Raw genomic sequence first — 72089 nt, forward strand, 5'->3', positions numbered from 1 at the left:
AGCTCTAAAATATAGGAATTCTCTAAAGCTCTACTCTATTTCTAATTCTCTTCCTTTTTTTTACTTCTACTCTACTTCTAATACTATATAAAGAGACTACTTTAGTAATAGAGTTTATAGACGACTCTAATATTCTTATATATAGTATATTAATAGAGGATAACTATAGGTAACTTAAGAAAGCCTATTAGAAATATAAAGAATAGATAAGAAGATATAGAGTAGAATTTATACTATAGAAATATTAGCTAATCTACTTTACTAGAAGTAGGAAGTATAACCTTAAAGCTATAGTCTAAATCTAGAGATTTAATAGAGAACTACTACTATTACTTAGACTTCTTAGAGTATAGGTAGATACTAAACTTAAATAGAGTCTATATATTAAATAAGTAGTAGAAAAGAGAGCCTACTAAATATAATTACTTTAGAGACTATATAAGTCTATATAGAGAGTATTCTTCTAAAAAGTAAAGTATCTTTATAGAGTAGTAGTAAAACTAGCTATTACTTTTAGCTACTAAGTCTAGTCTAACTTAGAGAGTATATAAGGCTACTATAGGAACTTTACTAAATCTATTAAGAGGATCTAGAGAGAGGCTCTAAGAAATATTATAGGAGTATATAAATTAGTTATAATAGCTATTCTAGAAAGAGAAGCAAATATTACTTCTCTCTATTTATATATCTAGGACCTAGCTAAGTAAGTATCTAAAAAGCAAGATATCTAATCTATATACTAGTATATTAAAAATAGATATAGAGAGATTAAAAGGTAAGTATAAGTAGAAAAGAGAGCTAGGTAACCTATACTACTAACTTAAACTAGATAGAAAGAAATTCTCTAGATAGTATAAAGCTAAGAAATAATAATATAGATATATCTAGGCTATAAAGTATAGTAAGCTAAATATTAGTAGAATAGAAAGTAGAAAAGGAATAAGAAAGAGAGAAAAGTAAAAGTAGAAGAGAAATAACTACTAGTATAGAAAACTACTATCTTCTCTACTATTAGACTAACTCTATATAAAGAACTTACTAGACTAGAGAGTATAATAGTTATACTCTTAAGAATAGAGTATATTAGAATAAGGTAATACTTTACTAAAAGGAGAGTTTTAGGTTTTATACTAGACTACGAATATAGATAGAAATATAAGATACTAAAATATATATATATATTCTACTTAAAATAGAATAAAAGAAGATATTTACTATTCTAGATAGAGGTATCTATAAACTAGAAGGATCTAGCTAATATAAAGAGAGAGCTATATATAGTAGTAAAGTAGCTTATCTAAGAAGAGGTTCTAAACTAATTCTTACTTATAAAAGAAGAGGTATAGAAGAATAAAAGAAGAAAGAAAAGGAAGAATAGAGCCTAGTAAGAGAAGGACTTACTAGATATCTAGTATTATCTAAAGGAAAATAGAAGCAAAGGAAGTAGCTATATAGGCTATAAATAAAGGGATATACGAGAGTTTTTTAAAAGCTTTTCCTTTAACTAAAATCTATAGAGCGTACTACTTACTCTAGTTAAAAGAAGTAGACCGGTATATAAGAATTATCTATCTATCTATATAAAAAAGAGGACTCTATCGGATATTATCTACTTAGAAGGAGCCTTATAGTAATAATACTAGAGAGTATTTAGAAGAATAGTTAGTTAGTAGATAGTAAAAGTTAGGCTAAAGTAAAATAGCTTACTTCCTAAATATATTCTTAGTCTATACTATTCTCTAAAAGTTCTAGTCGAGTACTACTACTTCGATACTATAACTATAACTCTAGAGTTAATACTAGAGTTATAACGTATAAATAGAAATAGCTCCGAGTATAAGAGGCTACTATAGTTTATAACTTAGGCCGCTAAGACTAATATATATAATAGTTTCTAGGTTTATTTACTTTCTATTATATAGATAGTTAATTTGCTATATCTACTCTACTTTATATATATACGATAGTAACTAGAATAGTTCTAGTATTCTATAGTATACTAATAATACTTTCGGTAGAGAATATCGAGCTCTAGCTATATAAGAAAAAGTTTATAGTAAGTCTTTTATACTTAAAAGTATAGCTTTAACGAACTTACTTTATTTTAGTATCTTTACTAACCTCTATATTATATATCTCTATTAAATCTATAAAGATCTAAAAAGGCTATACGTACTCTCTCTAAGTATAAGTAGTTATATTAGACGTTTCCTTAAAATAGTAGCTAACCTATTTCTAGTAGCTTCTAAAACTTTACTTACCGAGATATTATACTATTAAGCTAGTTCGATTATAGAGGAATTAACCTATTATCGGACTACTTTATATATAACTACTCCTAAGAATTAATAGAGCGTTACTAAGAAGAAGTAAGTAATAATATATATTCGACTTAGTATCGTTCTAGCCTACGTAGGTCTACTTATAGTCTCTAAACGAATATTTCTTAAACTACTATAATAGTACTAGCCTACTATATAACTCTAACGCGCTAGTAAGTCTAGTCTATTACGACTTATAAGCTAGAGCTAATATAGCCTAATAGTATAGTAAAGATAGTAGAGAGTATATATAAGATATCGTAAGCTATAGAGTACTAGCTAACTATAAGTAAGAGCTACTCTATATAGTAGAGAATAAGATCGCGCGGTTAATAAGTAATATAGAGTAGAGTCCTTATTATTATACTATCGATATACTTTCGTTTCTAGTTTATAGTTACTTAAAGGAATAGTTCGATAAGCTTTATAACTTTAGTTAGATACTCTAGATTAACTATTTTTTTATATTAGTACCTCTATACTTATATTTCTCTTCTATATATCTATTGCTTCTATAATATTATAAAAGAGCCTAGATTAGAGTAGGTATAATAAATATTTTACTAGAAAACTTTTTTATATTAACTATTTATAGATTAAGAGATTACGAACTTTCTCTATAGTTATATAATAAAAGATAGCTCCGACGTACTAACGTAGCGATAGTAGCTATTCTATAGTATCTACTATATATTACTTTCTATAACTTCGAGGAAAGTAGTTATCCGGAGCCTTTAATAGATATATATTAGCGAGTATAAAGTACTATTATAACTATACGCTATACTCTAGACTACTAGCCTCTATTACTACTAGGCTCTCTATCTATATAGCTAACTTCTTAAGGAAGGAATTCTAACTACTAGTATAACGTCTTAGCTAGATACTCTTAGAAATAGAAGCTTATATAAGAGAGTATATCCTTCTACGTACTAGGAATACTTAGTCTCTTTATATAATATTATAATATTCTTATATAGCTCTAGTCGAAGTATATTAGTTATCTATAGTAGACCTAAGCTAGATATAGTAGTTAATTACGTATCTTAATACTCTATATATATAATACTCGGGCGTTATATTATTCGTAGGCTATAAGGAAAAGAAAGTAGCGCTATAATAGTTTTTCTCTAGTAATAATACTTCTAAATAGATAGAAATACTAGCTAGTATTTATATCGATATAGATATAATCTCCGCTCGGTATCTAATTCTATTTATCGACGTTAATCTCTTTATAGGATTGCCGCCTCGATATATACTAGCTACCTACTATAAGATTAAAATAAAATAAATCGAATAGGTAAACTTTTCCGACTCTCTATATATAAATATCTAGAACCTACTTCTTACTAGATTAGTATTACTTCTCGTAGATATAGTAGTAATCTTTATAGATAATATAGATAGGCTACTAAGTATAGTAGACCTTCTCTAGATATAGTATAATTATAGCTTAGTATCGATACTCTCTCTATAAGTATATCCTTAACTAGTAGTTATTAGTACTAGATCGAATATAGTAATAAATTAGCTAGAATATAAAAGCTTAAGAGCTATAGTAATAGCGCCTAAGTTTTAAGCTATATTCTCGTTAATATATATCGATTATATAGCTCGTATAGAATCGAATCGTATAACGTATATACTAATATACTAGATAATTAGAGACTAACTTATATATACTCGAGTAGCGAAGTAAATATATATATATATCTATTCTCGGTATAATATCTTACCTAGCTATTCTCTTATACTCTAGAGTATTTCTATTAATCTATCTAGGAACTATTCGATATATTTATATATTTCTATAAGTATAGATACTACCTCTCGGATCTTCTATAATATATCTACGTATTCGTAGATATAGCTATAGAGTAATAGCTCTATTTCGATATTCTTATATCTATACTAGTATTATTAATTCTAATAGAAGCGTATCTACTAAGTATATACTATAAGTTATCCTTATTCTAACTTATACTAATTACTAGCTAATTCGACTAGGATTTACTTCTAGCTATATATTCGAGTATATATATAGAGACGAGTTATATTATCTATTCGGGAACGCCTATCTAGATAATAGTAAGAGTATCGCTACTTTCGAGTTTTATATAGTCGGTCTTATATAAGTATATCTTCTATATTACTTTACGATTATATAGTAGAGAGGCTAGTAAGTAATAGACCTCTATACGAAGAACCTAATATTAACTTCGAGCTAAGTCTAGTAGAATCGTTTCGTATCTAACTATATATACTTTTATTACTTCGTATACGCTCCCGAGTATATACTAGATTATAGGTATACTATATATAATATATATATACTAAAGTAGAGCGAGGTAATACTCGAATAGAAGTATAGGTACTAATTATAGAGATATAGTTTATACTTTAAACTCGTAACTCTTATAGTATTTCTAAAACTATTTATAGTAGGAGTCTATATAATTAGTATCGATAGAGAGAGTATTTAAAATATTATACTTCTAGAGTTTCTATAATTCCTCTAAAACTCGTTTAGAAGCAACTATACTATTTAAGAGTTTTTCGATCTTACTTATAGAATAAGTATAGGTATATTTCCTATACTACTTATATATATAACGCTTACTTATAGCTAGGCAGACTAATTACTCTCGGCCTATTCGTAAAGTAGTAGTAGCTACTAGTATAATATAAAGATACTTTTAGCTAGCTAATAGATAAAATCTTTAGTATAGCTTTACGAAGTTTATAGTCTACTCTAGCTAGTTTCCTCTACGTTTACTTATTACTAAACGATACGCTATATAAGGAAGTAGTCCTTAACTCGGCTCTATAAAATAGCTTCGGATACTATATATATATATTCGACTACTTTTATAATATAGTATCTCGATATAAATTTATAGTTATAGCTATAAATATTACTAAAGCTTCGCTATTTATCTTTACTAATTATTATAATTTAAGATTCTATAGATACTATATCTCTCTATCTAATAGTTAGGCTTTAGGTAAGTAGTACTTTAAGCTTTAGGAATTCTTAGTAGAGAGTATTTCTTTATAGACTTATAGTAGATAGAAACCTAAGCCTCTCTAACTACTTACTATAGAGAGTTTTACTTTCTCTTATTCTACTATACCTAGATAGGTTAGACCTCTAAATTTAATAGGTTATAAGCCCGAGTTTATATTATAGCTAGAAAGCTAGGAGCTAGAGAATATAATAGTAAGTACTCCTAGTAGAAGTTAAGATACTCTAGTAAGAGACTTAAAAGTAATAGTAGAATCTAAAGCTATAAAAGAGTTAGAAATAAAAGGAGTAGTCTTATAAGTATAAACTAGATAGTAGAAAGAATAGTATATATAAGTAGATAGAATATCTAATATATATTAGTTCTAAGTAGAAGAATATACTATATAGCTATATAAAGATAGAGAATAAACTCTATAAAGTACCTAGGCTAGATACTTAGTAAATAAAAGTTATAGTCTAATAATACTAGGAGTTAGTCTAGTATTTCTCTACTACTAGAAAGTAGAAGAGGATAAAGTTAGAAGAGTAGTTAGGCTATTAGAAAGAGTCTTCTAAAGATAGCTATATAAATAGAACTTACTATCTATTTAAAGAAAGATCTTAGAAGACTAGAGGATTAGTTTATACTAAGTAAATTATATTTAGAAAGGATAGTTATAAAGTAAGTTCTAGAAAGACCTACTATTAGCTAATAATACTTTAGAGACTAACTAAACCTCTTACTATCTCTAGAATCTAAAGAAGAATTAGATAATTAGACTCTAGAAGCCTAGTTAGATAAACTAATATATCTAAGATTAAAAGAAGTTATAAACCTATCTTTATTATAAATATAGTAGTACTAGAAGGTTTCTATACTAGAGAGTACTAGAAAGATATACTTCTTTAGCTATTAATATATATACTATATATAAGGCCTAGAGTATAATACTTACTCTAGATCTATCTAGAAGATAGAGTTCTAGAAGCTCTAGCTAAGAGAGAGAAGTCTTAGTATAGTTAATCCTCTACTAGATAGTCTAGTATAAAGGAATTTCTATCTATATATATACTAAGAACTAAATACTAAGTATAGGTTCTAGTTTACTATATAAAACAAATTTATTTCTTAGCTATAGTTAGAAGAACTTAGTAATATATATATCTAAAGTTAACTCTTTAGAAAATAAAATAGAATTAAGATAAGATAAATAGTACTTTAATAAAGAGACTATATCTAGTACTTTCTAAGAAGAACTTAGAATAATAGTTTAGAAAGATAGCTATATTTCTTAAGAGAGAAAACCTATACTTAACTATTAAGACTTTAATATCTACTCTAATAACTAATAAGGCAAACTATAAAGTAATCTACTAGATTTAGCTTTATATTAATAAAGAGAATAAAGAGATAGTATTAGAGAAAGAGATAGTAAAAGCTATCTAGTAAAAGCTAAAGAAGAAGTATAAGAATAATAAAGTATTAGGAAGGAAACTAGTATAGTAGTACTTTATCTTTTAAATAATAAGTTTATAGAGTATATTATAAGTATAGTCTAGCTTACTATTACTTAGAAAGAAGATAAGGGAGGCCTAGCTAGTAATAGTAGAAGTAGTTAAACCTAAGAATAGAATCTAAGTTCTACTTAGTAGTCTACTTAAATCTTAGTTATCTATTAGAGATACTATAGATATCTAACTATACTTATTACCTAATAATATTCTTTCTATTCTAGAAAAGAAAGAAGTAGAGATATCTAGGTAACTTAAACTAGAGAGAGGATTAGAGTATTTAGCTTATACTATAAGAGCTATATAGAAATAATAATAAAAGAGAAAGAGAATAGATAACTTAGAGTTATTTAAAGCTAGGTAGTATACTTTATATTAAAGGAAGAGATACTTACTATTAAGCTATTAGTATCTAGAACCTATAAGAAGTATAGTCTTAGCTTTTAGAGATATAGATAAGATAAGAGCTTTTACTATAATAGAGGATAAGACTAAGGAAAGGTAACTAGCTATTAAAAGATAGGCTATTAGAGAGAGTATTACGATTTAAGATTCTATAGATACTATATCTCTCTATCTAATAGTTAGGCTTTAAGTAAGTAGTACTTTAGACTTTAGAAATTCTTAGTAGAGAGTATTTCTTTATAGGCTTATAGTAGATAGAAACCTAAGCCTTTCTAACTACTTACTATAGAGAGTTTTACTTTGCTTTATTCTACTATACCTAGATAGGTTAGACCTCTAAATTTAATACTAATTATAATAGATAGGCGGATCGTAACCTCTAGTATAGTACGATTAGTATAGTAGAAAATACTTCGCTTCTACTCTATACTAACTATAGTAGGCTATTAATATCTACGGCTCGAGAATATAGAGTAAGAGCTTCTACTATAGGAAGCGTAAGTCTTATAATATATAGCGAGGACCTCTACTAACTTTATATAGAGAGTAAGTAATATTAGTAGTACCTATATAAGTATAAATATATTATAGCTAGTAGTAACTTCGCTAAACTCTCGAGTAGGTTCTTCTATACTATAAAAGTTCCTAATATAAGAACTTTCTAAGATAGCGGCCTATAGCTTAATAATTTAGTTAATATAGGACTTATAGAAGTCTAATAAGTCTAGTCTATATTAATAAAAGTAGACGTTATACTATCGCTTAGTATAGATACTATATAAGAGGCGACGCCGATTCCTATACTACTATTATAGAGCTACTTTAAGAACTCCTTTATACTCTAGATTTATTATTTATTTATATCTAGTATAAATAGAGAGGTCGCGTAGCGCTAGCTTAGTAATTATCTAAGTACTAATATAAAAATAAGATATTTTTGCCTAAATATTCTCTTATCTAAAGCTATATCTCGGCTAGACGATATCCGAGCTATAGAGGCGCTCCGAAATAATTTATATATACTTAAAGATAATAATAAGTTATTATAAGTAAAGCGTATATTACTAGTAGTATACTTCTTTTTCGAACTAGATAATATTCTATAACTCGATAGCTAAAAGTTCTATCTATACTCGAGTATAATTCGAGTATAGAGAGATAGCGAATATATTCTTTTATATCTATAGAAAGCGAAGCCTATATCTATAGATCTAGAATTTTTAAAAAGCTAGAACTTCCTTAGGATTCTCGAGAAAAAGTAGGATATCTATAAGTAGTATAGGAAGTTTTATAAGTACGTCTAATTTTATATTCGGAATCGAGCTAAGAAGATTACTATTTTCCTTAATATTAGAAACTAAAACTAGTAATATATTAGTAGCTTCCTATACTTAACTAAAGACCTTATTTATAAATAGAGACTATAACTTATAGAAGACTCTCTACTATATACTCTATATATCTATATCTCTAGTATAGTCGTCGCTTCTTTAGTAATTAAAAAGAGAAGTAAGTCGATAAGAGTTTACTAAGATAATAATAAACTATATACGCTCTTACTCCGCTATATCTATATATCTTATAGAACCGATAGATTTTAGTATTATATCTAGTAGATAAGCTAAAGTAAGTACTATTCTTCTAGTTACTTCTACTAGTAGGCTATTAATATCTTTATATAAGCCGTCTTCTACTAAATAAAAGCTAGCTATAGTATAATTATAAGCGTACTATAGAAGTATAGCTATATATACTCTAAGCGACGCTATTAAGTTAATATTAGTATAGTAGTAGAAAGTTTAACGTCCCTTTCTCTATAGAGAGCTACTCTATAAAGCGAGCTAATATACGTAAAAATATAGCGTTTATTTTTACTAATAGAGTTACGTATTACTCGGTCCTATAATATTACTCTATACTAAATTCTTTTTCTACTATCTCGAGTATTATATAAGAGAAATAATAGCTATTATACTAGAAGTTATTATATAGATACTATAAATTAACTTATTAATAGCTAGCTTCTACTACGCTATACCTATTATTATATTTCTAGCTCTTAGAGAGCGAATATTATAGTCTATATAGTAAGAGAAGTACCTATTACTTTAGGAAGTATTCGAATAAAGCGTCGTATAATCCGAGAGTTTCTCTATTTAATAAAGTAGATCTCTAGTCTATTAGTAAATATAAAGCTTATAATTATACTAACTTTAGTTTATTAAGTATATAAACCTATTTTAGTACTATACTATCTCTAGATATACTATATAGTATAGTATAGTATATAGTTATATACTTCTTAATTCTTCTAAAGCTAGGTAGATTTAGCGCTTCTATTTACTATCTACTTTCGGACTAGTTTTTAGATACTTATAGATCCTCTAGAAACTCTAGTTTCTTCTTTCTTCTCTATTACTCTATATTACTTCTATATAGTAGTATAGTATCTATAGATAAAGCTAGCCTAGTACTAGAAGATACTTCTTTTAGAATAGTAAGATCTCTTTATACTTAGTCGCGTTATACTAATATTACTATAGTATACTATCTTATATCGTATAGTCGCTTATAATAAGAGCGCCGAGGTATTAGTAGTAATATATATCTACTTATAGCGAAAAAACTAATTCTTATATTCGAAATATTATATATATATATATAATTCTTATATACTAGTCTATCTCTTTATATATAGAGTAAGTAGTACGCTCTATAGATATTAGTAAGTAGAAAAGCTCTTATACTATATATTCTAGTATAAAAACTTCTCTATATTTTTTTATATCTATAGTAGGCTCTATACTTCTACTAACTTTCTACTTACTTAGTTTTCCTTAGAATAATATTTAAGTAGCCTTAATAGTTAATATTCCCTTATTCTTTATCTCTATAAGTAGTTCTATATCTTTAGTACTTTAGGAAGCCTATTCTCTTATCTACTAATCTAGGAACTCTAGTCTATATAGGTAGCCTTCGTCTCTACTCTAGTATTTATATTAATCTATATCTATCTCTTTCTTTACTAGTCTATAGTAGAAGCTTTCTCTAATATTTTATTCCTACTCTAAACTTTCTACCTTACTTAGTATCTAGGTTATATAACCTATATTTACTAAAATTATATTAAGTAGTAGTATTCTAAGATAGCTCTTCCTTTATAGATAGCTTTAATTATAGAATAAGGATTACTTATATTAGATACTCTACCTTTAGAGTTATTTATAGAGTATCTAGGAAGGAATAGACTTTAAATAAATATTTCTATTCCTATAGTTCTATTAGTTAGTATATAATTCTACTATAAGGTCTATAGAGGTACTAGGCCTTATAAATAGAGTTTCTAGTCTCTTAGAATAAGTAGTTAAACCTAGTAGTACTAGAGATATATACTAGTATATAAAGGTATATTCTCTCTTCTTCTTTATAGTACTTCCTAAAAGGTTATAACTCTCTTATTCGGCTTAGTATTCTACTTTCTATTTAGACTAGAATAGGTATCTTTTATTTAGTTTTAGCTATATTTTCCTATACTACTCTCTACTCTTTCTACTTTACTTTAAAGCTTTAATTATAGTATACTCCTTCCTTCTTTTTAGCTTATTCTAGTACTAGGTTACTATTCTAGCTTCTAAGCTTAGAATAGAATTTACTATCTAGAGATTCTAGTCTATTCTCGTAGTATTAGATCCTATACTAGTTCTAGCTACGCTAGCTCTAGTTTATAGTATTCGTTAGAGTTCGCCTAGTTTATACTCTATAGTATCTCTTTTCTAGACTTCGAACCTACCGAGTACTTATAAACTTACGCTTAGAGATTGCTTTATACTTAGCTAGTATAGCCGGAGCTATCTATTTCTACTTATAACTATATAGAGGTATATAATAGGACTTTATAGACTTCGAAATATTATATAGGAAAACGAAAACGAGTAGAATTTACTTCGTATAGAATAGTATTTTATTCTAATCTAGATATACTTATAGCGCTCGAAGTTTATCTAATTACTAGCGATTTCTTATATACTACTAAGTAGCTTCCTCGATACTTATAGAGTAGCTATAATATATCTACGCTCTAGTTATATATCTACTAGTCTCTAAGCTCTAGGAAGGATATTTATATAGACCTACTATTAAGTACTATTAATCTATAATATAGAATATAGAATTCTCTAGTACTAGTCTATAGGTAGTTACTATCTTTAGAGGAAGTTATAGAGAATAGATTAGTAATATAAACGTTAGAAATAAAGTAAATTATCTAGCCTATTACTATATTCTATATTTATACTATCTTATTATATAATACTAATATAATAACCTATCTATTCGGTAAGAACGCTACTATAGTAACTACTCTATTATACTCTTCGAGCTTCTATATCTACTCGCCTATCGCTACGTTCTATATCTATACTATCTTATTATCTAATACTAACGTAATAATCTACCTATCTAGTAAGAATACTACTATAGTAATATAATAGTCGTACTCTTCGAGCTTCTATATCTACTCGCTTATTACTACCTTCTATACTTATACTATTTTATTATTTAATACTAATACGATAACCTATCTATCTAGCGAGAACGCTACTATAGTAACCTAATTATTATACTCTTCGAGCTTCTATATCTACTTACCTATTACTATGTTCTATACTTATACTATTTTATTATATAATACCGATACGATAACCTATCTATCTAGCGAGAACGCTACTATAGTAACCTAATTATTATACTCTTCGAGCTTCTACGTCTACTTACCTATTACTATATTCTATACTTATACTATTTTATTATATAATACCGACGCAATAACCTACCTATCTAGCAAGAATACTACTATAGTAATATAGTCGTTATACTCTTCGAGCTTCTATATCTACTTATCTATTACTATATTCTATAACTATACTATTTTATTCTATAATACTAATATAATAACCTACTTATTCGGTAAGAATACTACTACGTTAATAGAACTATTATACTCTTCGAGCTTCTATATCTACTTACTTATTACTACGTTCTATACTTATACTATCTTATTATTTAATACTAATATAATAGCCTACCTATTCTATAAGAATACTACTATATTAATATAGTCGTTATACTCTTCGAGCTTCTATATCTACTCGCCTATCGATACGTTCTATACTTATACTATTTTATTATATAATACCGACGTAATAACCTACTTATCTAGCGAGAACGCTACCGAGATAACCTAGCTATTATACTCTTCGAGCTTCTATATCTACTTACTTATCGATATATTCTATACCTATACTATCTTATTATAAGATATTAATATAATAACCTATCTATCTAGCGAGAATACTACTATAGTAATATAACTATTATACTCTTCGAGCTTCTATACTTCTACGCTCTAGTTCGCTAGAACTTTTAGAAAGTATATCTAAACTCGAGGTACCTAGTAGGAAAAGGTTTTTCTAATAATACTCTATATAGAAGTAAATAGTAAAGTAGAATAGTATAGTTATAATAGAGTAAGATCTATAACGTAGTAGTTATATAGTATAAATCGTTTTATATTCTAAAGAAAGCTAGCGAGTTTATAGCTATTACTACCTATAATTAATAGTAACTCGCTAAGATAAGTAATCGTACTCGAAATTCTACTAATCTAGCTAAGAGCTTCTAGCTAGTATAAAAGGTACCTATATAGAAACCTATATACTTCGCTATTATTATATAATCGAGATCGGCTCTTTACTATATATAGAAGCTAGTAGCTATATAAGTAGGCTATATCTAGTAGAATATATATATATAAATCTATTATATAGATAATTTAAAGCGCTAAATCCCGGGCTATATAAGATAATAAATATTAAGCTATAAGACTTTATCTCGACTTAGATACTAAAGGTAATATTAGGCGAGTTTTATATAGATATTTACTTCGTTAATCTAGAACTCTTCTTAATTTTCTTATTCTAGATCGATAAGAAAGTCGTAGAATAATAAGTAGAGTAATCTTACTAGGTTATATAGATTAGATAGTACTTCTAGAATAGAATATAAGTACCGGAGAAGTTCGTTAATATCTTCTTTCTTAATAACTTACGACTAGTTATAGAGTAGAGTAGTAAGTAAAAAGATCGAAAGTAGATCTACTACTAGAACTATTAGCTCTATAATATTTCGAAAGTCTTAGATTAATTCGTTTCGCTTAGCTTAAATCTTACTATTAAGTAGATTATTAAGAATAGGTAGGTACGTTCTAGCTAGATATAAAGATATAGTAGTATAGCGTTATATAAGAATTAACTTAAAATACTTTTAAGGTTTTATCTCGGATATAAAATAATATACTATCGATATAAAGATAAATAGAGGTACTATAAGATCTATAAGCGCTTATAGATTAGCTTCGCTAGGCTAGTATTATATTTATATAGCGTTATTTCTATTCTCTCTAATCTTAATAAATATAGTATTAAAGTATATATAAATATTCTAGTAAATAGTATCTACTTAGACCTCTTCTAGAATAATATTATAATAGAGACTTCTATCGAGTATATAGAATTCTAGCTAAATAGGAAGCTCTAGCTTACTTATTAAAAAGATATATAGTCGAAGCTTACTTTTAGCTTCTAGTTAAGCTAGAAGCTAAAGGAATAGTCGGATATCTATATTCTAGTTATATTCGTCGAGAGTATTAACGATAATTATAAGTCTCTATTATAGTAGAGACGCCGAGTCTAGGCTTAGTACTAGCTATAGAAGTAGCTTCTTAAACTATTCTTATAGGCCTTTACTATAAATAAAGGAGTCGTTATTAAGCGTAGTTAATATAGGCCTATATATAGTAGAAATAAGATCTATAAGTTATATAATAATTATAGTAAAGAAGAGGCTAGCGTTATTATAGTTCTATTTACTTTACTTAAAGAAGAAACTTACTTCTAAGTATAGCTTCTAGCCGAGTATTAGCGATTAGTTTAGACTTTATATAACTATATAACTAATAGTCGACTTTCTAGTACTAGCTTTACTATAGAGCTAGAAAATAAACTTACTAGTAGGTACCTCTACTTACTACTAAATATTATATAATATTTCTATCTATATTCTCTCTAAGTAGATCGATATAGTCTTTTCTACTATCGAGTTAAAGATTATATTACGAGCTATAGAGAGCTTTAAGAGATCTACCTTTCTTATAGCTCTATTTTATTAAACGTTAATCGCTATAAGAAAGCGCTACTTAGCTCTAGTATAACCTATACTATAGTCTATAATAACGTTAAGGTCTAGAATACTAAGTATAGTATAGTATATATCCTTAGAAAGAGTAGTTATTCTACTATCTATCTATCTATACTTCTTATAGAAGTCTATATAATAGCTCGCCTTATAGTTATATAGAATATCTTCTAGGATATCTATTATCTATATAATCTAAATATCGAATATAAGCCCGATAGTCGTTCTATAATATCTAGTAGCTATAGTACTCTTATTCCTAATAACTTCCTAATACTTTATAAGGAAAACTACTATCTATAGTATAAGTAGTTTCTATAAAGTCTAGCCTCTTATAAACTATATACTCTATTAAAACTTATTATAATTATTAATAGGCTCGATATTACTTAGATATACTAAGTATACCTCTACTTTATAATACTATCTAAATATTAAGTTAATAGAAGATAATAGCTCTACTAAGCTTTTCTTATCGATATAGTAGGTATCGATCTAGAGCTACTAGACTAAAGATATATTATCTTTAATATATTTCGAAAACTTTTTTATTTTTTTTAAGCTAGCCGAGTCTATATTTAGTCTATTTCCTATATCGTCTAGCGTTACTTTAGAGTTATACTACTAGTACGATACGATTATATAGAGTAGTAGTTTCTCTAGTTCTTTAAACTAGCGAAGCTTAAAGCTTTAGATATAGAGTAGTTATATAGTTTACTATATTCGGCGAGGTCTATAGTACTTAGCTAGCTTATATATATTAATCGAAGTATTTCTATAGCTCTTAGTATACTATATACTATAAAGAGCTAGAAATCGCGCTACTAATCTATATAGCTTAAAAGAATAGCTAAGAAGGCTAAGCTCTTATATAATAGTATATCTATAACTTTATATAATATATATAGAAGCGAACTATTATATAGAGCCTAAATATATATTACTATAAAGACTAGTTACGCTCGCGCTTATATATATCGATAACTTTAAGCTATTTATAGTATTACTTATCTTCGAGTAGTATATATAGAATCTTCTTTATAAGAGAATCGGAGAATAGAATAGAATATAGGAATCTCGCGTAGCTTCGTTTAGATTCCTAAAATACTAACTAGTAATATAGATCTAAGCTTCGCCGACTAAAAGCGAAATACTAGAAAGATAAGTTAAATTTTTTAATTAGTACTATAGTATTTTCTTTAAGTATTAATACTATCGAATAATAATAGAAGACCGATAGTACTAGAATATATTAAGAAGACGTACTAAAGTACGTCTATCCTTACTATTTTAGTATTTTCTAAGTAAAGTAATATCTATATATCTTACTCTACTCTAGTATTATTACTATATCTATATTAGCTATCGCTATAGCTATTATCTAGCTACTAAGAGTAGATATAGAGAGACTATAATCGGTAACTAAATCGTTATAGATTCTTAGAATATAAATTTAGAAAATAGAGAAATACTTTATAGAAGGAATAGATAGAATAAAGTAGAGTTTCTAAAGAATCTATAAGTACTTAAAAACTAGTCCGAAAATAAATAGTAGGTAGAAGTACTAACTATATATAGCCTAAGAAAAATCGAGAAGCGCGCGACGATATAGTATATACTATACTATACTATACTATATAGTATATCTAGAGATAGTATAGCGCTAAAATAGGCTTATATATTTAATAATCTAAAGTTAGTATAATTATAGGTCTTATATTTACTAATAGACTAGAGATCTACTTTAGTAAATAGAGAAACTTTTAGATTATATAATACTTTACTAGAATACTTTCTAAAGTAGTAGATATCTCTATTACTTTATAGGCTATAATATTCGCTCTCCGAAAGCTATAAAGAAGACGTTAGCTATAGCGTAGTAGAGGCTAGTTATTAATAAGTCGATTTATACTATCTATATAATATTCTCTAGTACGATTACTATTATCCTCTTCTTATAATACTCGAGATAGTAGACTAAGAGTATAGTATAGTATAATACTATAGGATTAACTAATATATAAGTTAATTAGTAGAGATCGACGCTATAGTTTTATATATATTAGCTCGCCTTATAGAGTAGCTTACTAGAAAAAGAAAGACGTTACTTTAATTTAGATTATTTATACTATTTATAGAAATAATCTAGAAAGATATTTATTTATAAGTAGTTCTATTACTCTTTTTACTTATATCTTCCTCGAGTCTAGTATCGACGAATATATATATCGACTAGAGGACTATTAATATAATATTAGTATAAATCTCTTTTATATACGAGCTATAACTTAAGTTACTTACTAGATATTTACTAACTATATAGCTAGAGTTATATATATAACCTTTCTCTTTTCTTTTACTATCCGACTTTATAAATATTTACGTAATCGTATATACTAAGTTCTTATAAGGCGCTTACGATCCTTAAATATATCTACTTCTTACTAATTGCTAATACGAGAGATATTAAAAGAATAGCGCTATAAAATATATCGAATATAAAGTACGAAACTCGATCTAGTTCTTAGTAGTATACGAATCTATAGAAGAGGCTCCGATCTATATTTATAAGAAGATTACTACTAGTTATATAAGCTTTTAAATATATTCTTTATAAATAGCTTCTATTACTAGACCTACTACCTAGATACTCTTTATAAAGCTATTTCGAGCTAGCTACTCTCTAAGTATATATTTCCGAGGTTTATACTTCTACTATTATATTATTTATAGTTCTATAATAGATCTAGAAGGAGCTACCCGAATATATCTACTCTACTTTCTACTTCTCTAAGATAGTAGTTCTCTCTATACCTCTCGTTATATTAGCTTTATTTTAGAAAAGAATTTCTCTATATAGAGAGAACTTTAAATTTAAGGTCGAAATAGAGATCTAATATATTATACTAATAGAGTCTAAAAATTATAGTAAAGAAGAAGAGAGCTATATTCTTACTCTATAGTAGAGCAAATACTAAGCTAATATAAATACTTTATTTACTCTTTACTTATCTCTAAATAGTTACTCTAGAAATAGTTAATATTATTAATAACTTTATTTAAAATTAATACGTTTATTTATATATTCGAAGTATTATATACTATAACCTAGCGACTAAATCTATCTATTCTACTATAAGGAAGATATCTAACTTCTATTATAAATATAAGAACTAATATCGAAAGAGAATATAGTAGCGCTACTATATTATATATATATTAGTCTTTAGAGCTAAGCTATAAGGCGATATATTATAGTTAAATTACTTCGGCGAGCTTAGAGTACTACTATATAGATCGGTAAGACTCTAGAGGAGAGAGTTATATAGGAAACCTCTCTACTTAAGCGCGAAAGTAAGTAGCTAATAGCTCTAATAAGTAATAAGAAATAGATAGAATATCTATTAAAAGAGATAGAGTATAAGTAGTTCTATATTATATACTACTCTACTACTAACTTTACTAAAAATAAAATTTATTAGTTATTAGAACTATATCTCTATAGGATAGAATAGTAGCTATAATTTTAATAATAGCTAGCTATAGATTTTAGTTAATAGAAGTACGAAGTCGTATCTATTATTAGATTACGCTTAAAACCTAGAGTAAATAAGTTAGAGTATCTAATCTACTAGAAAGATAATATCGTCGAAACGTATAATATTAACTACTATCTAGATTAAAATACGATTAATAGTCTTTATATAAGATATTTTACTACTAGTATCGAAAAAGTTAGTAATAAAGGATAGTACTATATCTACTAGAAAGATATATAGCTCCTAGAAAGCGTATATATAAATTATTAATAGGTAGTATATAATTTCTAGGCTCGGCGCGGCCTAAATTACCTAACTACTATAATATAGCAAATCCTAAGCGCTAATAGTTAGTACCTAGATTATAAAAAGAAATCGTTCTCGATCTCTAGAGCTTTCTATTAGAATTAATTAGAGCGACCTCGACTAGTTAATATATAATATACTTTACTACGAGACGAGCTACTCTATATAACGAGCTAATATACTAACTTTCGACTCGTTTACTATTAACTAGAAGTCTATATTTCTGCTATCTATTTAGTAATTACCTATACTATTTCTTCTTCTATTACTAGAAGTATTACTAGAAATATATCGTTATAGTTTCTTTATTAATTATTTCGCTAACGCTACGAATTAACTCTCTACTAGATTACTTCTACTAAAGTATACCTAAAGTATTATAGTAGACTTTTAGAAGATAAGTACTATAGTATATTAGGTAAATAATATATAGTCTACTCTAGGAATAATTTTATCTAATATATAAGCGAATCGAGAGTTTCTCTATTTACTAAAGTAGATCTATAGTTCGTTAGATAATATAAGACCTATAATTATACTAACTTTATACTATAATATACGCGTAGCTATTTTAGTACTATACTATTTCTAGATATACTATATACTAAAGTATAGTATATAGTCGTATATTTCTCGATATTTCTAAAGTAATATAGAGTCTATACTTCTATCTACTATCTACTTTTAGACTAGTTTTCGAGTATCTATAGATTCTCTATAAAGTAGATCTCTAGAAACTCTACTTTCTTTTTTCTATTCCTTTATATTACTTCTATATAGTAGTATAGAGCGTATAGATAAAGCTAGTCTAGTATTAGCCGAAGATATATACTTTAGTATAGAGAGGTCTTTTTATACTTAGCTATATAGACTATAAGGCTCTACTAAAGCTTTAGAGCTATAGAAGTTAAGTCTTATTTAGAAGTATATCTATAGAGAAGTATTATAGAATATTCGAAGTCTTTTAGCTAGATAAGTTAATATAAGAAGATATACTATAAAGTATAATATATTAGTAGTATATAGGTATACTAGAATTATATCTATCTTACTATATCGATATCGTTACTATATTCTTCTATAGCCTACGAAGCTCTATTATATATCTCTATATAGTCGTAAGTAGAAATAGATAGCTTTAGCTATACTAGTAAAGTATAGAGTAGCTAGATACTTATAAAAGTAGAAAGAAGGTAATAAAAAAGTCTAGAATTTCGACCTAGAGAGATTAGAGAGCTTCTAAGAATATAAAGATAACGCTAGTATAGTATAACTACTATAAGATTCTAATACTCGACTATAGGATAGCTCTTCTAGGTAGTAAATACTACTATAGGTCTAGAGACTAGAGTAGTAACCTAGGCTCTAAATAGGCTAAAGAGAAAGAACTAAGTATACTTAAAAGAAAGCTTTAATAAGAAAGAGTAAAGATAGTAGAAATAGAAGAAAGGAATAGTAGTACCTCTATAGATACTAGGATAACTAGCTACTAGAAGCCTTTTATCTAAAATAGGAAACTCTAAAATAGACTAGTCCTTCTACTCTAGAGCTCTCTTAAAACTTTAAGTCTAAAGGTAGAGTATCTAATATAAGCTATCTAACTCTATACTATACTTAGAGCTACCTATAAAGATACCTACTATTCTAGATATTCTATAAAAACTAGAATTTCTCTAGATATAGATTATATAACTAGATACTAAGGAAGGTTAAAATCTAAGTAGGATTTATATAGAGAGATACCTACTCTAGGAACTAGTAAGAAAGAGTTAGATAAAAGATTAATATAGATACTAGTAAAGAGACTAGGACTATATATATAGATTTAAGTTTCTTAGCTAGTAGGTAAAAGAATTAGGCTCCTAAGTACTAAGAATATAAGAAATAACTAAAGAGAACTACTATAAAGGATCTAAACTATTAAGATAACGCAAATTATTCTAAGAAGAACTAGAAACTATAGAAGCGGTAGGCTATATAGAGCTTACTATAAAATATAAAGATATAAGAAGGTTTTTCTACTAGAGTACTAGTATAAGAGCTTTTCTACTTACGAAAAATATAGAGTATACTACTTACTCTAGTTAAAAGAGGTAGACTAGTATATAAGAATTATCTATCTATATACTACTATTTATATAGAAATATAATATTATAAGAACTCTATATTACTTTAAGTATCTTAAATATATCTTCGATATAAGTAATAGACTTTAGCTTTTTAGTAGTTTAGAGACTATATTTTATAATTAAGGATAGACGGACCTAGCTAGTTAGTCTAAGCGCTATAGGCAAAGTATTAGAACTACGAATATCTTATATCTTAAGCTTAATATCGAGTAGGAAATATATATCTCTAGTTACTCTTCTATAGACTATATATAGTATATTCTAGTAGATTAATAGTATCGAGGAATACTCTATATACTATTTTCTAAGTAGCTAAACTAAGAATATATATACGACTCTAATATAGACCTACTAAAGCTCGAGAATTATATTAAGTTATAACTATTTATAAAACCTAAATATTTTTAGCTTAGGAATAGATAAGCGACTAGCCTATATTATACTTATAGTTACTATTCCTACTTAATAGACTATAGGAGCTTCTTACTCTTATATATCTTCTATATCTCGAATAGCTTATTATAGTCTTTAATAAATCCTAAAAGGAATTATATCTAGTCTAATTATATATATAACTCGGTATAAGTAAACCTATACTACGATTAAGATATTCTATTTAGAAAGTATTAAGAAGTAGTCCGTATACTTTATAGTATAGTTTAAGTAATAATATATAGGTACGTACGACGCGTTATAGAGCCGATAGATATAATAAGGCGACCTATTACTATAAATATAGACGACGTTTTATAGATAGAGAGTATATAAAGTTAAAGCTCGAGAAACTTTATCGAAAATAAAAATTCTAGTTAAATACTTTTAGAAAGTATCTAAAAGAGGTAGTTTAATTACTATTCTTTTAGTAAATTCTATATATAGGAACTAGTTATCTTACTATAATTCTCTAGCTAAAAGTAGCGCTAAGTAAAATATTACTTATAGTATAGGAAATTATAAAATATATAGCTAGTAAATATTTCTAGTCTAAAATAAGAGCTTTATTAGAGATAATAAGAATTATAATAGCTACGTAGATACTAAGAATAGCGCCTACGAGCTAAAGAACTCTAAGTATAGGAAACTATTAGAATATACTAGATCTCTAAGTATAAGAGCTACTAATAGAAGAATAATAGCTTTTACTTTCTTAGAAGAGTATTTTTATTATAAGAATATAATAGTAGTCTAGCTCTCTAGAGAGCTACTAAAATAGATAAGCTAATATTAAATAGTAGAAAACGTAGCTATAGATCTCTCTAACTAAAGCTAGCTATATTATAAGATTAAGCTCTAATCTATAGAATATAGGCCTAAATCCTATACTATAAAGCTAAGTAGCTCCTATATATACTAATTTAAATATCTAGAGTAGATACTAGAAGCGAAACGACTAAGTCTACTTTCTTTATATTTATAATTAGGAAGTTCTAAGATCCTTATACTAGCTATACTATCTACTAGAAGTATTAGCTATAAATAGAAGCGTTATACTAAAGATATATAATCTAGATATTTATTACTTCGAAAGAGAGCTATATATAACTTCTTTATCTACTTCGAGCCTATATATAGTACTATTATTTATAGAAGCTAGTAGAGTAGCCTATTAACCTCTATAGATATAGGTTCTATTATCTTATACTTCTTATATAAATAGGCTATAGTAGTAATTACTCGCGCTTAATAATTCGAGTATTAATTAGACCTATATTTATACTTTTAATAGATAGATAATTCTTATACGCTAGTCTATCTCTTTTAACTAGAGTAAGTAGTACGCTCTATATTTTTCGTAAGTAGAAAAGCTCTCGTACTAGTACTCTAGTAGAAAAACCTCCTTATATTTTTATATTTTATAGTAAGCTCTATATAGCCTACTGCTTCTATAGTTTCTAGTTCTCCTTAGAATAATTTATATTATCTTAATAGTTTAGATCCTTTATAGTAGTTCTCCTTAGTTATTTCTTATATTATTAGTACTTAGGAGCCCGATTCTCTTACCTACTAGCTTAGGGACTTAAGCCTATATATATAGTCTTAGTCTCTACGCTAGTATCTATATTAATCTTATATCTAACTCTTTCTTACTAGTCTATAGTAGGAGCTCTTTCTAATATTATACTCCTACTCTAAACTTTCTACCTTACTTAGTATCTAAGTTATATAACCTATATTTATAGAAATTATATTAAGTAGTAGTATTCTAAACTAGCTCTTCTATTATAGGTAGCTTTAAATATAGAATAAGAGTTGCTTTTGTTAGATACTCTACCTTTAGAGTTAGTTATAAGGTATCTAGAAGAGCTAGACTTTAGATAAATATCTCTATTCCTATAGTTCTACTAGTTATTATATAATTCTACTATAGGACCTAGTAGGTAGATAGGCTCTATAGACGGAGTTCCTAATCTCTTAGAATAAGTAGTTAAACCTAGTAGTACTAGAGGTATATACGAGTATATAGAGGTATATTCTCCTTTTTTTCTAGACTACTTTCTAAGAGATTTCTAGGCCTCTTATAGAGCTTATTATCCTATTTTCTATCTAGACTAGAATATTTTTCTTTATAGTTTTAGCTACTTTATTCTATACTCCTCTCTACTCTTCCTACTTTACTTTAAAGCTTTAATTATAGTATACTCCTTCCTTCTTTTTAGCTTATTTTAGTACTAGGTTACTACTCTAGCTTCTAAGCCTAGAATAGAATTTACTATCTAGAGATTCTAGTCTAGTCTCTTAGTACTAGGTCTTATATTAGTTCTAGCTACGCTAGCTCTAGTTTATAGTATTCGTTAGAGTTCGCCTAGTATACGCTTCTATAGATTTCTAGACTTTTTTTTTATCGCTTTCTTCTTACCTCTATAGGTACTTAGCTACTCTATACTTTACTAGTATAGCCGAAGCTATCTATTTCTACCTACGACTATATAGAGGTATATAATAGGACTTCGTAGGCTTATACTTTTAATAGTAATATATTAACTAAGCTATACTAAACTTAGAATTATAGTAAGCGTATAGACTATCTAACTACGCCTTCTTACTATATTTACTTTTAGTAGCTAGCTAGATTTAGAAATAGATATTTATATTATAAGTAATACTATATACTTAGACTATACCTAGTACTTTTAAATACTAGTAATATATTATATTTAAAGCTATAATATAGTAGTAGGATTAAGCTTAATACTACCGGACTCGTATAGTTATCGAATACGGAGTATAATTTACCTAAATACTACTAGATAATCGGTATAGGCGTACTCCGATATTAGTTATACTAACATTTTGTTAATCTTTTAAATATTAGGATATACTAAGACTTACTCTATAGACGCAAAGTTAGTATAGCGGAATATAGGAGACTATATAACACAGTCTTCAAGGGTCGCCTGCCACGGTAGGAGTGCAAATGCTATTCGTACATCTCGCATTAATCTATACACGGCACGTGCGTATACGCAAGGGAGAAAGCTGGTTCATCTGCCGACGCTGCATCTGATCTGACCAGAGGCTGCCCATGCTACAGTGCTCCCAGTATCATGTAAGTGGTGCCTTGATTGTACTACCTCTACCACGTGAATTGCAGACGAAAATGGCTGTCAGCTGAGGGGTGGTGCTTCGTGGGCTGCCCGGCAAAACCCCACATCTAGCCACCCCGTCCACCATTCTTTCAAGAGATTTAACCTTTTCAGTGAGGAGAAGCCTAGCTACGTGTCACACGAGCGCGGGCAATCATATGCAAGACTCCAAAGTGTTTGACATAGCTTTCTGTTCTGATCCATTTTTCGCCCAATTCCAACGCGTCCAGTTGCGTGGAACAACGACAACATGGCAGAAGAAATCGCAGCAGATTACCTGGTGGTTGGCGCCGGAGCAATGGGGTTGGCTTTTGTGGATACAATGCTCAGCGATACCAAAGATACTAAGATAATTATCGTCGACCGCTATGATCGACCTGGAGGCCACTGGACTACAGCATATCCTTTCGTGAGGCTACATCAGCCTTCAGCCTTTTACGGAGTGAATTCACGGAATCTCGGAGAGAACAAAATTGACAAAGTTGGCCTCAACAAAGGTCTTGCGGAGTTGGCTACCGTTGACGAGATCTGTGGATATTATAACATTGTTATGCATCAAACTTTCCTCGCTTCGGGTCGGGTCAAATACTTTCCCAAGCACGAGTTCGATACGGCCCAGCTACAGTGGCGATCTTCTGTTACGGGAAAGACATACAAGCTCCAGCGAAGCACCACAGTCGTCGACGCTACGTACATGAAAGTGAAGGTGCCATCCATGGCTCCCCCATCCTACGAAGTCGCAGGCGTAGAGTTGGTCACGCCGAATGCCTTGCCCAAGGCAAGTCGACCGTATGGCGGATACACGGTAGTAGGCGCTGGCAAGACAGGAATTGATGCGTGCCTATGGATTTTGAACCAAGGAATAGATCCGAAACAGATTACCTGGATCATGCCACGGGATTCGTGGTACTTCGAAAGAGGCGGATTGCAGCCCGGACCAGAATTCGCCGCCAGCACTGCGAACAGTATCAACGACATCAATGGTTCGGTCATGCAGGCCACATCTCCGGAGGATCTCATGCTCCGGCTTGAGTCCTGTCAGCAAGTTATACGACTTACGGACAAAGTCTGGCCGACTATGTTTCGATGTGCAACCGTCTCTCTGGCCGAGCTCGAACAAATCCAGCGAATTGAAAACATTGTTCGTCAGGGTCGTGTCGCACGTATCGATTCTAGCGGAGTACATTTTGAGAATGGTTCTTCCCACAAAGCAGTGCCCGACACCATATACATCGACTGTACCGCCGACGCCCTAGCGAAACTCGACCCAAAGCCCATATTCGATGCCGAAACAAAAACCCTCACACTCCAATCCGTCCGTTTCTGTCAACAAGTCTTCAGCGCAGCCTTTATCGCTCACGTTGAAGCCACCTACACCAACGACCTCAACCTCAAAAACGAGCTCTGCCGCGTGATCCCTCATCCGAATGAATGGATCGATTACATGATTGTAAACCTTCAAACTCACCGCAATGGTCTCACATGGGCGAGTCATCCCAAGACGGCTGAGTGGCTAGCTCAAGCACGCTTGGATTGGTATGGTACATTCTTGCCTAAAGCGCCGGAAGATCCAATACAAGCGAGGGAATTTTATTCTGCTGTCGGGGCACAGATACAAGGGTTGTGCGGTAAGCTGGAGGAATTGTTAGGTCAACTTCCGGAGAAGGATGCGGCGAGAGCTAAAGCTCAGATAGCTGGTATGTAGTGTACTCATGAGGTAGCATTGGTATGGAGTTGTCCATGACGCACAGTACGTCGCTCATCGTAGATCGAAGCTGTTTCTCCTGCGAATGGAAGGGGTCTCGATCGCTTGCGTGCACGTTCTGATACCTTGGTCTGAGATGATGGAACAATGTCAAGGTGTGTACCGACCCGCGGATGACGGAATCGCGATTCGAGTTTTGCATTGAGCGTTTCGTCCTATGCCATCTCTTCAGGATGAAAGCGACCAAGTTCTTGTTTCGGTATGTTCACAAGAATGGTCTACGTATGCCGACATGATGTCCCAGAAGCGACTTCAGCACTCCCTTCATGCTTTCTGGAATTGCACAACGAGTCGGGATTACCCCGACATATTCCGGAGGCAAATCTTGACAGAACTGTTACTGGAAAGAATGTGTTCGACAGGTACTGGAATGCTAGAATACTGCCTTGCGCAAATGAAGATGAATCCAGAAGTCCTTCGGAAAGCTGAACCATTGAGATCTTGTGATCCACGGTTGCTCTGCATTGACCAGTTCCGCGTCAAAATGACGGACAAATGTGGCAATGTACTTGTATGTCTCAACGAGGGCAAGGTTCCGTCCGACACAGCTACGACTTCCCATGCCGAACTGAGGAGCGCAAATCGTTAGCAAATACTTCCAGTGGCAAAATTTCCATTTCAATGCAACTCACTGTGGTCAGATTTTGCTCCATCACTCGAAGCCGCTTTGCCTCTTCCGGGCTATCATCCGCAGGCAGCCAACGTTCTGGGACGAACTTGTCCGCATCGCTGCCGAACAAGTCGTGAGAGCGATTCATCGCGGCAGGACTAATGCCACACGATGCGGTCCCCGGTATGTGGTACTGCCCTATTCGCATACCGCCAGCAGGTGGAACTCTGGGCAACTGATAGGTAATGGACGGATGCAATCGCATACTTTCGCGTACCACAGCTGAAAGGAAGGGTAGCTTTTCCAACTCTCGGAACGATGCACCATTTGTAGCATAAGCCTGATCCACTTCTGCTCTCACTCTTTGCAGAGCGTCGTCTCGTAGCAGGAGCTGGCCTAGGACGGCCAAGATTGCAATTGCCGTGGTGTCTGCTCCTGCGCCCAAGATATTCACGCCCTCAATCATGACTTCGCCCTTGCTCACTGGCTTACCGTCTTGGGTCTTGCCGTTGATGAAGTACTGCAACATGTCAAACCTCCTGTCGCCCAAGCCCTCTTGCATGCGTTGATCAACACGCTTTTCTAACCACCCCAGGAAGGTCTCGAACGTGTTCATCCGCTCTCCTCCAAATTTGCGTATCAGAAAGCGGGCCACAGGATTGTTGAACCAAAACATCTTCCCGGGCACGTGGCCCATGTTCGCCATCAGGTAGAAGCCATCATGAATGGACTGGATATTGCCGCCAACGTCTTTGCCCTGTTCCAAGAAGCCGATCGGTCCGCCCATGGATAATTGCCCGACCACGTCGAAGGTAAAATAGTTCGCATATTCATCGATGCGCACCGGCTCGTCTTTGGTAGCGAGCTCTCGCAACTTGGCAATATTGAGCTCCATGACTTCGCCGATCAGTTCCTCCATGGACAAGATCGCCGACATGGAGTACGTGCCGGACACGCGGCTCCTGATGCGGCGATGTACATGGCGATTCGTCGTGGCAAAGAAACTGTCGCCCATGCCGGGGATGACCCACGTGTCGTACCAGGACGTCTTTTGACTCGGCTTGCCGTGGCCATACAACTCCTTGAGCGCGCCCTCATCGACGAAACTGATTTCGTTCGGCGCGATCCTCACCACGGGGCCATATTTCTCGTGCAAGCGCACGACGTCTTGCAGCCACGAGCCTCGGAAATAGCGTCGATTGAGCCAGAGACTGCTGAATCGAGCGGCGACCGGTCCAGGGACGTTGCGGAGTGGGTGGAAGAAGGCGTTGTACAGGAAATGCAGCAGCAGCAGAAGGACGACGCCGCCAGCGGCTCGCTGCGCAAACTGCTGGCTCACGGTGGAGTCCAGCCACTGCATGGCGGGCAATCAAGGGCACCGATGGCGGTTTGTCCGTCGCGGTGCAGCGTCGCAGGGAGACTGTAGAGGTGGCAGGAGAGCGACGACGGCGTTGTCGCAGGCCCAACTGCAGCGTACACGCGTGGAGGCCATGGTAAGTGCCTGGTTTTCATGCCGGACCTGCTCGTGGTGCCTGGTGATGCGTGCGCGGTGAAACCCCACTGCCTCAGTACTGAGATCCTGCAGAGCACATGTGGCGATGGGAGAGTGAGGGGGTGGGGAGCGGTGCGGGCCGTCCTGCCAAGCCTGGGGTGGATGGCGGGGTCCCCAGATCGATGGGATCAGGGGTCATGCATGGTGCTCTGTCGTTGTCGGTGCTTACCTGATCACGACGCCGCCCACCCCACTGACGCCGACGCCCATGTCATCTCGCCGTCCCGAATGCGCGTCGTGCGGCAAGACCTTCGCGCGCCAGGCGCATCTGGAGCGGCACCAGGAAACGCACCGTGGTGACTTGCTACGATGGTCGTGTCAATACTGCCAGAACAGCTACACCCGGCGGTATGTATGTCTGCAGGGAGGGACGGGGAGGGAGGGGGGGGGGGGGAGGGAAGTGGAGCGGGGCGGGGCGGGGTGGAACACGGGCTAATTGACGTCGCAGCGACGCGCTCAATCGCCACTTGGCGCGCTGTCCCTCCGCCGCCGCCGATGCGCGCGTTCCGTCCACGCGCATCAACCGCGCCTGCGAGTCCTGCAGCGCCCAAAAGGTGCGCTGCTCACGCGGCCAGCCCTGTCGTCGCTGCGCACAGTCGCGCTCCGCGTGTCGATACCTGCCCCATGGCCAGCAGTCGCGCCGACCAGTGACCCCCACCCCCACCAACACCACCGCCGCCTCAGAGCTGTCGTCGCGACCCCCGATGCGTGGCGGCAGCCCGGTCCCGGACCAGTCGCAGCCCGCTTGGGGCCATGCGGACCTGCTCGACACCGCCGGCACCAATCCGTGGCTCTCGTGGGACTGGAACGAGCCGCCATGGGGAGTCTTGGACGCCGCCCCGTCTCACGGCACCGACAACATCAGCCACGCACCGCTCGTCTCCGCAGACACCGTGCCCGTCGATGCCCCCGTCGTCGCCAACATCATCGATGCCAAGCTCGATCCCGTCGAGTACCACCGGCAGACCATCTTGATCCACCTGGACCAGTCGTCTCTCGGCAGCACTGCGCCCGACAGCATGCGACACTGGCTCTCCTGTGCGCCCCTTTCCCTGTTCTTGAAGACCTATTTCACCCGCCATCATCGCCACACGCCCATCATCCATCTTCCCACCTTCAATATTGTCGACTGTCCGACTGGACTGGTCTTCGCCCTGACCCTGATCGCTGCGGCATACGTGCCCAACCTAGGTCTTCGTGCCAGGGACGTCGTCCGACTGCTGGACTGCGCTCGTACTCTTACCATGGTTTCCGACAAGGTAAGTCGTTCTCGCCATCGACCGCGCCTGCGCCTTTGACAGATACAATCCACAGAGCTTGAACAGCGGCGGTCCCGCATCCCTCGAAACACTGCAAGCCCTGGTCCTTCTGGGCATCATGGATCGTCTTATGCTGAAGCGGACGTCTGATGTGCCGTGCAGCATCGATCTAGGCAGCATCGCAAGACTCGCACGCGCCGCTCATATTTTCGAGGTTCCCAATGACGCGCCAAATACCTCCTGGCGAGAGTGGGCGACCCTGGAGTCTCGTCGCAGGTGAGAAGCCGTGCATCGGGCCAACTTTGGTGGGCAACCTGGACCTCGTCGCTAATACGCGTAGGCTGGGACTTGTACTCTTTGCATTCGATGCCTTCATCTCAGTTCTACACGACCAAACGCCGAATGTGCGTGACGACGAGCTTAATATGCGCTTTCCCAGTCCGGAACATGTGTTCATGGCAGCGTCGGAGTCCGAGTGGAGAGATGCTAACAAGCTGCATCCCCAACACGCAGCAACGACATACTCTGTCTCCCTGACACTTTCAAGCCTCTTCACCCACGCGGACATGTCTCTCCCCCTCCCGGACACGCTCATGGGAAGATTTGTGCTGATTCATGGTAAGTGGTCGTTACTCCAATCACAGCCGATCAACAGGGCCTAACAACGCACGTCTTGTATCAGGAATCTTGCAGTATGCCTGGCGAACCAAACGTGTTCTGCAGGAGAACCCACGCGCCATATCGGATGCGGCACTGCAGCCATATTTGCAAAGCAGAACCAGCGCCATCTGTAACTCGCTTCGTAAATGGCGCGCAGGCTGGCCCGAAGAACTGCTCGATTTCGAGCCCTTTTCCGAGTCTCCGTCGCTCTATCAAGACCGGGCCGAGGCATGCTGGTATCTTGCGGGCATTGTTACGCTTCCACACGTCAACATTCGTTTACCCGAGACGTCAGCCACCGACTTTTCCGGCGCATTATCAGTCCAGCAGATATTTCAATGCCTCATCTTGCTCTCGGATTCAAGCCTTCTTCACAATGTTGGACAAGATTTCGAGGCCACATATCATTTGGTTACGGAGCGTCTCTCTGCTGGAACGAATGACGGTGCCCTGGGTGCTCTGATTTATCGCGAACCAGACACAACGAGAGCGGGCTTCGAAGAATGAAACATGTAACAGCAGCGTGCTCTGACTTCGCCATGAAACTCAGATTCGGCCCCGCGCATGTACACCCGAGAAGGTTCCCAGAAGTGGATCGCCCAACTGGTTATTCACGCCAAAATCACGCAACCAAAAGCAGTGAACAATGGAGCAGGTCCAGGCTTGGTACCAAGGCCAGAATCGAGTGGGAGGTGGCTTGATGGATCTGGCGAGGGAGCTGAAACGCGCTTCGCTGCGATCAGCAATTCCATCACTCCAGCGCATGATGTTGATCACGGAATGATCAAATCACCTGGGCCAGGAACCCGGACAAATCAGGAACATGATTCAATAATCAGAATCAAATCAAGGTATTCAATCAGTATCCGAAAGAGCAAGTCTTGGCATCAGGCCTGAGCCACATTCTAGGCACGGGAACGGATCTGGATCTCAAATTGCCTGCGCAAGGCAATTTCTCTTTGGACGCTCCGATCTCTGGGTGAATTGCTGCCAAACTAGGCCCTTTGTTGAGCTTGCAGTAAGCGCCAGGCGCCTAGGAACAACCCAAGCCGTAGAAATACGCCCCAGCCGAACTGAACTTGATGACTTCTGATCAGCCTGATTATTCAGCATCTCGGAATGAAACTTGAATCCGAATTCAGGTGTTATTCAGTCAGTTATCGAATTCTATGCACCGCATACGCCTTGAAGGAGAAAAAGCATACTGGATCTCAGGTATCAACAGTGATTCAATGTCCAAGATCGGCAATTGAGTACGGCCGAGTTCCTGTTCAATTCAGGGTTCAATCTCAAGTGACTTCAAATGAATTATTTAGCACTCGGAATCCAGTATATCAGGTTGCTCGACTTCTCAGAATGCCCCTGCTGGCTGCTGTTTTGACGTGCAGAGCGCGAGAGAGACAAACGTGCAGGTTATCCAAGGTTGCTCTATGCCGACTCATACTCGTACAATGGTCAAAGTCGCCCTCGCATCGTTAGGTCGACGAGAGTCTTCAAATCCGAACCTGGTGTGTGAAGCATCTTGAGAATGCCCCGAGACACTACCTCTGTCATGGCAATGCGTGAGGTGATGAGAAACTCCGGATTCATCAGACCTGTTGTAGTCAGCATGTGTCCAAGTGTTGAGGGATCATTCACGCACCTGATGCGATGGCTTCGATAACTTCGTCGAAGTCTTCTCTGGTGTACACCGATGTTCCCATATATTGCTTCTCGCTGAGCAAGAAGGAGTTGGGCATGATTGTCGCCGAGCTTCCCCACACAGCGACATTCACTACCGTGCCCCCAACACAGAGAGCGGCGACGCACTGGTCCAGGGTCACTTGCTTTCCTGCAGTATCAAATGCCACGTGAACTCCACTGCTCTCGCTGCAAAGTTTTGCACAAGCCCTCTCAACGTTGACACGCAAAGCATCGACGAAGTGGTGTGCACCAGCTGTGATTGCAGCATTCCGACGCTCGGAGTTCGTGTCAGCAACGATGATGTTGCGTACGCGGCGGGCTTTCAGTGCTTGCACAATGCAGAGTCCGATAGGTCCCGCCCCGACCACCAGGACAGAGGAGGTGTCTTTTGTGACGCTGCGCCGCACCGCGTGCCAAGCTACAGATAATGGCTCTACGAGCGCTGCAACGAAACATTATTAACGTGTCAAGTCCTCCACTCATAATTTTAATACAAACGTACCTGCGACAGCCAGTGTAACCCCGGCCGGCAATTTCCTTGCATTCGATGCATCCACGACCAGATATTCGGCAAGACCGCCATCAGCGCCTGTTCGAACCCCAGCGTCAGTCTCTCAGCTCGGCGTAATGTTTTGACAGCATCGTACTGAGACCGTAGAAGCCTTGTTGGGCACAACAGTTCGGACGGTCGAGCTGACATGCGTAGCAAGTGCCGTCTGAGATGATGGGCTGAATCGCCACTCGATCACCAGCCTGAACATGGCTGACACCTGCTCCGACCTCATCTACCACGCCACTGATCTCATGGCCGAGCGTCAATGGAACAGACCGTCCGGTGAGAGCATGCTCGCTTTCGGGAATCAGCGTGGCGCCTCTGCTGTACTCATGCACATCTATACACGGTCAGCATCGCGTTCGTGCACTGCACGGGCTCTCATCCGTGATGGATTCCTACCTGTGCCGCAGATACCAACGAAAGCGGGTCGTATGCGCACCTGTCCCTCTCTCGTGACAGGAACGTCGACGTCATCCACGATGCGGACATCCTCCTTTCCATAAAATCGCACAGCCCTCATCTCTGCTCTTTCGAACAGATGGCAGAGACTGTCGAACAAAGACACGACAAAAGTTCAAGGGTTCAAGGGAGGCAGCTCCGTGCCCGAGAATGCATGCCGAGATGGGCATTGCATTGGCCAATCGCTCCACCCCGTGGGGAAACGCCGAAGCTCCCACACCCCATCGCTGCCCGCCCCGGAATTTGTCACAGTAGCTGCACGTGCTTGGTCAACTCTTGAGTATACTCGTGGTCGTTGAGGCTCGAGACAGCGACACTACTAGAGCACTTTCATTCGACATGGCGACCACCTCAAGCGAAACGACCACGGATGTGGTCATTATTGGTGCTGGAATTTCTGGCATGACCTTGGCCATTGACATGATGCGACTTGGGAATGGCGATAACTTTGTTATTATCGAGAAAGGTCGTCGCGTTGGAGGTACTTGGAGCGACAACGAATATCCAGGATGCTGTTGCGATGTATGGTCGCACCTTTATTCTCTCTCCTTCTCGCCAAATCCCGACTGGACGCGAGAATACCCTACACAACCAGAAATCCATCGGTATCTGACAGGTGTTGCACACAAATATGATCTCGAACGTCACATCCGTTTCAACACCGAGGTGAAGGGGTGCAAGTTCGATCCCGTCACCGGCATCTGGACGACGACTGTGCGACGGGGAGACGACGGCGGCGAAGCGACACTTCACTCGCGGTTCGTCGTCTCTGCCATGGGCCAGCTCAACAATCCGCAGTACCCTAAAATCACAGGCATGGACGATTTTGCCGGACGTATCATGCACTCCGCTCGATGGGACAAATCTTTCGATTTGCGTGGCAAAAAAGTCGCAGTGATAGGTAACGGTAAGCACTCCCCTAATCGTTGATACGTCCAACAGATGCAGAATTCTGATCAAAGGTTCAGGTGCAACTGCCATTCAGATCGTGCCTGAGCTTGCAAAAATTGCCGAATCAGTCGTAGTCTTTCAGCGGTCGCCGAACTGGATCACGCCTCGTTACGACTCAACGATTCCGGCCTGGCGTCAGTTCATGTATCGTTATCTGCCATATGCGCGTCGTCACTATCGTTCAAGTCTGATGGACATCCGTGAGGACTACTGGAATGTTTTAGTTGATACAGATGGTGAAGCACATCAGGGATTGAAGGCAATGGCCACAGAGCTGCTTTCCACGCAGCTTCCGGGGGAAAATCGCGCAGAACTGCGCCAGGTGCTTACTCCCAACTACCCGCCTGGTTGCAAGCGAATCCTCATTAGCGACGACTACTATCCGGCTCTTGGTAAACCTCATGTCACACTCGAAACTGCTCCGATCCTAGAAATCACAGAAGAGGCTGTCCGCGTATCGTCAGGTTGGGACTCGAGAAAAGGACAGCACCAGCCGCAAGATCATGTTGTCGATGCCATCATATGCGCGACTGGTTTCCAAGCTAAACAGTTCCTTTCACCGTTACACATCGAAGTCGCTGGTCAAGAAACTCTTGAGCAAAAGTGGAGCGGTGGAGCTTATGCGTACAAGGGAATGACTGTCCCCGATTTGCCAAATTTTGCCATCATGTATGGACCAAACACAAATTTGGTATGTATCTCACTCGGCCTGGAATTGTCGAGTTCAGCACTGACGCTAGATCACTCAGGGACACAACAGCATTATACTGATGATCGAGGCCCAGTCAGCCTACATCAATCGTCTCATAGAGGCTGTTCGCACGAATGCGAAGGACAGTAGTCGAGGATATCTACGCATCTCTCCTCGTGAGTCCGCGACCAAGAACTGGAACAACAAGGTACAAGCCTCACTCAGCAAAAGTACATTGGCCAGCGACCAATGCAGTTCGTGGTACAAGTCTGACACGGGATTAATTACTACGAATTGGTCGGAGAACGCCATCGAGTATCAACGCGACGTCAGCTCCATTGACTGGGAGGACTATCAGCTACAAGGACCCGGCGCCGCGGAGCTTCGTAGTAAAGGTCGCATCAGCTGGACAAGGGTCGTGGAAGAAAGCCAGCCTTGGGTTACGAGCTGGAGCAAGGCTGCGGCTGTGAGCGTCGGTTTGGGCATACTCGCGGTTGCGGTCTCGCCTCTTCGCAAGAGCATTGTTCGTTGATGCGAAGCGTAGCTCTCGAGGGCTTGGGCAGTGTCATAGTAAACAGAGTGATGCATGGGATTGGTTGCAAGGAGCACATGGTCTTCAAGCGGCTGCAGCCACTCCAGTAGCTTTGTAAAGAGTAGCAATGAATAGAAACGATGTCACCAATAGACGTAGAGCGCTCCAGCTGTCGCCCGAATAAATCATGAGCGTCGATGCATAGCTACAGTCTCGTAAGTGGTTGCAAAATAGTCCTTAGCTGAGTTCAATTGCTCAAGAGGCAGTGTTCGAGTAAACATCGCAGACGCAGTCTCATATGAGAGTCTTCGAAAACTTCTGTCTCATAAATTGTTCTACCTTAACAGACGCGAGCGTCCTACTTCCAGACAGCGCTTATAAATTCTTCAATGTCTTGTAACAAGACTTGTGGCCCTTCCATAGCCGCAAAATGCCCTCCTTTCGTGTGCTGCTTGTGCCAAACCAGATTGCCCGTAGTGGCCACCCATGCTTTTGGAATGGGCGCAATCTCTTTCGGAAACCACGAATAGCCTAGAGGCTTAGAGACATGGTGTTTGAGAGGAATGGCTTCGGGAGTCGGGCCAAAGAATTGGCGGTAGGGATAGATGGCTCGAGGAAATGTTTCCGTGAACCAGTATAGAGAGACGCTGTCCAGAATGTCGTTCAAGCTGAGAGGCTCATCTACCCATTCTAAGAACTTTTCTCCGATCCTATAGGTGACGAGGTCAGTCTCTATCGTAGCGTGATAGTGTCATTAGAGTTTATTACCAGATGAGCAACGCCAGTGGCGATGTCGAAAGAAGTAGACCTATTGTCGCAGGTCGCTGTCCGTGCTCTCGAGCGTAAGCATCGCCTTGCGCCCCAAATCCACCTGCGCGCTCCAGGCCTTGCAGCTCAAGCGGATGGATCTTATCGGGGGAAACACCTTCAGGAGGGGGCATCAATGCAAAATTGACTGCGAAATCCGCCAGTGTTAGTGAATGAGCATGAAAAATAAGGGAATTTTGCTTTCTTACTGTGCACCGCTTTGCACCCCTCATATGTAGCACCCAGAATCCGGGCAACAAAACTTCCAATGTCTCCGCCTTGGGCTACGTAGCCGCCACCGAACCCAAGCCCAACCATGAGAGCGTTGACTAATTCAGCCATGGATTCGCAGTTTGATTCCTTCTGCAGCGATGGTCCAGTAGTGAAGCCATAGCCCGGCAGCGAGGGGACCAAGAACGTATAAGGGAAATCGCTTGCATCGTACTTGGCACGAGCGGCCTCGAGCACACCCAGGAACTCCAGTGGACTTCCCGGCCATCCATGGAGCAACACCACGGGGATCGCATTCGCCTTCGTGGAACGCAGTGCGATGAAATGCATATCAACTTCGTCCCCATCTGCGCCGGCGACCGTGGCCTTGAAGTTCTCAAACGAGTTGATCCGGGCTTCAGTCTTGCGCCTACTATGTTGTGAGTCGAACGAGTTGTACAGATCACCTGCTATCTAGCGCCGATGATGATGCATACCAATCGTATTTGGACAGCCATGTCTCTCGCGCGTTCTCTACCCAGGCTCGTGAGAGCCCATACGTCTGGCTCGGTTTTGTAGCATTCTCAAATGTGGCAGGGCCGATTTTGGATAAGCTTAACAACTGCTTGAAATCGGAAATTGCTTCGTCTGAGACGGAGACCTGGAACGGTCGGACGTCGAGGCTGCCGGAAAAGGTCGCCATGATGTTGCGGAGTAGTTGCGGTCCAAGATTTCTCTTGGTTCAATGATATGAAGGCAGCAGGATGTAAACACTGCCCCGCAATTTCTCGCCGAAGAAGCTCTAGATTGGAATTTTGGTACTGAAAAGCTTCGGTTGGTGGGGAGTGGTGGGGATTCTCCATCGCACATGCCGGAACAGCTAGACCACGTGTTGGAAGGCTCTCGAGGCATGATGACAATCCGCTAGTCTTGGTATTTTCGATGCTATATGCGGTCGTGATCCTGAGCACTCAAATGCAGTAAAAACAATTCGAAACAGTAAATCCTAAGGCGAAAACATGGCCGCCAGCACTCTGAACGGCACAGCGCGCAGCCTCGGTCGTCTTCGCGACAAGATTGCAATCGTTACAGGGGGTTCCAGTGGCATCGGTCGCGCAATAGCTCTAGCCTATGCTGCGGAAGGAGCTCGCATCGTTGTAGCTGACCGCGATGTCCAATCCAAAGCCATATCCGAAATCGAAGTGTCGACTGCAGACATCGTACGTAGGGAGCATGGGCAGGAAGTGCTATTCCACCAGACTGATGTCAGTTCTTCGCAAAGCGTCGACGGCTTGATGTCACGCACGGTAGAGAAGTACGGTCGTTTGGACATGTACGGTTCTCTCCGCCGCATAAAAATGAGGTCGACTTCAATGTGCTGACTGAGATTGCAGACTTGTAAATGCGGCAGGAGTCGCGCCTGAGATTCACAACCCACAGCCCATCTGGAGCTTACCAGAAGCTACATGGAACATGACAATGGGAGTCAACGCGACAGGCATCCTCAACACATGCCGCGCTGCGACTGCTCAGATGATGTCCCAGCCAGCTCGAGCTGATGGTGATCGAGGCTGGATCGTCAACATCTCAAGCATTTACGGACAAACAGCAGTCCCAGGCAACGGTGAGGATTGATCGTACCACCATGCAGGATACTCATATCTGACCAACATGTGTCATCATCAGTCGCCTATTGTTCATCCAAGCATGCTGTGCTCGGCTTAACGAAAGCCGCTGCTCTAGACTGCGCCCCTCACAACATTCGAATCAACGCCATCTGTCCTGGATGTGGGTCTTCACTCTTCTTTCCTTCTCTCGCACGCGTCACAGATGTATAGCTAATATTGTTGAAAAGTTACATCGACCGCCCTGACCACGTCGTTGGCAGCAGACCCAACGTATCTGCAGCAGATCAAGTCTACACAGCCTCTCAAAGGTGTAGGCTCTGCCCAAGACGTTGCGAGAATCGCGGTCGTGCTCGCGAGTGAGGATGCTGGTTGGATGACAGGTACTGCTGTAGCGGTTGATGGTGGCTTCCTTTGCCAATGATGATACTGTACAACCGAGCGAAGCTTTGCTACCTTAAAATCGTATGGCGATACCAGGAAGTGGCTTACGATAGAAAGGTCATTGAACCTACTGCCTTTGTCGGAACAGACCAAAATCTCAAAAGCGTAGAATGAGAACAAGACGCGAAATTTGCTGGTAGATCAATCAACTCAAATCCTTGCTGGCGCCTAGGGCTAGGCTAGGAGTTGACATCTTCTCTGCAAACAACCGTTGCAACACGGATGTACTACCAGATACTCCCTATCGACGGACTGTTTCGGTACGAAACGTCCCTGTAGATACGCTGCTACATTGCTACAGCTCTAGCATTTATTCTGTCTACATTGTCTGGAGTATTGGTGGCGCATTACATCTAAAGTTCACTTCTTAGCGATTCCGCTATGCTTTGAGAAAAGCAGTACTTTCTGTGGGGTGGTGATTCTAGGCGCTTCGATACTCCCTACACGACTTACCCTCACGTTCAATGCAGTTTGTAGTCTCACAGACTGCCGCTCATGGATGACTTGCAGTCCTGATCGGCATATAGACCAGGCAGAAGAATCTTGTGATGGTCCGGGCAACCACCACCTCCGCAAAACGCCTCGCAATCCGCCACTTGGAGTCCCGGCAACACCCCACAACCCGGCATATAGTGCTTCAGGGACCATGCGAGATCAGGACAACTAACGCAGATCTTGCTTTGCATCTGCGTTGATCACGCGTCCAATCTGCACGCCATGGAGAACTTGTCCCATGCAGAGGGCGAGAGGGCACGCCAGGCTGCGCAAGCGGCTACTGGGGTCGAATTCTATCCAGGCACGGAATTGATGACTGATGGTAAGCAGACGACTTCCATTCAATGCTTGGGTAGCTGGCTAATCAAGTCGATACAGCGGGCAGTATTCACCTCGAACATACCAACAAGCAGCAAGCCCTGGTGCCCCAACCAAGCAATGATCCGTCGGATCCGGTCAACTGGAGTCGCACGTGGAAATGGCTTACCATGAGCTCCATGGCGCTTTCGACATTCAACTGGGTCTTCAGTCCGCTATCACTCGCTCCTCAGGTTCCATACTATATAGAAGCGTTTGACACGACCTTGCCCGCGGTCATCAACTTTATCGGTGTCTCAATCCTCGTTCTTGGCTTTACCAACTTCATATGGATCCCAATTGCTCGAGGCTTGGGACGACGACCTATGGCACTAGTAACGACTCTGATCACCACGGTCTCATGCATTTGGCGTGCCAAAGCTACCACCTACAATTCTTTTCTCGGGGCTGCAATCCTCTGTGGCATTGGCGCCTCGCCCGGTGAAACGCTGGGGCCCGTCATTATTACCGATGTCATGTTTCTTCACGAGCGGGGCTTCTGGATGGGACTTTACCAATGGGCCTTCTGGAGTGGTCTGATGGTGAGCTTGATGCCTCGTACCCAACGCGGATGATGCTGATACTCGTAGATCGGACCCATCATCGCTGGAGTTTCTGCCGACAGACACGGCTGGCGAAGCTTCTGGTGGATCTCGACGGCCATTTCAGTCTTCACGCAGGTCTGGATCTTGTTTTTCTTGCCCGAAACCAAACGTGACCGACGCCCGCTCGCCGTCAACGACACAATCGCCCAAGTCGATACAAACAGCATCCGGGCAAAAACCGACTCCACGATCGACGCAAAGGCTGATCACATTAGTGTTGTGAAAGAAGAACGATCAGAAGACACATCCGGCCCAAGAGTTCAACCTGTCGGAAAACCTAACAAACGACAGTTTCTGCCCATTGCAGGATGGAGCGTGCACGAGCCTATCATCGGAGCAATCATACTGCCACTCAAATTGGCACGCTTCCCGATCGTCCTCTGGGGATCGCTGCAGTTCACCTTCTCAGCATCCTGCTTCTTGATGATCAACATCACTCAGTCTCAAGCGCTTGGATCACCGCCATACAACTTTAGTCCGACCGCGGTCGGTTACACGAATTTGGCACTGTTCGTTGGCACGTCGATTTCACTGCTCACCGCCGGGCCTTTGAGTGATGTCGTATCTCGTCGCGCCACGATTAAGAACAATGGCGTCCGCGAGCCAGAGATGCGTCTGTTAACGCTTATTCCTTTCGTGGTATGCTTCCTCGTGGGCTGCATAATTCTCAGCGTTGGTTGGGAATATGGCTGGCCTTGGGAAGTTGTAGTTATCGTCGGATTCACGCTCGTGGGCGTCCAGGTCGCAGCCATCTCGGGCATTGCAGTCAATTATGTGGTATGTGTGCACTTTGCTTCGTCTCTTTGCGCTCTAGCTGACGTGTTCTGTGACAGGTTGATTGCTACAAGCCTGCTGCTGGCGAGTTCCTCGTTAGTGCGACTGTGTTCAAGAATGTCTGGGGCTATGGTATGACCAAGTTCATGAATGATTGGGTTGTACAAATTGGGTACCTTGGGCCACTCTTGACTATCACCGCCTTGAACTTTGCTCTGCTACTCTTTGGCGCAGTGCCACTCTATTTCTTTGGCAAGAAGTTGCGAAAGATGTCCAGCAAGAGTTCTGTACATGACGTTGCTTGATGCATAGAGAAAACCGTGGTCAGCCTCGAATATAGTCCCTTCTTCATTCTCGCTCTTCTCATCTATGGACGAAATTCACGATCCGATCAAACACTGCATCTCGCCATGACTTCGTGCTTGAGGCAGTTGGAAGCCATGCAGTAAATACTGAGCATAACGCGGCGAACAAGTAGCCGTGGCCACCTCTGAACATAACTACCTCTGAGCGCAAGCGCCTCACCAGATTGGCTCTCGATACATGAAAAGCTTTGTTGACTTACTTAGCGACTTGCGGTTGCACTCAGAGACATTTGCATTCAGAAATAGCCACGGTCACCCACCGTTTCCTGACGCAGCTTGCATTGGAAAATCTCCGTCTCCGATTAGATGCGAGATCGATCTGTCGATGGGGAGCGAACGACATTGGAGGACTAAGCTCCATAGACTTTAACGCGGGTAGACGTAGAGTGTTCAACGAGTGGCGACATTGGCCGACGTGCTTCAACTCAAGACACAAGTTGCAATTTTCTTTGTTCGTGCTGCCATCGCGAGACGGTAATGGTCAGTTGTCAGCAATTCCAATCACAGAGAAGAACCGGTTGATTCGATTATAGCAAGAAGTTAAATTCCCCGACAGCGCAACACAAATACAGTGACAGTGTGATTGGATGGTTCATCAGAGGGGTCGCAGCCGTCAGAAAATTCTTATGTGCGCTGTTGCGCTGTTCATTCCATGTCAAATATGTACAAGCTGACAGATCGCGAGGACTGCTCGACAATCTCCCATTTCATTTCAACTTCTCAAGAGTGACCTTTTTAATAAGTTCCCTTCGCCGACAGACGAGCAGCACCTGGGAATTGGTTGAACTGATCATCTTCGATCTGCTGCAACTGTGGGCATCCACCAATCGCAGCGATGGCATTATTGGTTGCGCCGCGGATAAGTGCCAATGGTCGACCGAGAGTGCTGAACAGTGGCTTCAAAGTGTCTGGCGCAGCCTGAGCAGCGAACTGCATGGCGAAGCACCACAGGTTGTTTCCCTCACGCAGGTTTTGAGCGTTGAAAATGCCACCTGAAAGATCTCCGACGTCAACGCCAGTGAAGCTATTCACCTTGCCAGTGTTGCCACCAACGGACAAAAAGCTTGGGTTGAATTGATCGAAGTAAAGTCCATCGGCTACTGCAGCGGCTACACCGTAGTCATTGGCTGGTCGGCGATACCCTGGGATAACATATTAGGTCTCTGTGTGTAAGGCGTAGCTCGTTAGGACTTACAGTTCTCAGGGATGCGCTCGGTGCCTGGGTTGAACACCAAAGCATCATCGGGCCCAGTGTATCCGAAGAAGGTCTTCAAGGTCTCCTTGTCCAAAACACCCTCCTGTGGATTGGCACCAGTGTGGTTGGCCATGAGACGATAGATGAAGGAGTAAGCTGCTGGGAGCACAGCAAGACCACTGAAAGGCTAGGATGATAGTCAGTCATGATCGTTGCTGCCGGTCAATGGTAGGATAAACTTACTCCATTGAAGAAATATGGGTTGGTAGCGATCGAATTCTCGAAGCGGTTGTTACGATGTTGACCAAGTACATCCAAGTTGTAGTTAGGATTTGCAGCATTCTTTTGTATGTCGTACAGCGCCTGGAAGTTTTCGGGCTGAGATACGAAGTTGTTGCCCCTGTATTGGTCAGTAACCGCTCATGTTGCACTAGGTCAGGTACGACGACTCACTCAACATAAAGATCCCCTCGAGTCGGTGAGGCGTCGCCCTCATATCTAATCAAAACAAGTTAGCCATGTTACCTTGTCTCAATGGTATCCGTGTCGGCGAGTTTTGAACTCACTTATTGTGCGAGCCCGACAAGCCCTGGGGCGCGCCGATGAGACCAGTGCCACCGAGAAGACCACCGATAAGCCCTGCTGGTGGCGGACCACCGATCGACCAGGACAGAAGATCTCCATCAAAAACTGCACCGTACACCGCCAAGAATTGGTTGAGGGTCGGTGCAACGCCCTGCAGATGCCTTGTTAGCAGGGCCCGCCAGGATCGGCTGATATCACTTACGAAAACGTCCGTCACTGCTTGGAAGTCTGCAATCGAGCCTACACCAGATCGTGGGAGGTAGCCGTGGTTGGCCTAAATCACGTTAGGGCGCGGACGTTGGTGAATTGGGAAGCATGTACATACCAAAGCATTCAACCCGGGGCATGGACCACGGATTTCACCAGCCGCGAAGTTCGCACGTCGATACGCATGCTCACCATCGACAGGAATCGGCTTCGATGGATCGATGGCCCGTTTTGACAGTGTCATGCTATCTAGCATAGCACTTGCTTCAGCATCGGACATAGCAGGAAATGCATGGGCGGCGCCAGCACCCAGTAGGGTCAGAGCCAGAGACGATTTCATCGTGGCAAGGGTCGAGGTCGTCGATGTACAATACGATTGAATCAATACACAGTGCTGAGTTCGACAGACACCCCAGTGCCACGATTGCTGTTATATATCTAACCTTGCTCTGCTCTCAAGCCACCGATTCAGTGGGGCAGCGCCGCTGGGATGGACACGATCAGCAATTAGTCCCTAGTAGCCTGCGTTGTTTGTATTCGCCACATAATCAGTAGCTACATGATTGGAAGAAAGTCGTGCATTACCAATAGCGACATTGTTAGTGGCAAACAGGGCTCATCACACATGTGGCCGCGAGTTCCTTCCCCGCAGTGGCTGCAAACCTTGAAAGTGCTCTGTCAACAGGGCCGAGAATATATATAGACGATCGCCGCAGAAAAAGCTGTAATGAGAGCATGCGCCGGGGAATCCCCACTGCCATCGCTTGGATGATAGGTTCATTCTCAGAAACTGGGGCTGCACAGCGACCTCGGGTTGTATAGTGTTGGTGGCGGTGTCGCACACTACTGCACCCTCTGTTGCCACCTCCGCAATCATTTCAACGAGTTGCGGATGTCAGATGGCCCTGAGATTAATTGGAGTGGGAACGCCCCTATCAGTTCTCGCGCTGGACCGAGATGTGCTTGTATATCGAGTTTGCCGTACATGAATGCCGCTCGATTGGAACGAAGTGGCTTCGTATAATACTGTGGTGCAGGTTTGGTCAACTAGCTAAACATGAGGCTATGCCTATACTGTCTAGTCAAAGAAAACGGTAATCGAACGCCAGAATAATAGGACTTGCATAGACAACGCAACCTGGACTCTCGTATTGCCTGCTACGTTTCAACCCGAATTCCTGTTCGCCTATCGCGAATGCATTAACGGCCGCTAGGTTCGTGAATACAAAGGAGAAAGCCGACTTATCTGCCGCTGCTAAAGTTGATCTAACTATAGCTTTTCGTAGCAATTGCCTCTTAAAATTTGTCGGGTCCCCGAGTTGTTATATACGTTTCTTGAGGCGTGTCGCCTAGTTCCCTATCTAGTAGATATAATGCGTAGGTAGACAATATATTCGGGAAGGACTAGATATAAGCTCTTTCTTTTCTTCGGGCCCTATATCGTCTCCTTCGTTTAAGATAGCGAATTAGAGTCCTTCGGATAGAGTTTATATTCTGCTACCTACTACCTCTTATATAGAACGGTTATAGTAGTTATTATTTCTACTCGATAGTACGGATTCTAATTGCGCTATATTCGCTTTAGAGCTAGAATAGAGTCGAGCTCTAGATATAAATAGTTTCTAATAAGAAACGAGACTAGTAAAGTAGGAGCTTATAAAGTAAGCGCTAGAGCTATATTACGACTAAGGCTATAAACTATAGGTTAAGTTAATAGTTATTAGAGAAAAGCGGACTAACTCTAATATTATTAGAAATAGAAAATATCTAGAAAGCTCTAATAATTAGCTTTAAAGAGCGTCTTAGTACTATAGAGTTATAAGTCCTATCTAAGTATTAATTATACTCTATCGACGTAGCTACTATATACTACTAATACGACTATCTTAGACTTAAATAAACTTAGATAATTTATAAGAACTTAAATATTAACTCGGTTTCCTTAATTATATTTCCTATTAAATTTAGAGGTCTAACCTATCTAGATATAGTAGAATAAGGCAAAGTAAAACCTCTTATAGTAAGTAGTTAGAGAGGCTTAGGTTTCTATCTACTATAAGCCTATAAAGAAATACTTTCTACTAAGAATTTCTAAAGCTTAAAGTACTACTTACCTAAGGCCTAACTATTAGATAGAGAGATATAGTATCTATAGAATCTTAAATCGTAATACTCTTTCTAATAGCTTATCTCTTAATAGCTAGTTACCTTTCCTTAGTTTTATTCTCTATTATAGTAAAGACTCTTACTTTATCTATATCTCTAAAAGCTAAGACTATACTTCTTATAGGTTCTAGATACTAATAGCTTAATAGTAAGTATCCCTTCCTTTAATATAGAGTATACTATCTAGCTTTAAATAACTCTAAGTTATCTATTCTCTTTCTCTTTTATTATTATTTCTATATAGCTCTTATAGTATAAGCTAAAGGCTCTAATCCTCTCTCTAGTTTAGGTTACCTAGATATCTCTACTTCTTTCTCTTCTAGAATAGAAAGAATATTATTAGATAATAAGTATAGTTAGGTATCTATAGTATTTCTAATAGATAACTAAGATTTAGGTAGGCTACTAAGTAGAACTTAGATTCTATTCTTAGGTTTAACTATCTCTACTATTACTAGCTAGGCCTCCCTTATTTTCTTTCTAAGTAATAGTAAGCTAGACTATACTTATAATATACTCTATAAACTTATTATTTAAAAGGTAAAGTACTACTATACTAGTTTCCTTTCTAATACTTTATTATCCTTATACTTCTTCTTTAGCTCTTACTAGATAGCTTTTACTATCTCTTTCTCTAATACTATCTCTTTATTCTCTTTACTAATATAAAGCTAAATCTAGTAGATTGCTTTATAGTTTACTTTATTAGTTATTAGAGTAGATATTAAGGTCTTAATAGTTAAGTATAGGTCTTCTTTTTTAAGGAATATAGCTATCTTTCTAAACTATTATTCTAAGTTCTCTTTAGAAAGTACTAGATATAGTCTCTTTACTAAAGTACTATTTATTTTATTTTATTCCTATCTTATCTTCTAAAGAGTTAACTTTAGATATATATATTACTAAGTTCTTCTAACTATAGCTAAGAAATAAATTTGTTTTATATAGTAAACTAGGACCTATATATCTTAGTATTTAGTTCTTAGTATATATATAGGTAGAAATTCTCTTATACTAGACTATTTTCTAGTAGAGAATTAACTATACTAAGACTTCTCTCTCTTAGCTAGAGCTTCTAGAACTCTATCTTCTAGGTAGCTCTAGAGTAGGTATTATACTCTAGGCCTTATATATAGTATATATATTAATAGCTAAAGGAGTATACCTCTCTAGTACTCTCTAGTATAGGAACCTCCTAGTACTACTATATTTATAATAAAGGTAGGTTTATAACTCCTCTTAATCTTAAGTATATTAGTTTATCTAACTTAGCCTCTAGAGTCTAATTATATAATTCTTCTTTAGATTTTAGAAATAGTAAAAGATTTAGTTAGTCTCTAAAGTATTATTAGCTAATAGTAGATCTCTCTAGAACCTACCTTATAACTATCCTTTCTAAATATAACCTATCTAGTATAAACTAATCCTCTAGCCTTATAAGATCTTTCTTTAAATAGATAGTAAGTTCTATCTATATAGCTATCTTTAGAGGACTCTCTCTAATAGTCTAACTACTCTTCTAACTTTATCCTTTTCTACTTTCTAGTAGTAGAGAAATACTAGACTAACTTCTAGTATTATTAGACTATAACTTTTCTTTACTAAGTATCTAGCCTAGATACCTTATAGAGTTTATTCTCTATCTTTATATAGCTATATAGTATATCCTTCTACTTAGAACTAATATATATTAGATATTCTATCTACCTATATATACTATTCTTTCTACTATCTAGTTTATACTTATAAGACTACTTCTCTTACTTCTAACTCTTTTATAGCTTTAGATTCTACTATTACTTTTAAGTCTCTTACTAGAGTACTTTAACTTCTACTAGGAGTACTTACTATTATATCCTCTAGCTTCTAGCTTTCTAGCTATAATATAAATCTAGGCTTATAACCTATTAAATTTAGAGATCTAACCTATCTAGGTATAGTAGAATAAAGTAAAGTAAAACTCTTTATAGTAAGTAGTTAGAGAGGCTTAAGTTTCTATCTACTATAAGTCTATAAAGAAATACTCTCTACTAAGAATTCCTAAAGCCTAAGATACTACTTACTTAAAGCCTAACTATTAGATAGAGAGATATAGTATCTATAGAATCTTAAATCGTAATATTTCCTTCTATTATACTATATATATATATCTTACTAATAATTATAAATATCGCTTTAGCGCTAGTAACTAGTCTAATTAAGAATAGTATATTAGTACCTATAATTAAGTAGACTAAATCGCTAGCTTAGGTACTTTCTAAGCTAATATCTAAGAATCTATTTATAGAAGTAAAGATCTATTATTCTTTATAGACTTTCTTAAATAAATCTCTAAAGATACTAATCGGTTTATAAATATCGTCGCTTCGACTAACTATACTAAATACTTTATTCTATATATTTATATCTTTTATATTATTAGCGCTCTAGATACTCTAGAAAAGAGAGGATATAATATACTTTAATAATATATACTAGATATCTTCTATATTAAGTAATATATTATTTATATTATTAATATCGAGGAAATATATAATTCGTTCTTCTATATATAGTAAGTCTTAGATCTATAATAGATAGATAGATAATTCTTATACGCTAGTCTATTTCTTTTTAACTAGAGTAAGTAGTATACTCTATAGATTTCGGTCGAGAGAAAAGCCTTCGAAAAACTCTTATATATCTCTTTATTTATAGTCTATATAGCTACTTTCTTTACTTCTATTTTTCCTTCGGATAATACTAGATATCTAGTAAGTTCTCCTTTTACTAGGCTCTATTCTTCTTCTTCTCTTTTCTTTTATTCTTCTATATCTCTTCTCTTATAAGTAAGAATTAGTCTAGGATCTCTTCTTAGATAAGCTACTTTACTACTATATATAGCTCTCTCTTTATATTAGCTAGATCCTTCTAGTTTATAGATCTCTCTATTTAGAATAGTAGGTATCTTCTCTCGTTCTATTTTAGATAGAATATATATATATATTTTAGTATCTTATATCTCTACTTATATTCGTAGTCTAGTATAAATTCTAGGACTCTTCTTTTAGTAAAGTATTACTTTATTCTAATATGCTCTATTCTTAGAAGTATAACTATTATACTCTCTAGTCTAGTAAGTTCTTTATATAGAGTTAGTCTAATAGTAGAGGAGATAGTAGTTTTCTATACTAGTAGTTATTTCTTTTCTACTCTTACTTTTCTCTTTTCTTTATTTCTTTTCTACTTTCTATTCTACTAATATTTAGCCTACTATATCTTATAGCCTAGGTATATCTATAGTATTATTTCTTAGTCTTATACTATCTAGAGGATTTCCTCTTATTTAGTTTAAGTTAGTATTATAGATTATCTAGCTCTCTTTTCTACTTATACTTACCTTTTAATCTCTCTATACCTATTTCTAATATACTAGTATATAGGTTAGGTATCTTACTTTTTAGATACTTACTTAGCTAGATCCTAGATATATAAATAGAAAGGAGTAATATTTGCTTTTTTCTTTAGAATAGCTATTATAACTAACTTATATACTTCTATAATATTCCTTAGAGCCTCTCTCTAGATCTTCTTAATAGGTTTAGTAAAGTTCCTATAGTAGCCTTATATACTCTCTAAGTTAGACTAGACTTAGTAGCTAAAAGTAATAGCTAGTCTTACTACTACTATATATAGGTACTTTACTTTTTAGAAAGATACTCTCTATATAGACTTATATAGTCTCTAAAGTAATTATATTTAGTAGGCTCCCTTTTCTACTACTTATTTAATATATAGGCTCTATTTAAGTTTAGTATCTATCTATACTCTAAGAAGTCTAAGTAATAGTAGTAGTTCTCTATTAAATCTCTAGATTTAGACTATAGCTTTAAAGTTATACTTCCTACTTCTAGTAAAGTAGATTAGCTAATATTTCTATAGTATAAATTCTACTCTATATCTCTTTATCTATTCTTTATATTTCTAGTAGGCTTTCTTAAGTTACCTATAGTTATTCTCTATTAATATACTATATATAAGGATATTAGAGTTATCTATAAACCCTATTACTAAAGTAGTCTCTTTATATAGTATTAGAAGTAGAGTAGAGATAAAGAAAAGGAAAAGAATTAGAGATAGAATAGAGCTTTAGAGAATTCCTATTATTATAGTTCTATCTACTAAAGAGTCGACCGACTAATCGAAGTCGAGTAAGTATAGTAGCTAAATAGAGTACCTATTAGGCAGACGCCGGGCGCTCTACTACTACCTACTCTATACTCTATTATACTCTATAATAGAGAGTATAAGAGTACTATAGAGTAGATAGCTAAGAACTAGTAAGTCTTATTTATATTTAATAGTAATAAGTATCGCCTCTCTAGATAGTTATTATATATAACTTACTATTCTATCTTACTAATTAGAATTAAGTAACTCTTTCTACTTTATTACTTTTCTCTAGACTACTTAATAAGCTTAAACTTCGATCGAGCTTAAGCTTCTACTTAGTAAGATCTTAGGTTATTAGCCTAGCGCTAATAAACCTAATAGCTTTATATACTCTTAAGGATATCTACTATAGGAAGCTCTAGAAAGAATCCTACTTCTAGCGAAGTAGAATCTAGCTATAGTAAGCTAGTTTAAGCTCTAAGACCGACTCTACTAGACAACTCTAATAATAAAGATAGTAGCCTAAGACTAAGAAGCTTTAAACTAGTAAAGCCTAACTACTACTATAGAGATCGAAATAAGTTCGATAATTAGATTAACTAGATAGATATATACCTTATATTTAACTTAGTCTAAGTAATACTTAAGACTATCTTTATAAGTATATATCTTAGAGGTAGTACTTAGAACTAGATTAAACTCTACTTTAAGGTCTACTTAGATAGCTAGAGAACTTAAGATTCTACTAGTATATTTAGAGACTATACGACCTTTAAGGCTAAGCTTAAGAAGATCTTCGGATCTTCTAATAAAGTAACCTAAGCGATTAGAGTTATCTAGTACCTCCGATAGCGAACCTTAGTATCTAAGTATATAGCTAAGTTCGAGGAATACTTATAGGTAACTAGATAGGACTAATAGGCGTTAATAACGATATTTAGATATAGTCTTAAAGACTCGGTTAAGGACTAGTTAATAAACTATAGAGGAATACTCGATACTCTAAAGGATTTAACCGAAGTAGCTATTAAGATCGATAACTAGCTCTACGAGAGAGCTCTAGAACGTAAGTACGACTCTAAAGTTAGAGGAATAGCTAAGTTTACTCTAGACTATAGAAGGAACTATAGATACTATTCGAAGCTAAATAACTAGTCTAATAAACTATACTATAGACTCTAACTAATAGAACTTAACGTAACCTAGAAAGGTCGTAGGATTAAAGAAAAAAGTAAGCTAAAGAGTAGGCTAAGTAAGAAATAAGATAGTAATAAGACTTATTATAACTATAGTAAACTAGACTACTTCGTAAAAGATTATCGTTCTAAGAATATAGTATAGCGATAATCTATTAATATAATATAACGAAAAGAAGAAAGACGAGAAAGCTATAACGATAATTAGTCTCCTAAGGAGGTCCGACTCCTAGATATAATAACCTAGAAATATAAAAATAAGAAAACTATAGAAGAAACTAACTAACTCGTTAAGCTTACTAGGCTACGAATCCTCCTAGACGAAATCTTATAAGAAAAGAAAGAGATTTACTTTTAACTATAGTTCTAGGAACTTAAATAATAATAGGAAACTTTAGATAGAAGATACGATACTATTTAAAACGAACTCTAGATCCTAGAAGACGAAATATAAAAAGAAAAGTAGACGTTCGGAACGATATAGCGATAAAGTATCCCGATATAGATCTACTAGAAAGAATATTATAGATATAGAAGCCTTTATTAGTAATTCTATTACGATAATATATACTAAATATATATTTCTTCTAAAAGAGAGAATAACTTCTTCCCGACTAAACTAACTCGAGAAGAAGATCCTCTAATCTAGTAATATAATAATAAAAGTAGGCTCTTATCTATTCTAGAGGAGCTATAAGAACTAGTACTATACTTTAGACTTACTAAGGAAGAAACTAACGAATCTTATTATAAAAACTAAAAGAATATCTCTTCTAAAATTAACTCTAAGAAGGAAGAATAAAACTCGACTATAGACGAAGAAAACGTATCTAAAGAATTATCCGACGAAGAATTAGATCTAGATAATAAGATTACGATATTTATATATACTTAGGTAGGAATTATATATAAGGTTATACTATTCCTAGCTATATAATAAGAAAATATATTTCTAAGAATTAGTAGGAAGCGATACTTATACTCTACTAAATTCGATTAAGTACTTAAGGAACTATAAGTTAAGCTCTAGAACTAGCTAAGAGTCTCTATATAGTACGACTTTAAGTTACTTATATAAGAACTCGTCTCTATTAGAAGTATAATTATACTATTTATATATATTATACTAAGCGAAGAAATCGTACCGAACTTAGTATAAGAAAATATATACCGAATCTCTAAATAATATACTAAGATATAATAATATTAGTTAATATATACTTATATCGAAACTCTAGAAGAAAAGGCTATATACGAAATAATTAGATATATATTATACTAGATCCGAGAATAGTATAGGATACCTACTATCGAAACCTAGTTAGAAAAAGAATCGACTCTTAAGGAATAAATATTTAAAGAGAGTTCTATAATATAGAAAGCGCTTAAGTATTAATATTAGTCTTTCGTACTAATATTACTATTAATAGATATAGAGTCTAAGCTATAATTAATTCTAGAGTAAGCGGGAACTTTGCTTCTAAATTATTCGTAAAGCGATATAGAATAGCTATCTAATCGAAGAATAAAAAGTATAAATTAATCGTAGTCGATAGATTATTATTACTAAGTATAGAATAAGAAACTATTCTATTACTACTTACTATCTAATAGTACTACGAGGAAATTATCTTAGATATTACTAATATAGCTAGTTATAACGTTATACTAGATATACTTTAGTTAAGAAAGTATAATCTAATTATCGATTAGAGATAAGGAGTACTTAGGTTTAAATAATACGATTACGTTATTAATATTAACTCTATATAGCGATAGCGTTTACTAATAGATAAAGCTAGGAGATAGATTAACGAAATAATACTCTAGTTGCCTAAAGCTACGAAATAATCGAGCCTAACTCGGATAGTTACTTATAATAGTAAGAAGGATAAATAAGTTATAAGAATAGATAGAAGTAATATACTATCGAAAGATATAGCCTCGGAACTCGATATTTCTAAAGAGTATTAAAAATAGGCGAAACTCTTTAAAGAGGTAGAGAATATTACTACCTTATTTAAATACTAAATATAGAATTACTAGATTAACCTAAAACTTAGAACGGAGCTTCTATTTATACTACTATTTAAGAAATCTAAATATATACTCTAAGAAGAGAATAAGTAGCTATATAAGATACTAGCTAAGAGCTAGATATATAAATCTAGGTCTAGTATAAGAGTACCTATCTTCGGCGTTCTAAAGCCTAATAGAAAGATATAAATCGTTATTAACTATAGGAAACTTAACAATATTATAATTAAGAACCGATATCTATTATCTAATATTAAGGAATTATAATATAGACTTACTAGATTAGACTAGTATATAAAGATCGACCTACGAGACGTATTCTATACTATCTATATAGTAGAAAGCAAAGAATAGAAAATAGCGTTTCGAATATACTATAGATTATACGAATTTATAGTTATACTAATAGGATTAACTAATATACTAGCCTCCTACTAGGAGATAGTAAACGATATTCTTAGAAATCTACTCGATATATATATTATTATATATATAGATAATATTCTTATCTATACTAAAGGATCTCTAGAGAAATATAAATAATAGGTATAAAGCGTATTCGAAAGACTCTCTTAAGTAGGATTCTAGACTATACTCGAAAAATACGAATTCTATAAGAAGGAAGTTAAATTCCTTAACTTTATTATTAATATAAGAGGAATCGTAATCGACTCGGAAAAAATCGAATCTATTAAGATATAGCTAACTCCGAAGATAGTTAAGGATATATAATTATTCCTTAGACTAGCTAACTATAACTAGAAGTTTATTAAGGACTACTCTAAGATCGCTATACTACTATTAGACTTTACGAAAAAGGACCTTAAATAGAAATAGGAATAATAATATTAAAAGGTATTCGATAAGCTAGTATAAATATACTACGAAGTACTAGTACTAATAATATTTAATACTAATAAACTAGTTTTTATCGAGACTAATATATCGGATCTAGCTATAGAAGTATATCTTATATAGATATACGATAGGAAAAGATACCTAGTAGCTTATTACTTAAGAAAAATATTACCTATAGAATAAAACTATAACGTCTATAATAAGGAACTACTAGCTATTATTATAGTATTATAATACTAGAACTACTATATAGAAGGAGTACTAGAACTAACGATTCTTTCTAATTATAAGAATCTAACCTACTTTACTATAACTAAAGTACTAACCTATAGATAGGCCTACTAGTCGAAACTACTTAGATAGTATAAGTTCGAAATCTACTATACTCTAGGAAAAGAGAATAGTAGAGTAGACGCCTTAAGTCGAAGAGTCGACTATATAGAAGGAAAAGAACCTATATAATAACGCGTTCTTAAAGCTAATCCGGACAGAAGCCTTAGTACTAATACTTAAGAGTTTAATAATATAGTACGAATTCTTAATAATACCGAAGAGTAGTTTCTAATACTATAAAGTAAATACTAGATACTAAAGGACCGAAAAGAAGAATATATATAATAATATTATAATAATTTCTCGAGAGAATACCTAGAAGTAACTAAGACTATAGAACTTATCTAGAGAAGTTTTAGCTTTCTATAAATATAATAAAAGATACTTAAGTATATTAAGCGCTACGAGTATTACTAAAGAAATAAAGCTAAATAATACGCTAAGTATAGATATATATAGTTTAGAACTCTACTATAATAACCTTAGAACGAAGTTACTATAGACTTTATTATAAAACTCCTACTCTCGAAAAATAGAATTAATAATACTATATTCGATATAATTATAGTTATAGTTAATAGACTTACTAAATATATATACTTTATACCTATAAACGAAAGATATATAGCGGAGCAACTCGGATACTTTATAATAGATAGGCTAGTATAATACTATAGATTCTTAAAAATCTTTATTACTAATAGAGATAAGTTATTTATATTAAACTACTAGAAAATACTAGTCGGAATAATTAGAATTAAGTATAAGCTATCTATAGCCTATTACCTAGAAATAGATAGCTAGATAGAGAGAACGAATTAAATACTAGAGTAATATCTCCGATACTACGTTAATTATATATAAGATAACTAGGTTATACTACTCTCTATAGTATAAATAGTACTTAATAACTATAAGTTAGAGACTATATAGGCTATACTATTCTTCGCGAATTATAGACGAAATCCGAACCTATTTAGAGATCTATATAGTTACCTCTAGGCTAAGAGAGCTATAGTTATAGCTTAAGATATAAAGACTATTTATAAGAAACTAGAAAACTATATCTAAGACTTATAAAAGATAATAGCTAAAGCTAGATAAGAAAGAAGAAAAATAGTATCTTAGCTTAAGAAGAGAAATAAAGTCTTTCTTCTTACTAAAAATCTAAGAATAAGAAAGAAGACTAAGAAACTAGATTATATTAAGGTCGGACTATTTTTAATTAATAAAGTTAGAGAACTAGTTAACTACCGACTTAAACTACTAAAAGATATAAAGATCTACCTAGTATTCTATATATCGCTACTAGAACCTACTAATACTAAAACTCTATACTAAGAAATATTTTACTTCTAGCTAGAAAAAGAAGATAAGTTCGAAGTCGAAAAAATCCTAGAATAAAAGAGTTAGAAATACCTTATTAAATAGAAAGAATACTCCGAATTAGATAATATCTAGGAACTAAAATTAAGCCTTACGAATTATCGTTAGCTACTAATAAAGTTCTACTAATAATAGAAGAATCCTAAAGAGAGAGAGGACTCTAAACCTAGAAATCTAAGAAGAAATTATAGCTCTACTCGAATATAAAGTTCTATATTAGAAGCGAAAGGTAGAAGTCTTTATTAACGTTCCTAGACCTAGCTTTACGCGACTCCTTAGCTTCTAAGTTACGAATATTCGCCTTCTCTACTACTAAGGCCTTATTAGTACGACTATCGATAAGATCTATCTATTTCTATAGCTACTTCTTATAAGTATATATAATACCTAAAGCCTCGTAGACTTTATTTTATTTAGCCTAAGCCTTTTTAATTTATTTTAGAAGCTTCTTCTTCTAACTAATTAAGTAATCGAACTCGGAGTAAGTAATCTTAATATTATACTTAAGATTATAATAATTATACTTATTATACCGACCTAACCGAGTATATATCTTATAGACCTACTTCTATAACTAATAGTACGAATAAGCTTAGACTATAATCTCTCCGAAGATATCGATAAAATCTATATAATATTTTCTCCGAATTATACTATTATCTAGAGATATATCTAGAAGAAAAAGGAAAATATATTCTAGGAAATAGAAACTAAGTAGACGAGTTATAAGATTAGCTCGAGACGAGCTAAGCTAGAAGAGAGATAGTATTATAGTTCTACTTACCGAAGAGTCGACCGACTAATCGAAGTCGAGTAGATATAGTAGCTAAATAGAGTACCTATTAAGTAGATACTAGGCGCTCTACTACTACTCGCTCTATACTCTATTATACTCTATAATAGAGAGTACGAGAGTACTATAGAGTAGATAGCTAAGGACTAGTAAGTCTTATTTATATTTAATAGTAATAAGTATTACCTCTCTAAATAGTTATTATATATAACTTACTATTCTATTTTACTAATTAGAATTAAGTAACTCTTTCTACTTCGTTATCTTCCTCTAGACTATCTAATAAGCTTAAACTCCGATCGAGCTTAAGCTTTTACTTAGTAAGATCTTAGGTTATTAGCCTAGCGCCGATAAACCTAATACCTATATTTTAGAGCTTTAGTTAGTCTATAAATTCTCTAAGCTTTAGATAGGTAGTCCTATCTTAGAGGAATAATTAGATAAAGCTAATAGTATAGTCTAGAAAGTCTTTTATTCTAATATTATAAAGTAGCTTCTAGTAGAAGATCTTATTAAATACTTCTAAGATATTAAGATAGAGTATAGATACTATAGCTCCTAGCTTAGTTTTCTAGATAGTTCTTACTTATTTAGTAATAAAGTCTAATACTAAAGTAGTAGATCTACTAGGCCTAGTACTTATTTATTCTTCTAAGAGAAGCTTTCTTTCTTTAGTCTTCTTAGATATTCTTTTAGTAACTATAGCTTCTAGAACCTTTACTATTATATTAAGTAGAGTAATAGGTCTATATACTCCTAGCTTTAAGTAGTCTAGTTTCTATAGTTTCCTAAGTACTACTATTATAGAGTACTTAAAAGCTTTAGAGTAGTATACTTTCCTTAGATAGATAGTAAAGAGTTTAGCTAGAATTAGAGTAAGTTATTCTTTATACTCTTTAAGTAAGAGGTTTAGTATTTAGTTAGGTTCTAGAGCTTTATTACTAGATAGTTTCCTAAGAACTCCTTCTACTTTCTTTAGCTAGATCTTAACCTCTATTTAGAATTAGAGTAGTAGTTAGGTATATTAGATATTACTTAAGTTAGCTTCTCTTAGGTCTAGAAAGAAGTATCTTACTAGAATTATAGCTTTCCTTTTATTAGTATCTCTATTATATTTTATATTAGCTAGGCTTAGGAAGTATAGTAGCTAGTACTCTTAGTTAGCTCTCTCTCTAGCTTATTTAGCTATTTTCTAGATCTTCTTAGAGTTCTCTATAACTTCTTTTATTAGTCTCTTCTAAGCTAGATTTTACTCTCTTCTTATAACTTTACTTCTTATATATAATACCTTAAGATATAGCTTATAGCTCTATTCTATTTTATAGTTCCTCTATTCTCTTCTTCTTCTTCTTACTAGCTTTATAGTATCCTTATATTCCTAGATCTATACTATTTTTATATAGCTTAATAGTCTAGTTATTAGAACTATTTTCTCTATAATTCTCTAAATAGAGGATTATATTCTATAGGCTAGTATATCTAGATATACTCTTATATTAAGTAGAAGTTAGTTAAGTTAGTTAGTATTTTAAGCTATAAAGTCCTAGATTCTATTCTAGTTAGTAGCTTTCTACTACTTTCTCTAGCTTTTTCCTATTAGCTTTTAGAAGTTAATATAGAGAGTTATCCTAAAAGAGATATAGTTAGAGCTATATATCTCTTCTAGAAGAGCTTTATATTCTTAGATTAGGTTTTAGAGAGAGAAGCTAATAAAGACTAGGTCTAATATTTAGTAGCTAGCTATATATCTTTCCTATATAATTATTTCTAGCTCTAGAGCTAGCTATAGTTAGGCCTCTATAATTATTTTAATAAGCTTATCTACTATAGTATATTAGGTTTAGATTATATTTCTCTTCTATTTTAAATAGTAGAAGTTAAAGTCTCCTACTACTATATAGCTTACTTTTATATCCTCTAAGGTTTATAATAGTACTTCTTAGAGTATAGAGATAGTCCTTTCTTATTTATAGCTTATTAGCTCTAAGAAGGTATAGTAGTTATAAATAGAAATAGTTCCTATAGATATCTAGACTTAGATAGTTACTAAGTTACTTATATTATAGAAGAGTAGTTTCTAGCTATTAGTTCTAATTTTATCTAATATAAGTATTGCTACTCTTAGGTTCTACTAGAGTAGAAGGACTATAGAGTATTCTTTCTTAGCTTTAGTTCTACTATTTATAGTATTAAGCTATAGTTCTTATAGTACTATTACTATAGCCTCTTCTATAGCTTAGCTATCTAGTAGTAGAGTTTAGATAGTATTTAACCTATTAATATTATATTAGTAGATTATTAGAGTTTAGCTACTTATAGAATTTATAGAATTCTTAGAAGAGGAGCTTAATTAGGTTAATATCTATATCTTCCTAGAGGATACTTATTACCTCTTAGATATTCTTATTCTTCTATATAGAAAGAAAATAGAGCTTACTTACTTGCCTCCTACTAGCTATTACTATTACTATAGTACCTAGTAGCCTACTTTTATATCTAATATCTCTCTATAGAGGCTTAGCTAGTAGAGCTTTCCTTTTAAGAATTATAGGTTCTATAGTACTATCTCTTTATATTAGGCTTAAAGCTACTTTCTATTACTTTTTAAACTACTCTAAGAATACTCTTACCTTAGCTTTTATAGTAGCTTTATAGCTATATTAGAGAGAGTATATCTTATAGTCTCTCTTATAGTTATAGTATTTAATTTTCTTCTCTTTATAGCTATCTATCCTATACTTCTCTATATAGTTTCTATATATTTCTTCTATAGCCTTATAGTAGATAGTAATATACCTAAAGCTATTATACTTAAAGTATTATATAATCCTCTACTATAGATAGTATAGTTCTACTATATACTATATTAATTTAATAGTAATATCTCTTCTATATATTTCTCTTATAGTCTATCTATTCTATACTACTATTACTACTAATAAGAAGTTAGTCTCTCCTTTTACTTTCTAGTTCTTAAGCTAAAAGGCTTTTCTAATTTTAAGCTTATCTAGGAACTAGATAAGATTATCTTAGTCGAGCTAGATCTAGCTATTTATATTCTCTAGCTTCTAGAATATTCTAATACTATATATAATTACCTAGGTACTTAGTATCTCTATCTAGGCCTCTAAGTATATAGCTTTAAGCTAAGATTAGTTCTTCTCTAGTCTACTTTTCTCTTCTTTTCTATAGAGAATAACTTTAAAGTCTCTACTTAGGAGCTTTTATATAGCTTTAAACTACTATACTCCTAGTTTCCTTCTAAGTTCTTTATAGCTTATTTTCTTTACTATCTCCCTTTCTTTTTAGTTTTCTATTCTTACTAAGATAGTTATAAATACTTAAAGCTAGAGCTTTAGTATTATATATCTAATTTAGACTATCTAGGCCTATATTTTAGAAATAGTAGTAGTAGGTATTAGATAGCTCTAGAGAGTATTCTAGATAGCTTAAAGAGTCTAGGACTCTTCCTAGTAGAGAGCGAGATAGAGAAGAGCCTATTAGATCTATTAGAGAAGAAAAAGAGTTAGAAAGAAAGAAAAAGTTATCTAGATATCGAGATAACTCTAGATCTACTCTATAAGTATTTTTAGGTTCTTTTAGATTATTAGTTTTAGAGTATTAGTATTAGTAGTTATTTTCTAGCCTTATTAGCTAGAGAGAAGTAGTTACGAGTAGATTTAGGCCGCCTAGGAGTTAGAGTTATAAATTCTATCTTCTAGGCTCTTTTCTCTACTTATAGTATTATAGTATTAGTCGAGAGAAGTTATTATATATTAGAAGGCCTCGAGGCCTTCTAGTATTATTATCGTCGCCTACTAGAGTATATTTATATTTTTTAATAGGCTTATAATAAAAGACTAGTATATATATATATAAGTAAATAAAACTATTAAGTATTTCTTATTCTAGTACTATCTATAGAATAATCTCCGACTATAGATACTATAATATATAGATACTATAAGAAGTAATCTCTTTTTCTTTTTTAAAAGAAAAGTAGTATTAGATAATAAGAAGTAGAAACCTATAATAGAAGTAGTTTTAGTAACTATCTAGTTTATAATAGCTATAAGCTATCTCGAAAGTTTACTATATTAACTTTACTCTAGCTAGAAAATAGTTAACTAGGATATATAAAGTATATAATACTAGTAACTTTATATCTACTTCTACTAACTATTTCCTTATAATATACTTTTATACTAATAGTAAGATACGCTTTACTTACTAAAGATAAGATAGTAAAAACTTAGAGAAGTAGCTTTAAGAGAGCTTATAGTATACTAACCTAGTATAAGTTTCTAGTTATATAGAATAGAAGAACTAAGAAAATAGACTAAGGTAGGATAAACTAAATAGGCTATTAGGAGTTTAGGAAGTTTTCGGGAAGCAAAAGCGATTACGTAATATCCGTAGTGAGCCCTTTAGGTACTTAGCGCCGGGCGGAATAAACTCTATCTATCTATCTATCTATCTATGCACGACAAACTCTGTCCGCTTCCACCACACACAGTAGCTTGAACTATGAAACGAAATGTATGCGTGAGACGCTGCCAGTCGAGGAGTGTAGCAGCCGTTCATCTTGTCACGATTGTAGCAGACGCGAAGCGATCGATTGGACCAGCGACCAATCCTGGTGCACTGCGTAATGATGTTACGATTTCCGTCGCTCAAGTATGTCTACTTCCCCATCCACAATCCCGAATCGCAGAAAGGAAAGTGGGTACTAGGTATCGAGAACATGAAGGCGCAAAGAGCACACTCGATGTGAAGCACATGGGCTCTCTCTGCTAGACTTCGCTATGCGCACAGCGCGTAAGTGAAATCTTGCTCGTGGCTCCTTGACGTCATGTATAGAGCCCACGCGTTGGGAGTTGACGAGGTGCGCATTGCTCTTACCCCCTTCTCTACCAGTCAACCCGAAGGTCCTGTCAGAGTTATTTAATGGCCCGTCGCCGCATCTGTTCGGGCTGCAAGAGTGTTTTGGTCCCCTTGTGCCAAAAATGTCTTCCGCGCAGATGATCCTGTGAGGTGCAAATGCTTTCTGCTTGAGGAATGCCCAAAGCGCAATCATCAGTAGCATTCGTGCATAGCTCTAACCCAATAACACCAGGCGAGAGAAGAGCCACGATTTTTCCTCTGCAATGTTCACGGTAGATTTTCCATAACGCATGATTGTCAACGGTTCAGCCAGAAGAAGCCGTATCAGAGCCCAATATACTGTCGTGTTCTGCGTTGCTGGGCCGATGGTGCCGTGCCGGGTCATGGCTTACAGTGCTCCGATCCCATCAGAGGTGGGACCAAGATGACGACCTCGAATCCTCGGCTAAAGGTCTCAGTAAATCCACGAAGTCATGAGACAGTCGCGGAATCTCTCGAAGTATCTCGTCATCAGTAATTTCCAATACCAGCCGAGCGGCTTGTGAAGGTTCGGTCCGGAAATATTGAAGAATTCGCTCCGCTACATGGCTAATCTCTCGAATTCGCGCACCTTCAGAGACGTCCATCAGCTCGACAAGTCGATAGAAATCTCCGTCACGTGGTTCCAAGATTCTGTTCGTAACGATCAGCAGGGATAGCAGGATATGACGGGGACACAGCTGACCTTGTCTCCGTCAATGTCTGGCCAAGGAGCAATAAGACTCCCTCACCCCAAGCTCTTACGAGTCGATCTAACCTTTCGCCTAACTTTCGTAGACGCCTGCCGATACATGGTGTTTCAGCGCCCTCCATAGCATTCCCAAAGCTGGTCATACCTTGGCTGACATGAGCCTTTATGATATGCAGGGGATTGCCAGCTCTAGGGACCTCCGAGGCAAGGCTTTCTGGTGTACTGACCACGAATGCATCCACCCCACCCCATTTGGTAGTCGTGATATCCCTCCACAGCGCCACGGTGTGATAATTACGCATCAATCGGAGAAGCTCGATACAGCAGTCCGTGCGATTGATCACACGAAGACGCTCTGAGATAGTCATTGCTCTATCTATGCGGATGATATCGCTTAGAGTTTGCGATCGCAGACCCTGCACTGCAGCTTTGAGGATGGAGAGCGCCGAGCTGTCACCGACTGAGATCGCTAGTGCAGCTAGCCCAGCTTTTCCATTGCCAGGAACTTTTAGAATCATGGCTTGGTAGGTCCGCATCGCAGCAAAGACCATTGCACGCCGTTGCGCATCGTGACCCTTCCTATCCTCCGAACTGATGTAATTCTCGATTAACGTTGCGGGATTGTCTGCCCGAGGCCTTCCTGGCGTCTTACGGTTGTCTTTTCGTCCAGGCGGCTTTCGAACGCCGCCATAGTTTCGCGTTCCTGATGGATTTTGCGACGTTGCAGAGGATAAAGGTGTGACCGAGATTTGCTGAGTGCCTTCGACCTCGTCCGAGTCTAATTCTTGCATGGACGAGGATGACCCCATAATACTTTCTGTATTTGCCGACCCCTGTTGCTTGTCCGATGTGTCTAGCTCTCGAGATTCGGATAGCGGCAGCTGAACTCATGAAGTGGGAGATCCGTTGTCGTTTGAAGGTGATATCCCTTCTATCGACGAGGGTTCAAGGCTTGCCATCTGCATGGATACAGCTCCAGGGCTCTGGGTGGGCGAATGCCAATCGTTGCAGCCGGAGAGGAATTGCTCCCTTCGGTCCGCATTCGCCGGGGGTATGATACGATTTCATCATCTGTATTGGCGAATCATGCGAATTGGGAGATCGTAGCTGGATTGCATCCGGAACTGTTCGATCACTCTCCGTCAAAAGTGACCAGTAATCGCTATGTCGTTCCTCATGGACTTGCGCAGCCGCTTGTTGTTCGTTATGATGATACGCGTTGTTCAATAATCTAGTTTGTGGGTTCAGTCGACTTCCACGCCTCGCCATTTCCTCGACTTACCCCATTTGTATCATCAGCTTCAGTACGGCAAGATAACTGTGCGAGTCTAGCCAGACAGCTCCAACGAGCGCCGCTACAACGTTCTTTAGAGTAGTTAGCTGAACGCCATTGTGGACTTGACGTTCGCTAAGCTTTAGCCATTGGTCAAGACGAAGCACTTTCGCGATTCTGCCGTAGTGTTCTTTGCTTCGAACTTCAGATAATGATGCTTGCAATATAGCTACATTCCGTGCGTTAGGATAAGATCAAATATAAGGTCTTGAGTTTTACCTCGGGGAAGGTTCCGCTCTGTTCCGTCACTTATTACGACAAATCCTATAAGAGAGTCGCTAAGTTAAGCGAGCCCTCGGTGGCCCTCTCGGTCGGGGCTATTAGTGTCCCCGGCTAAAAAGTACCTTTTAAGTAGATTGAGATTATAAAAGTCGTACGAGAGCTTTAACTAAAGATCGCTAAAAATATGCGCTTTAGTATAAGTATCGTCTAAAGTCTATATCTATACTATTTTTATTATACTCCTAGGTATTATAATCTAATAGTACGAGAAGTCTACTATATTAAGGTAGTACGCCTATTAGTGCGTAATAAGAGTAAGTCTACTATTTAAGTTTCTAAAGCGCTATAACTCCTCTCTCTAAATTACCTCGAGTTCTACTTATATATATATAAGAGAGCTCGAGTAGGTACTAGGTACTCCGAAATTAGAATAGAATATATACTTATTAAATAGAGAGATTATTAGTACTATAAGTATTTGCTATAATTCTATATTATACTATAAGCTATAAGTATTACTTCTATATATATAGTAGATATAGCTACCTAATACTAGTCTACTTTCGGCAATATCTATAGAAAGAATACGAAACCTCCGATTCTAGAATAGCGTAGTACTAAGATTACCTTCTAGCTTCCTAGTATTACTATATTACTATATTACTATATCCTAGTTAGATAATACTATAAGATACGTTACGTAGCTCTAGAGTATAATAGAATCTCTCTAGCTAATCTTAGTAGACCTACTAATAAAATAATTAGAGACGTAGTAGTATATCTAGAGGCTAAGAGTACTTAAAGGTTTATAAAGGTATAGATAATATCCTCGTTTTAGCTATTTAAGTAGTAGTAAATTCGGAGATATATAGTCTACTAATAAATAGCCCGTAGTAGACTTAATTATTATTATATAAAGTATACGATAGTATAATAAACGAGTAGAGCGTACTAAATTTAGAAGTAAAATTCGTTCTTTATAAAACATTTTATAAGTAGAGATATATATAGCCTCGTTCTTAGTATTATAGTAGAGCTTAGCGATGTTTTAGTCGTTCTATAAGTAGGTAATAATAGAAAATAATCCTATAGCCTCTATATTATTATTAAGGAGTAGAATTTCTATCCTATAGTACTAAGACTAGGTTGCCTCGAGATTAGATTCTAGTAGTATAGATAAAGTCCTAGGCGCTATATAAGTCGTCTTCGAGGATATAGAAATTAGCTTCCTAGCGGCATTAACAAAAAGGACGTTATCCGTTCCCGAGACATCGTTGCAGGCTATATTGCGCGTAAAATAACCATGATAACTGCGCCAAACTTTGAGACGCGATAGTTCAAATAAGACAAGAAGTACTGCAGGGCTTTCGCGCGGGTCGCTAATGTCATGAGATAATGAAAGATTCTGTGATAGTTCGCAAGAGCACGCAGCTGTCGCATCCAGTCCACTCCAAAGTGCTCAGAAATCAGATCTTGGAAGTACATCAGCTTGTTGGCGCACCGCAAAAGCCGAATGAAATCTTTTCGTTCTTCGTCGCCCACCTGCGAGGCCATGATCTGCTGGAGAGCTTGCTGAAATTTCTTGAGACGCCGATGGAAGCCAAGCTGCTCCTCATCATGGGAACCTGTGGACATTGCTTGTGACAAAATCATCTCAACGGACTTCTCTATCCCACACCCAATGGTTCCTGCTTTCTTTACAATGCCGAGTCGATCAAAGATGCGGTCTCGGTGAAGGGTGACGAGCGTGGTCTGGACTTTCGACAGAGTGTCCTTCCTCGTCGACTTCCCCCGCGACCATTCTTCAAGGTGAGCGAACAGTCGTTGAACTGCAGTCTTTGTAGCTTCTGGTATGCCCGCATTGGCAGAAACTGTTGCCCGCAAGAATGGCTTGTTGGGAAATTGCTGTACCGCTGCTGCCGTTACCCCATCTCGGCCCTGCGACACACAAGTCAAGAAGGCGATATCATCAGCAAGTTGGCGTTCGTCTTCTTCCGAAAGCGCTGTTTCGATCTGTGCTCCTTCCACGCGTCTCGGCCTGTCCACCTCAGCCAATAGACTGTGATCTTGATACTTGCCATGTGCAACGAGGCTGGTTAAATCGTTCTCGAAGTTTTTACGATCGACTTTGGCCCACAAGGACATCGGTGCAGCGTCACTTTGGTCAATTCTGAGGAATCCAGGATAGAATGAGATTGCATGTCCTTCCTTCAGAGCAAGAACATGGTCGCTCTGTGACAGCCATGCTTGCCAGTGAAAAGCTTCGAAATCATTGGTTGATAGTTTGCATTGCGCATGACAAAAACCCTTTACCCGCAGCGCGTAGACGTGCCGAGGCGAGGCGTGATTCACTTCTGAAATATTGTTTCCCATGATCGCGAGGCACATGGATGTCCTGGAGGCGAGGGCGCAGTCAACTCGGGCAACCTTGATTATCACGGAGGTCTAAGAGGTGATGGCCTAAGGCCGGCCGGCGCGCGTGCGACTGTGACGGCGGAGAAACATCTATCCGACGCTAGAGTCAATGGGGCGCTGAAATTTCGAAGAATGTGCAACCACCACTTCTGGAATGTCGTGGTCGTCCTGGTGCGCTTTGAAGCATTGCCGAAAACATGAAAAGACTCGGAACAGTGTGCTAGGCCTTCATGTATTGACAGGCGAATCCTGGTCGACATAATTTCCAGCCGCTATACACACCTTTGCCCTACCAAGCTGCTGTTTATCGGGGAGTCTTGTAATGCGTCGCATAACGACCCGTTCACAGCATGAGATGCGCAAGACGCGCGAGCGAGCAGAGACAAGACAAAGCATGCCGGTAAGGGACGGAAAGGCGCGTTGAAAAGACTCGCTTGTTCCAGGGGCAGAAGCTCGTTGACTGTCTGCACATCCGTTATGTCCCTCGAGGCAGCATGCTCATCGCAATATCAAAGCTCACTTAATCCTCGCATGCTTGCAGCTCGACCTCCATCCAGGAGACAGCACACACCTTTTGCAGTATGTGCCGTGTCCATCAACTAGCACAATTCAGCCGCAGTAGCTCCTGGGAGCGCGAGAGTGTGCGTCATCGATTAGCGGAATTGAGAACCAAGCGACCAAGATTGCGGAGGAGTTGCGAAGTAGCGCTTTTTGCGAGCTAGCAGGACGAGAGAGGAGTTGTAAGTTAACACTGTCGCGCGCGCTGGCCACCTGCAGATGCAAGAGCAGCAAAAAACTTCTTCGAGGACAAAGGGCAAACAGATTGCGTGCGAGAACGTTCGCCAGTAGCGCCTGCTGCCCGGACCACTTGACCCCGGGGAGGGGTCGGGTGAACAGATTGCGGCGTTTGCGAAGCTGGCGTGCAACGTAGGGATGCACAGCATGCGACGTGGGTATGCTGCATGAGGGCGACCGTAAGTGTCTACGAGCTTGCATGGTCGCCAATGGTCACAGTTCGCCCTCATGCATCTGTATCGCAGAAGTGGGTTCAAGTGCAGCTGGCCGCAAAAGCGTGCATGCTGTAGGCTCCGAGGCTGCGAGCACACAACTGAAAGCAAACACAACTAGCTGTCTCCAGGACGATTAGCAGCAAGTCATGCATAGTGGGAAAGCTCAATGCCGTAGGGAAGAGTGCTGAATCAATAGGAATTCCTGGCATCCTCCCTCCATTCAAAGATGTTTGCGCAAGCCAGATGTAATGCACTGAATTTGGGGTTCCACATTCAGTGTTTCGAACTTGCAGCATGATGACAAGCGACTGCGGCGCTTGCAGTAATCCAGTTGACCAGAGAGTGACCTGGAGGAGTCAATGCTAATTCGGCCAATCTCGTATTGCTCAAGAAAAGCTGCTTATCTTCTCTTCTCTGAGTCCCGAGGCTACTGTTCCAGATCACAGCAGCACTGGCTAACAGACAGCCTCATCGGCTGCACAAGATGATGAAAGGAGTCTGCAAATTTTTCGAGACCGGCAAGAAGTGTCCGTATGGCGACAGGTGCAGATTCAAGCACAAGTTGAGCTCCTCTAATAGCGCTACTCCTAGTTAGAAAGGCTATAATCGCTAGACATCTGCTCCTTTATCTAGCGCTAAAGGCGGTTACCTAAATAGCTTACCTTCAAATAATAACGACTATACAAATTTGCTAAAGAAGTAGCTATATTACGTTCTAAAAGAGAAGAGAAAGAGCCGACTACTTAGAGACGATAAGCTCGTAAAATTTGTCGAGCTAGCGCTTAAACTCCTTAAATCTAGTACCGATAATATATAGCTCGTTATCTCTATACTTAGAGAGAAGTATAGCCTTATTTATATCTATAAGATTATTAACTAGAACTTCAAAAATATAGATAATAATAAGCTAGAAGCTTTTATAGCTATCTTTCTACTACTTTACTTTAGAATACTCTCGTACGATACTATACTATAATCTATAGTAGTCGAGACTTAGTATACTATACTTCTTAATACCTTATATAGTATTAATAGTAAGTAGAGCTCTAATATTTTTACTATACTAGTACGAGACTTATTAGCTTAGAAGGATTATAAGTATATTAAAATTATAATTCCTATTCTTACTAGAGTACTCGAATAGAATAGCTCTACTATAGCTAATATAAATCTCTAAGCTACTACTAAGGTTTTAGTCTTACTTCTCGACGTTTCTAATCTAAGTCGGGCCGCTAAGTAGTACTTACGTACTATTAAGACTATACTATACCTCGTAATTAATTTATTAGAGACTTACGCTATCTCTAGTTATATTAGTTTAGATTCTACTACTACTTTTATAGTAGATTAAAATCTTCTAAGTACTTTATCCGAGTATAGACCTCGTTATAATAATAATAGTAACAATATCTAGAATATCGAGATCCTACTAACTTTATAAGAGATCTTAAGTAAGCGGATAGAATACTTACTATATAAAGACCCGAACCTATAGTATATTTATAGTCTATCTAGCTTAATTAATTATAATTTCTACTTTATATAAGAAAATATAGTAGAATAGCTAAAAGATACTATTAAAGCTTAACTTTATTATTAGTAGAGTATAGGAGATACTTCTCGAATTTTAGAGTAAAGAGTTTATATAAATACTTACTATAGCGTCTCTCTTTATAATATAATATTTAATACTAAAAAGAGCTTACTTTTTATTTTATAGTTTTAGTAGCTCTAACTACTCTATAGTAAGTCCTCTAAGAAGCGCGAAGATTAGTAGTAAGAGTCTTAGCGACTTGCTTTTAAGTCCTTAATCTATCTACTATTATCGAGTAAGAAAATAAATTAAGAAGCTATATTTCTTATTATCTACTCGCTCGACTTTAGTCTAGCTCTATCTAAGCTTAAAACGACCGAACCTTCTATTTATAAGTAGTATATACTATAGAAGAACTATAAATACGTATTCGTTACTACCTAGCTTACTTTAATAGAGCTATTTATAGTATCGGACTTTATTAAAAGTTACTTATCTTTATAATAGATTTACTACTCTCTTATTAAATTTCCTAGAGTTCTACTATCTACTTTCGGACCGATACTTTCTATACTCTAGCGTATAGCTATATCTCTCGATATATTTTTTATAGAGGCTCTTATACCTAATACTAATAGAGTAGAGCTACGTCGACTAGTATACTTAGTATATAGTAGCTTTCGATATAACTTATATAGCCTACTTCTAGAAAATTTACGTAACTAGTATTATAATATAGATAATATACTATAAGGTATTACTTCTATACTAGAGCTTAGTAGACTTAATAAGATATAGTAAGAGGTAAGTAGTTAAGACTATATATTCTACGTCTCCTACTAATTTTATTCTAGGCTATATAATATATACTTACTTATATAATTAGCTTAATTTAGAGTCCTCTTAGAGTAGGGAAGTCGTATACTAGTATAAAGATCCTCTAGGCGCTTCTAGATAATAAGTATACTACTAATCTTAGACCTATTATTTATATTTACTATACTAATTATACTTTAGACTAACTTCTAGAAAACCTCCTCGACGCTAGAATAAGTTAGATCGTCTATATTAGCTCTCGTTCTAGAAGTAAATACCTTATAGATATTAATCTCTATATATTAGCTTAGTAGTATAGCTTTATAAAAATAGAAAGTAAGTATTAGTTCGACTTAAAACACTCGATTAAGGAATTAGGTTAAGCTATTAATTAATTAGTTTAGCGTCTCTATTCTATTCTATATAATCTCGAGAAGGAAATTATATTTCTCTTTAATATAAAGTATCTATATTTCTATACTTAGCTATCTTAGAATATAGATAAAGATAGATTTATTATCGTTTATAGTAAGAAGATAAGTTCCTATTAGAGGACCTAGTAGAAAGAAAGCTCGGTCTTACTTTTTACTTAAGATCGAAGTCTTATAATATTATATAGTAGAATAGTAAAGCTCTTTAATATAACTCGAGAAGAGTATAAGGCTTTATATAACTTATAGATAGACGAGCTTACTTCCTATATTTATTAAGATCTAAGGATTAAGCTTATAATATTTAACTATAATAAAGTAGTAATAGAATCTCTATATAGTAATATTAACTTACGCGTATTATTAAATATAAATATCGTCGGAGTTATAATAATAGGACTAGCGCGTTAGCTTAGTACTCTCTCTAAACTTCGATCTAAAGTTCTTATAGTAAAGAAGACTAGAGAAGTTCTAGAAGTCTATCTTCTTACTACTATACTACTATTATTAGAGTATACTATTTTAATTAGAGACTACTAGTAACTAAGGCCGAAAGTATAGAACTATAACCTTTCTATAGAGAACCTCTATAGTAACTAAATTATACTAGATATATCTCTATTCGAGCGACTTATTTACTTTTACTAGGAAAATATCTATAGTCTTCTATACGTTATACTAGAGACTTAGTAACGTATATACCTATATATATCGCGGCTTATCCGCTCTATATTATATCCTAATTTGCAAGATACTAAATTAGTAAAGACTTATCCGGAAGTCGTGGGAATGCGTAAGAGACTGTTTTAGATAGACTATAAAAAGAAAGAAGATAGTAAGAGAACTCAGATGCAGTCGGCTTCTCGTACCAACCGCTACGAGGTCGAAATGGTCGCTGCTCTCGTCGGCCATCTCCAGAAGCAAGGCGTCTATACCGCAAATGATATTGCGGTACTAACACCGTACTTAGGCCAGCTGCGGCACTTGAAGGAGAAGCTCCAGAACTCCTTCGGCATCATCCTCAACGACCGAGACATCGATGAATTGGCTCAAGAAGATGCGACGAAGGATGTGGAACCGGCTCTGGCCGCTGATTCTTCACGTCGCCGTATATCCATGACCAAGGGCACACTGCTCCAAGCGATTCGACTCGCCACTGTCGACAACTTCCAAGGAGAAGAAGCTAAGGTGGTCATTATCTCTCTGGTTCGCAGCAATGACAGCAACAACTGCGGTTTCTTGCGGACCCCCAATAGAATCAATGTATTGCTCTCTCGTGCGAAACACGGTATGTATATCCTAGGCAATTCGGCAACCGCATCGAGTGTTCCAATGTGGCAACGAATCCTGGAGATTTTCAGGACCGAGGGCAACATTGGCACTGTTCTGGAGCTATCCTGCCCTCGCCACCCCGATACCGCTATGCAGGTCACGGAGCCAGAGGACTTCTCTCGTGTGGCACCAGAAGCAGGTTGCGATCTCATGTGCGGCAAGCAACTGCCTTGTAGTCATGCTTGTCCGTCAAAATGTCATGCAGAGAGCCTGCACAATGGAGTCCACTGCTTGAAGGACTGCGTTCGACCGAGAAAGGGCTGCACTCATCCTTGCAAGAGAGCCTGCGGAGATGAATGCGAGGCCCAGTGCGCTATTATTGTTCAATGTGACATCACCCTACCTTGCGGACATCACGTTACTAGGATGCCGTGCTGGTCGTACCAAGACACGGCCAGATATATATGCAGAGAGCCCGCTGAGCGTCAAGTTCCTGGTTGCGGGCACGACGTCGTCGTTGCTTGTCATATCGCTGTCGATGATCCAGGATATTGCTGCCAGGAGCGGTGCTTATCGACGCTGGAATGCGGTCATAATTGTCAATCAGCGTGCTTTGAATGCCGCCCGCGGAATCATGAAGGCAAGAGTGATACAATCAATCACGCCAAGTGCACTCATAGGTGCGGCAGGAGCTTTACTAGCTGCGTTCACTCGTGCCCGGAGCAGTGTTATACTGGCGAACCCTACCCGCCTTGCTCTTCTAACTGCGAGGTGCGCTGCATTCATTCTGCGTGCCAAAAGCAGTGCTACGAGCCTTGTACGCCTTGTATAGAAGAGAAGTGCCCTTCGTTTTGCGAACACGCGGAGTACTAGATGCCTTGCGGCGCTCCGTGCGATAGGGTTCCTTGCTCTAAGCGTTGCAAGAAAGTTTTAGGTTACGGTTATTAGTGCCCTTCGATATGCGGCGAGATATGCCCTTCTCCGAAATTCTACTAAGTTTGCGCTATAGAAGAGGTTCGAGATAGCACGGTAGATCTCTATACGCTAGAGATATATATAGAGCTAGATCTAGACGAGACGCCTTATCTCTTTCCTCTATATAAGTATATCTTTACTATAGAGACTCTCGATAGCTAGATAGACATTTCTAAGTATTATAATATAGGCGAAGTCGACTATCTAAGCGTACTAGTTTCTATTAAAGATAATCTACTACTTCTCTTCTATAAGAATCTTAAGACCTACTCTAATTACTATAGCTATCTTCGTACTATTACTCGGTATAGACGCGTTATCTAATAAGTATTACTTAACGAAAATACTAAGAAGTTTATCGCTTAGTTCTATTAGACGTATCTACTACTTATAGAAAAATTTTAATAGAAGTAAAGAGAACTACTAAAGACTATTAGGTAGACTTCTTTAATTACTAAAGTCTTATTTACTAGTCCTAGTACGTTAGCTACTACTATCTATCGTTCGACTATAAGCTACTACTCTACCTTTCTTAAGCTTCGTTATACTATTACGAATTTTATAAATAAGATATATATAGAGAAGTAGCTATTCTAATATATTCGCGATCTTATCGAGTCTATTCGAAGACGCTAGACTATAGATATACCGAATTTCGAGTACGACTAGAGTATCCTATAAACTTATAGTATACTCTTAGTAATTACTTTTAGCCTTCGGTATAATCTTATTATTATTATAGACTTAGTACGAAATTAGAAGAATATATCTTATTAGTAGCGTAGCGCTAAACTATTAGCGATTAACCTAAGCAAATATCGTATAGAGTACGACTCTTTCTATAAGTCTACTATAAAATCGAAGTATTCTCTTTAGTAGACTAAGAGCTATATCTTTTAGGCTTACTTTATAGCTCTCGTTATAGTATAATATTAGCTTTAGATAGAAATAGGTAAGCTACTATTTATTTCGTAGAAGATTATTACTAATACTAGAATAGCTTATAGAAGAGCGAGGCTCTTAAGCGTAAAGTAGTCTTATATCTTAACTAATCTAAAGAGATCTATTATATATTCCTAAGCTAGACTAATAGCGTTACTT

At 36.8% G+C, this 72089-nt stretch overlaps 12 protein-coding genes across 12 annotated transcripts; 6 read left to right on the forward strand and 6 right to left on the reverse strand.

Annotated features, from left to right (window-relative positions):
- Positions 1 to 24308: 24308 nt before the first annotated feature.
- On the forward strand, positions 24309 to 25763 carry RHO25_013149 (uncharacterized protein; the record flags this gene model as incomplete). The annotated part of the gene is made up of 1 exon (XM_023605028.1): positions 24309 to 25763. The coding sequence occupies one exon, from the start codon at positions 24309 to 24311 to the stop codon at positions 25761 to 25763; it is 1455 nt and encodes a 484-aa protein (XP_023448464.1).
- Positions 25764 to 26196: 433 nt separating this feature from the next.
- On the reverse strand, positions 26197 to 27793 carry RHO25_013150 (uncharacterized protein; the record flags this gene model as incomplete). The annotated part of the gene is made up of 2 exons (XM_065603659.1): positions 26197 to 26391; positions 26456 to 27793. 2 exons carry the CDS (start codon positions 27791 to 27793, stop codon positions 26197 to 26199), a joined length of 1533 nt encoding a protein of 510 aa, XP_065459731.1.
- An 896-nt stretch (positions 27794 to 28689) lies between these two features.
- Positions 28690 to 30411, forward strand: RHO25_013151 (uncharacterized protein; the record flags this gene model as incomplete). The annotated part of the gene is made up of 4 exons (XM_023605026.2): positions 28690 to 29244; positions 29300 to 29520; positions 29585 to 29862; positions 29927 to 30411. The coding sequence occupies 4 exons, from the start codon at positions 28690 to 28692 to the stop codon at positions 30409 to 30411; spliced, it is 1539 nt and encodes a 512-aa protein (XP_023448466.2).
- A 948-nt stretch (positions 30412 to 31359) lies between these two features.
- On the reverse strand, positions 31360 to 32663 carry RHO25_013152 (uncharacterized protein; the record flags this gene model as incomplete). Its single annotated transcript, XM_023605025.1, has 5 exons — positions 31360 to 31499; positions 31547 to 32029; positions 32090 to 32176; positions 32235 to 32480; positions 32543 to 32663. The coding sequence occupies 5 exons, from the start codon at positions 32661 to 32663 to the stop codon at positions 31360 to 31362; spliced, it is 1077 nt and encodes a 358-aa protein (XP_023448467.1).
- A 278-nt stretch (positions 32664 to 32941) lies between these two features.
- Positions 32942 to 34776, forward strand: RHO25_013153 (uncharacterized protein; the record flags this gene model as incomplete). Its single annotated transcript, XM_023605024.1, has 3 exons — positions 32942 to 33509; positions 33571 to 34244; positions 34303 to 34776. 3 exons carry the CDS (start codon positions 32942 to 32944, stop codon positions 34774 to 34776), a joined length of 1716 nt encoding a protein of 571 aa, XP_023448460.1.
- Positions 34777 to 35134: 358 nt separating this feature from the next.
- Positions 35135 to 36496, reverse strand: RHO25_013154 (uncharacterized protein; the record flags this gene model as incomplete). Its single annotated transcript, XM_023605023.1, has 4 exons — positions 35135 to 35486; positions 35545 to 35731; positions 35793 to 36223; positions 36291 to 36496. The coding sequence occupies 4 exons, from the start codon at positions 36494 to 36496 to the stop codon at positions 35135 to 35137; spliced, it is 1176 nt and encodes a 391-aa protein (XP_023448461.1).
- Positions 36497 to 36812: 316 nt separating this feature from the next.
- Positions 36813 to 37428, forward strand: RHO25_013155 (uncharacterized protein; the record flags this gene model as incomplete). The annotated part of the gene is made up of 2 exons (XM_065603660.1): positions 36813 to 37126; positions 37188 to 37428. 2 exons carry the CDS (start codon positions 36813 to 36815, stop codon positions 37426 to 37428), a joined length of 555 nt encoding a protein of 184 aa, XP_065459732.1.
- A 1151-nt stretch (positions 37429 to 38579) lies between these two features.
- On the forward strand, positions 38580 to 40398 carry RHO25_013156 (uncharacterized protein; the record flags this gene model as incomplete). The annotated part of the gene is made up of 4 exons (XM_023605022.1): positions 38580 to 38679; positions 38736 to 39256; positions 39305 to 40096; positions 40153 to 40398. 4 exons carry the CDS (start codon positions 38580 to 38582, stop codon positions 40396 to 40398), a joined length of 1659 nt encoding a protein of 552 aa, XP_023448462.1.
- Positions 40399 to 41193: 795 nt separating this feature from the next.
- On the reverse strand, positions 41194 to 42785 carry RHO25_013157 (uncharacterized protein; the record flags this gene model as incomplete). Its single annotated transcript, XM_023605021.1, has 7 exons — positions 41194 to 41600; positions 41654 to 41840; positions 41897 to 42053; positions 42107 to 42151; positions 42220 to 42389; positions 42441 to 42512; positions 42564 to 42785. 7 exons carry the CDS (start codon positions 42783 to 42785, stop codon positions 41194 to 41196), a joined length of 1260 nt encoding a protein of 419 aa, XP_023448463.1.
- An 18268-nt stretch (positions 42786 to 61053) lies between these two features.
- Positions 61054 to 61789, reverse strand: RHO25_013158 (uncharacterized protein; the record flags this gene model as incomplete). Its single annotated transcript, XM_023605020.1, has 2 exons — positions 61054 to 61070; positions 61126 to 61789. The coding sequence occupies 2 exons, from the start codon at positions 61787 to 61789 to the stop codon at positions 61054 to 61056; spliced, it is 681 nt and encodes a 226-aa protein (XP_023448459.1).
- Positions 61790 to 63816: 2027 nt separating this feature from the next.
- RHO25_013159 (uncharacterized protein) lies at positions 63817 to 64908 on the reverse strand (the record flags this gene model as incomplete). Its single annotated transcript, XM_023605019.2, has 1 exon — positions 63817 to 64908. One exon carries the CDS (start codon positions 64906 to 64908, stop codon positions 63817 to 63819), a length of 1092 nt encoding a protein of 363 aa, XP_023448468.2.
- Positions 64909 to 69629: 4721 nt separating this feature from the next.
- RHO25_013160 (uncharacterized protein) lies at positions 69630 to 70845 on the forward strand (the record flags this gene model as incomplete). Its single annotated transcript, XM_065603661.1, has 2 exons — positions 69630 to 70225; positions 70311 to 70845. The coding sequence occupies 2 exons, from the start codon at positions 69630 to 69632 to the stop codon at positions 70843 to 70845; spliced, it is 1131 nt and encodes a 376-aa protein (XP_065459733.1).
- Positions 70846 to 72089: the final 1244 nt, after the last annotated feature.

Source organism: Cercospora beticola, chromosome 10 (genome assembly GCF_033473495.1).
Source record: "Cercospora beticola chromosome 10, complete sequence".
Lineage (NCBI taxonomy): Eukaryota > Fungi > Ascomycota > Dothideomycetes > Mycosphaerellales > Mycosphaerellaceae > Cercospora > Cercospora beticola.